Genomic DNA, 72,089 nt, shown 5'->3' with positions numbered 1-72,089 from the left:
TCGCCATCTCTACGAAGAACTGGATGCCAGTCACCGCCTGCATTCCCACCCATGGAGGCTACACCGCGTATTAATATCGGTATTTCAGTATGGGTCGATACCTGGCACCTCAGAACCACCTGTGCAATTGACTTTTAGTATAATCATTCCGTGTTCTCCTTATGAGCTGTTGCAAAAAATCTTTACTGGATTCGAAACCTCTAAAAGGGTTTATAAATTTTTGTTTACAGAACGCTAATTACAAAATTTACCTGTAAATTTCAGCTGTCATTCTTTTACAAATCTAACTGGCTTGTATAAAACAGCTTCAGACATCTAGTTAGTCCACAAATGGGGTAATGTGTGGTAAAATGAAACTTTAATGGGGTGGACTGTAGCAGGGTTTCGAGTCAAGAACCGGACACCAGAAAATGGTTACTGAGCACAGCTGGTCATCGCATCAGCATGTTCAGCACCCCAGATTTCTGCGTGTCAGTTCTCTGGGTCCAGCCATCAAAAGCCATCCACGGTTTGACCAACTGCCATTTGCCATCTGTCGTTCCAGTCCTTCTATTACAGAAATTTCGCGGTAACGGAGAAATGTTACCCTTGTGCAAAATAAACATTGAGCAAGTGCATTTAAACAACTCCAGGACCAGCGATGTTCGTCAAATATCTGGAAAGCAATGTGACGTCCATCCTGTGTTGTTAACGTCACATCAGTGACGTGGTTGCCACTTCAATTATCACATTCCGAACCTTCGTCTACTGCATGAGTATACAGACACACCGACACTCTGCCGCATTCTTTGAACTATGACACAAGGGGACCCCACTATTAGCCCCTCTACTGAAACACTGAGGTAGAATGCGCAGCAGAGCAGAAACATCGAGCCAGGTAACGATACACTGCAGAGACACAGCAGTAAACAGAGCGGAAGCACAGGGTGAGCGTTTGTAACAGCCTGGTCATGATGGAGGGTGATGCACTGATGGAAGCCATTGTAGAGCATTCACGTCGCTTCCTATCGATGCTAGCAGCTTTATAGAGCAATGATTGCAAACAACCAGCAATAAATTTTAATGGCGAATTGAAGTAGCGCATGAGGTATGTGACCATTACGACTAATCCAACAAACACATACAGCGGTGATTGGATGCTAGTACCAGATCTTTCATGTTGCATAGAAATGTTGAATTGAAATCACACTATATATTACACGTTTCTGGTGTGGCCCATCACAGACAATGTTAAAAAGTATAAACATAACGAGCACAAACGTATTTCACTACCCACACAGTAAGGCAAAACAAGAGAGACAAATTTACAGAATACATACCAGCGTACATATTAAGATGCTGCAAAAGCACAGACGTATAGTGCACAAGATGTACCAGGGGAAACAGTCAATTGCAAAGGTTGAACGTGAGAACTACACTGAACAAGTCATACAAACCAGACCGAAGTAAACTATAAATGGAACGTATCGCTCCAAACGATGTCAAATACAAGAAAAACCACAGAAAGTACCAAAAAGGCTACAGTAAGCCGTGCGTGAGAATAAATATCATCAAAAATCGCAATAATAACTGGAACAATTCATATATTACTGTAAAATACATTAAATCAAATATATATTAAATGGCGATAACAAATCATATCAGCAGCTTATCCAGACTATGTGTTTTAAACTATAGTCAGGGATAGAAGGTACTGAGGAAAGCCGCCACGGTGGCCGAGCGGTTGTAGGCGCTCCAGTCCAGAACCGCGCTGCTGCTACGGTCGCAGGTTCGAATCCTGCCTCGGGCTTGGATTTGTGAGATGTCCTTAGGTTTAAGTAGTTCTAAGTCTAAGGGGATTTATGACCTCACATGTTGAGTCTGTGGGGCGGCGGGTGGAATTTATTGTTAGAAATAAATGGATGTGGAATGTCTTTCCCGGCCGATGCACAATATGTGGGCCGGCGTATGGAAATATTTGTTATTAAAATGTTCCTATGATTTATTTAATGCTGTTGTTTGCCGTTCTCAACACTGGCTCTCTCACTACAATATTGGCAACCAGAAAGTGATCAGCATAACGTGAAGCCTGTAATTAGAATTCCTAGTGCCCACTTCAACTGAGAAACACACTTATAGCTACAGTTTATACCTCTGAGGAATTAGGAGATTGTCTGGGATTCATAATCGAAAACGATTCTTTCAAAAATGTTCACTATATTCTGAAAGTCAGACCAAAAAGAATCCACACAATCCAACTACCAGAGCAGTTCAGAATCTAATGCGCTGATGCAACTATAACTGTTCAAATTAAATGCTCAAGTGAATGCTCGCCGTAATTTGATGATATTGTTCATCAAACGCCACGCTAAATAATGGTAGAATCTCTGTCCCGCGGCGGCACGTGAAAATACGACATACGCGAACTGAAGACAGGTCATCAAAGTCATCCCAGAATTAACACTTCACTCGAAAACGATTTCATGGTTACGCGTATCCCGAGTAACTTATTACGGCATCCGAGGCTGTTTATAGCAATGATACCGAAGCGACGCGACTCCCTGCACAGGTGGTGCGCTGACCAGCGTCTGGAGAGAACTGGGGCCTATTTTTCCTCGCGCAGCGTTCTTATATATAAAGCCGCGGTGCGGACAGCTAAGGGAACGCTTGATTAAATTCGCTGTCCCTACTAGCCGCTGGGCTAGTAATGCACCACTTTAAGTTATTAAATAAACCATTGCATCCTTTGCTGATGGCCGATGAAGCTCTCAATTTAAATGTGCAATCAGCACACAGGTGAGTAATCATAATAAAAGTCTGACGTGGCTAAGTCCAATATTTTGGGCGAGATAATTAATTTAATTACACTATACGCAGTAGACGAGCTCTGAACTTGCCCTTTGGAGATACGGAATCGCTATAGTTTTATAGTTATTCAGTTGAAACTTCTCACATCTTTATGATTATAGCGAATCTCCCTTCTACTTAAATTTAAACATCCTAGCTTTATTTATTCGCCTACTTAATCTATCTTGCTTCCTTAATTTTTAAGACAAAATCCAGAAAATCATGAATTTCAACTAAAATTTTAATTTATGAGATCTAGAATACCGTTTCTACTAAATTATTATGCAAAAGGGATCTAAATATAAATTTTTAAGTTTCTAGCTCTTTTCTGTTGCAGAAAAACGTCCAAATCTCGAAAATGGTTAAAGGTATTGAACTGATATTCTACACATAATGATATAGTATTACTCCTGACATGCTAGGAACGTTTAAGGTTATTTACTTGATTTTTAAAGTATTGCGCAACATTTATGACGTCAGAGCTAGTTACAGCGGACTGGCTGGCACAGAATGGAAATACTGATGTAAATTTTATACGGCGTGAGTACGCTGCTTTCCTACATCACCCTCTACTTAATTTTTTTAAATGTAAATTTAAAAAAATTAATTACAAAAGGGAAGCAAGAGTACAGCTTAACTCCCTATGAAAATTAAAATTTAAATGTAAACATGTAGAAATATTAAAAGAAAACTTGTGACCTACTTCAATTATTTCAATTGCTGGCATATTCACTGCCTCTTAAGAAACATTGCCACTCAAAATTTAAGCAAAATCAATGAAACACTTTGGCATACATATTACCTTAGACAAACACATAAAATATGTAAAATTTTGAAAATCTTAAATCCATTAAATACATTTTTACTCCCATAAAGTCAAAGAAAATGACACAGTTATTCATGATACATAAACAGATAATTATATCTTAGCAGTCTTTTCTAAACCTGAAAGAGAAATTCAAAATCATGACAATTGTACACACGTCGTTGTAGCCGCTTTGGCTGGGGTTCTGCACTTCCATTCACAAGGGTAGAGGAGGGGAAGTTGCTATGGTGTGCATTCTACATCTACATCTACATCTACATCCGTACTCCGCAAGCCACCTGACGGTGTGTGGCGGAGGGTACCCTGAGTACCTCTATCGGTTCTCCCTTCTATTCCAGTCTCGTATTGTACGTGGAAAGAAGGATTGTCGGTATGCTTCTGTGTGGGCTCTAATCTCTCTGATTTTATCCTCATGGTCTCTTCGCGAGATATACGTAGGAGGGAGCAATACACTGCTTGACTCTTCGGTGAAGGTATGTTCTCGAAACTTTAACAAAAGCCCGTACCGAGCTACTGAGCGTCTCTCCTGCAGAGTCTTCCACTGGAGTTTATCTATCATCTCCGTAACGCTTTCGCAATTACTAAATGATCCTGTAACGAAGCGCGCTGCTCTCCGTTGGATCTTCTCTATCTCTTCTATCAACCCTACCTGGTGCGGATCCCACACTGCTGAGCAGTATTCAAGCATTGGGCGAACAAGTGTACTGTAACCTACTTCCTTTGTTGTCGGATTGCGTTTCCTTAGGATTCTTCCAATGAATCTCAGTCTGGCATCTGCTTTACCGACGATCAACTTTCTATGATCATTCCATTTTAAATCACTCCTAATGCGTACTCCCAGATAATTTATGGAATTAACTGCTTCCAGTTGCTGACCTGCTATTTTGTAGCTAAATGATAAGGGACCTATCTTTCTATGTATTCGCATCACATTACACTTCGCTACATTGAGATTCAATTGCCATTCCGTGCACCATGCGTCAATTCGCTGCAGATCCTCCTGAATTTCAGTACAATTTTCCATTGTTGCAACCTCTCGGTACCCCACAGCATCATCTGCAAAAAGCCTCAGTGAACTTCCGATGTCATCCACCAGGTCATTTATGTATATTGTGAACAGCAACGGTCCTATGACTCTCCCCTGCGGCACACCTGAAATCACTCTTACTTCGGAAGACTTCTCTCCATTGAGAATGACGTGCTGCGTTCTGTTATCTAGGAACTCCTCAATCCAATCACACAATTGATCTGATAGTCCGTATGCTCTTACTTTGTTCATTAAACGACTGTGGGGAACTGTGTCAAACGCCTTGCGGAAGTCAAGAAACACGGCATCCACCTGTGAACCCGTGTCTAAGGCCCTCTGAGTCTCGTGGACGAATAGCGCGAGCTGGGTTTCACACGATCGTCTTTTTCGAAACCCATGCTGATTCCTACAGAGTAGATTTCTAGTCTCCAGAAAAGACATTATACTCGAACATAATATGTGTTCCAAAATTCTACAACTGATCGACGTTAGAGATATAGGTCTATAGTTCTGCACATCTGTTCGACGTCCCTTCTTGAGAACGGGGATGACCTGTGCCCTTTTCCAATCCTTTGGAACGCTTCGCTCTTCTAGAGACCTACGGTACACCGCTGCAAGAAGGGGGGCAAGTTCCTTCGCGTACTCTGTGTAAAATCGAACTGGTATCCCATCAGGACCAGCGGCCTTTCCTCTTTTGAGCGATTTTAATTGTTTCTCTATCCCTCTGTCGTCTACTTCGATATCTACCATTTTGTCAACTGTGCGACAATCTAGAGAAGGAAGCACAGTGCAGTCTTCCTCTGTGAAACAGCTTTGGAAGAAGACATTTAGTAATTCGGCCTTTAGTCTGTCATCCTCTGTTTCAGTACCATTTTGGTCACAGAGTGTCTGGACATTTTGTTTTGATCCACCTACCGCTTTGAAATAGGACCAAAATTTCTTAGGATTTTCTGCCAAGTCAGTACATAGAACTTTACTTTCGAATTCATTGAAAGCCTCTCGCATAGCCCTCCTCACACTACATTTCGCTTCGCGTAATTTTTGTTTGTCTGCAAGGCTTTGGCTATGTCTATGTTTGCTGTGAAGTTCCCTTTGCTTCCGCAGCAGTTTTCTAACTCGGTTGTTGTACCACGGTGGCTCTTTTCCATCTCTTACGATCTTGCTTGGCACATACTCATCTAACGCATATTGTACCATGGTTTTGGACTTTGTCCACTGATCCTCAACACTATCTGCACTTGAGACAAAACTTTTGTGTTGAGCCGTCAGGTACTCTGTAATCTGCTTTTTGTCACTTTTGCTAAACAGAAAAATCTTCCTACCTTTTTTAATATTTTTTATATTCTTCACGTTCACTCAAAATTACATGTGGAAAGAAGAGGGGTCACTGTAAGTTGTGTCCAAGTCACTCCACGCTTTCACGCAGCTACCAGGCTGCCGTTATCTGGTTTGTCCTGTAGAACAAACAAAAATTATGTCTCAGACTCTGTTCACTTAATACCTAAGGGTGGGTCACAATGAAATTGAGATATATACATTTTATCTTTCAATATGTTGCACAAAGTTAACACAACTTTTTCAATTTTACCCTCTTGGTTACTTAACTGTCATAAAAACGATAAACAAATGGCTCAAAACGCCGTTAGTCACGTACTAGAGAACATTTTTGCTTATAAGGCATAAAATCATAAATCCTATTTAATCTCAATTTATTATTTCTGGACCGGAACACTGAACCAATACTCGGTACATTCCTGACAAATCTGTATTCTATTTACTTAACTGATTCATCTTTTGTTACCTTATTCTTAGAGATAGTTGAGTATATTTGATTAGTAGTTGTCTTCTGACCTTCTTTGTACATGTGAGTAACTTGTGGTAATAGTACAGTTCTGAGTGTTCAAAACACACTATGTTTAGTTGCTTACTAAATCCAATTATTGGTCCTCTGCTGCTGTATCACTTCCACGTCTGCAAATATGTACTTACTTCATCGAAGTGTATTTATGCTGAGCTATAAATTATGTTTCACGTCTGTCACTATGTTATTCAATTATGTTGCTAGAGTATGTACTTATTTAACACTCACTCTATTAACATTTAAAGCATAGGATAGCACATTTATTTCATATCTATAGTGTATTACATCTGATCAGTTTGCTCACGTGGAAATCCATTTCCACTCGATCGGACGTTGAAACCACAGGTAGTCTCTCTCGACTTACCACTAAAGTGCATTAAGTAATTATGGACGAGTGTAATGCTAAATTCCTTAAACCTATAGGACACCATGAGCTGCTCTGTCTAATCTAACATAAGGGTACCTATGGTCGCATTCACGCCTCCAACTCATAACCGCAATACGTGTAGGTGTGTCCTGTCACACACTACACCAAAATAATGGCCAGCTCCAACCTTATAAATACTTCAGGGACGTGTCCTTAACGTCTCAACCACAAACACTACTCAATTCTATCACACTGCCATTCCTTGCTACACAAGGTGAGTTCATTCTTACAACTTATCTGCATATTTTTCATAACACTAAGCACACTCTCTCTTACTATTTATTAGGTAGCTCTACAGCATACAATAGGTTTCACTGCCACTTCAGATCCTGCTTGTACATGAATTTGTATATCTTTTTGAATTATTGTTGGTGGACCATTTCCAATAAAACAACACTTTGTACTTACTATATTACCAGGATTCTATATATACTTGTTACTCAAATACATTTGTATCTTAATTACATCATACTTCTCTATTGTTTATGTCACTGTTAGGTTTGTCACATTAGATATTTTCTTCACTAATCGGTAGACAGAATGGTTACAGAACTCATTGCTTGATAGCCATGACGGAAAATTTTTGTTTTGCAAAGAAGGAGTCGAAATTTTTGTAGATAGGAAAGATGAAGAATGAATGAGACCTGAAGAGAAAAGAAGATCTCACACAGCAGGGACTGCATAGCTGCCACACTGTGCAGAGGTTACAGAACAACCTCCTCCCTACAGAAATCATTCACTACCTATGAACTTCATTAGGTCGATCACGTTCCTGAGACATAATATCTTTTTACTTTTAGGGTACACTAGCTTATATGCATTGGCATGTGGTTTTCCTATGACCCTGAAAGGTCCTTGGTATACGAACATGAATTTATTTGTTTCTGCATTCATTTTCTTTATTTTTCCTTGGTTTTGACAAGGACTAACTGATTATTTCAAAACTAGTGGGTACAGCTTTTGCGTCATGACACTTTCTCCTTTCCAATGCTCTTTTTCTTATATTTGCCTAGCCTTTAACTTCTCTTCGTCTGTGGATATTTGCGTTAGACTAGGGAATTCTACCATATCTGCAATCACATTGTGCGGTTCTTGGCCAAACATCAATTCGCAAGGCGTAAAACCAGTTGCATCTTGCCTTAAGTTGTTAATTACATTCTCAAAATGCTTCATGTGCTCTGCCCAACTTGAGTGTTTCCGAGCACAATAACTCCTGAAAAGCCTATTCAATTCTCTCATAATACGTTCACTCATATTTCCTTGGGGGAAATATGCAGATATTTTCAGATGTTTCACTCCGGCCTTATCCAGACATTCTTTAAATCTATCAGAAGTAAATTGAGGCCCATTGTCGAACAGCAAATTCTTCGGAACGCCAACGTTCACGAAGAATTTTTTTTCTAATTTTTCTACCAACGTTTTTGCATTTGCTCTTTCAATTGGGTATAGCTTAACATATTTACTAAATCCATCCACAACAACAAAAACATGGGTGCACCCACCTCTCGAAGCAGGAAGAGAGCCCAAGAAATCACAAGCCAGTAATTCTGTAAGTAGGCTGTTTAAGTTTTTTTATTGGTAACGCCGCCGCCACGTAGCGCTCTGTATGAAAATCACTGGCTGTGCCGTGGGCAGTCTGTGACTGGTTGGCATTGTTGTAATACTCGCCATTGTAGTGTTGGGCAGCTGGATGCTAACAGCTCGTAGCGTTGCGCAGTTGGAGGTGAGCCGCCAGCAGTGGTGGACGTGGGGAGAGAGATGGCGGAGTTTTGAAATTTGTAAGAATGGATATCATGTACTGATATATATATATATATATATATATATATATATATATATATATATATATATATATATATATATATATAATGAATATTAAGGTAAATACATTGTTTTTTCTCTATCAAAATCTTTCATTCGCTAACTATGCCTATCAGTAGTTAGTGCCTTCCGTAGTTTGAATCTTTTATTTAGCTGGCAGTAGTGGCACTGGCTGTATTGCAGTAGCTTGAGTAACGAAGATTTTTGTGAGGTAAGTGATTTGTGAAACGTATAGGTTAATGTTAGTCAGGGCCATTCTTTCGTAGGGATTTTTGAAAGTCAAATTGCGTTGCGCTAAAAATACTGTGTGTCAGTTTAAGCAGAGTCATGTATAATTTTTCTAAGCGGACGTTACATAATTCTAGCGTTTCAGTTGGCTCTACAGAATGCATATCCCCTTGTATTCTGGTGTTAGCAGCACGGACTTACTGGCACACTACACAAGATGCTAGACGCTTGGCAACACTGCAGTACATGTTGTCAAACACAACTTTCTCTTTTAACTTTGCAATGCACTTCTTTGCACCATAGTGCCCATACCTCAGGTGAACATAGTCGATTAGTAAGTCTACATGTTGTCAGGGAAAGCATAGCTTCCACTCAGAAACACCTACCTTTGTTCTCCTAAACAGAATACCTTTATGCAGACAGTAGTATTGCGAAACCTTATGATAGTTCGCATCTCCCAAATAGCTCTTTACTAATTTCAGCTGCTCATCTGCATTCTGCTCACGTCTCAAGTTCTTAATCACCCTCTTTAATGCACTTTCTTCCTTTACTTCGTGCATCGCAAACATTAGTACTTCACTTAGGTCTGTAGCTGTAATTCCCGCGTCATCACAGAGCTCCGCACTTCTAGATAACCCATCAGCTACCAAATTATCTTTCCCTTGAATATACCTTACCTCAAGGTCAAACTGCTGGAGATACAATGACCATCTTACTAAACGAGCATTCCTCAACTTACAGGTCTTTAAAAAGGTCAACGCCTTATGGCCACTGTAAACAATTATCTTGTGACCTAATAGATACTGCTCAAATTTCTGTACCCCGAAAACAATTGCCAACGCTTCCAGTTCTGAGATGCCATAATTTCTCTCTGCTGCCTGTAAAGATCGACTTGCGAAAGCTACAGTCTTGTGCACTTCTTGTTCGTTCTCTATTTCAACTTGGAAATGGTTTTTCAAAATCAGGATGATGTAAAATAGGACTATTAATTAAAGATTGTTTAAGCACCTCGAACGCCTGTTGGCATTCTGCTGTCAAAACCCGAGGGGTATTCTGATCACTAACAAAATGCCTATAGAAGCAGAAAAGACCGAATATCGATCTCAACTGCTTCTTGTTTCTGGGAGAATCAAATTTTTCAGTGACTGCTAACTTGCCTGGGTCAGGCAAAATTCCTTTTCCACTTATCATATATCCCAAGAAACCTATTTCCTCTTTAACGCACTCTGTCTTTTCAATCTTTAGTTTCATGCCACCTCTCTCAATAGCCTCTAACACTTCCTCTAATAACACTATGTGTTCTTCCCAGGTAGGAGTTGCTGTTAACAGATCATCTACGTAGACTGTGATTTTATTACTCAAGGCTGGTCCTAAAACATGGCACATCACACGTACGAAGGCAAAAACAGAAATATTAAGTCTGAAAGGTACCACACGGTATTGTTAACAAACTCCTTCGTACAAGAAAGCTGTGTACTTCCTTGAACTTCCCGCCAGTGGCAAATTACAATATCCACACGTGGTGTCCATAGAGGTTAAGAATTTTACTCCCCGGAAATTTTGCAGTAACTCGTCCATGTTCTGCGGTCTACCACTTCCCCTAACCACTATTTCATTCAACCAACGAGCGTCCAAGACCAATCTGACACTCCTGTATCTTTTTGGTACAACAACAAGAGGATTATTGTACTCACTGACCGCTCTTTCAGTCACACCCCACTCTAGCATTCTCTGTATCTCCTTTCGAACCGCCTCCTTCCTAGCTACATGTATTTGGTGTGGCTTCCTGAAAAAAACTTGGCCAGGTTTCACCTTTAATTGACATTCATAAACTTTGACCACGCCAGGTCGATTTGAAAATACTTTATGATGCCTTTTTAAAACCTGTCTCAGTTCTTCCTTCTGATTAGGTGAAATTTTATCGATTTCCTGCAATTTAGCTTCTATTTTGTCCAAAATAATTGCTTCTTCTTCTTCTTCTGTGTTTAGCTTACTTTTACTAAGATTAACACCTTTGCGCCAATATCTCCTATTTTTCAGAACTCGTATGGGCAGCTCCCAAATTTCATCATTAGTTACTACATGTTTATCAATAAAAGGTACCGTAATTACTCCGGTTATCGGCAAGACCATTTTTAGCTGGCTTCTTTCAAAGTCAACAACACTCTGATATTTCGACAAGAAATCTATGCCAATTAAAACCTCAATACTGAGATTGTTTACAATTAAGCATGGATGATCAATTAAATTACCATTAATGTTAAAGGGCAGCAAAGCTTCTTGTTTTACCGTTTTTGACACCTTGCCAGTAGCACCTATTATTCTTAGTCATGATACCCTCATTACTGTAAGCTTGTCTTTACTAGGTAATGCATCAAAGAAAGACTGAGATATCGCACTCACCTCACTTCTACTGTCTAAGAGACAACGTATATTGATACCCAACATATTCACTATTATTATAGGGTGGCTTATTCTAGTTTGCGCAGGTGGTTCCTCAAACTCATCCAACTGTTCCTTTTGGATCTGTCTCCAACTAAAGTGATCGACATGTGTCTTCATTACATTTTGGTCAAAGTGTGTAGGGGTTTCCTGAACTACATTTTCTGCTGCCTTTTCCAGTCGGTCTATTAATTTCAAACGGAAATACCGCACTACTTCATTACATTTAGTTTGCTGAACATGACCCAAATTACTGTAGTCTGAGCGATTCTGCGTCTCCAGACCGGGCATAACACTAGTTACAGCTAAACCACTTTCACCATTATCGTCGGGTTCTTTCTCAAGTGACCTCTGGTCGGTCACAGCTACTGCGATCATCGACCCCCAACAGGCTATCCTCTACATTCTCACTTACCTCCTGTCCTATATCTATTAGTACAGTATCAACATCCTGCACAGGCACTTTAGATAAGAGCACATCATCCTCATCGTAAACATAAGCATGAATTTCTTCTGCCTCTTCACCTGACAATTCAGTATTTTGTAGCTCTTCCGTACCCTTATACTGCTGCTCCTTCTCTTTCTCTTCCCACTTAGAAAGCGTGTCTAACACGGTATCTATCAAATACTGTGAGTGACCTAATATTTTTGCTGTATCCTTAGATGCTACCGACCCCTCATTCACATGTTCAGTCTGAGTATTCTGATCTCTCTTACCAATTACTGTAATTACTGGCTTAGGAAAAGTAACCGCTTGGTGAGCGCCAGTGTCCTCATAGACGGGAACTAGTTTTTCTGCCTCGGCCTACTACTGTTTCCTTTATTTCCTTTATAGTTAACTGGCAGAGCATTGCTTTCCGCTCTGTTGTTTACCTGCATAATTTTGTTCGGAATAAAATTACTATCATTAGGATGCCATAGTTGGTTCTGATAAGTATTTCTCCAATTCAAACCTCTCTTAAGATGGCGCACACCTACTGTTCTGATGTCTATATTGCCGCTCTGCTCGTTCTTAAGATTACTACTAGTGTTATTACCATTTCTGTTATTACATGGTTGCTCCTCATTGGCAGCAACACCTTCTACACGTTCCAAATATTCAATGAAACGATCCAGATTGTCTCTAGGGGCAGATATAATTCTAGTTTGCCAATACCATGGCAGTATGGCTTCAAGACCTAGTATTATCATTTCAGGCTTTAGCTTTTCGGCCAAATGTGACAAACGTGAGGTCCATGACCTGGCAAACTCTTTAATCGATTCCTTGCCTACATTGAAGCTTTTCCCACTCCAAAATTCTCTCAACACTTCATTTTGCTTATTACTAGACCAATACTCATTAATGAAGGCTGTTTTAAATTCCGCTAATGTTTTACACTTCAACATAACATCAGCTGACCAACGCATGGCGTCACCTGCTAAATGGCTTCTAATAAATGAGATTTTCTCTCGTTCAGACCAAGTTGGTGGAATCACATCTTCAAAATCGTTCCAGAAATCCAGCGGGTGGATATTTTTATCTGGATCGAACCGCAAGAACTGCCGACACCCGATAAAAGCGGCGTTTGCAGCTACAGCTTGTTGTATACTACCATTACCAGAAGTTAATGAAGCTACTTTACTCTCAATGTTAGCAATGTTAGTACTAATATTTTCTACTCTCATTTCAACATTATCTACTCTTTGCACAATATGAGTAGTACCAGTTTTGATTGCATCTACTTCTGCTTGACACATGTTTACTTTTATATTAACATCTTTAAACGTATCTGAGCACAGTTCAGATTCAGCCTCTATCTTTTCCGTTAACTTACACTCCAGCTTCGCATCTTCCATTTGGAAGTCTTTGCGAACCTCAGCAACTTCGGATATTACTGTTTTATACATCTCAAATAACTGTTGAGCAACCTTTTTCTTAATATCCTCATGGTTGTAATCAATTTTATAATTTAAACTATCCAGATCCTCTTTCAACTTATTGCAACCAGCCTTGAAGGAAGTTTCTGATTCAGCTTTTTTGGATTCTTATTTATTGTCCATTGCCTCAAACCTCAGTTATTTCAGAATTTAATTCAGCGTTACTGCTTTTGATTTGTTCACTTATTTCAGACTTTAATTCAGCTGTCATTCTAGCATTACTGGCTGACATTTTGCATTACTGGCCGCTATTGCTTGTAATATAACATTTAAATCCATAGCCCCATTATATTTGGGTTGCTCACTAGCTGGCTTTTTATTACACCCAGGTGACGAAAATCTAGCTCCAACACCAGAATCATCAAAACTAAATGAAACTACTGATCGATCAGTCATATCGAACTTCTCTACCACCTCTGATGACTGTTTCGTTTTCAATTCATCAGAGAAACTATCATCCAATTAATTAACAATATCTGATTTCTGCTTTACTACAGGGGTCTCTATTATTGAATCATTGCCCCTTTTCACACTACTGTCAGGAGACAATACTTCATATTTCACTTTAACATTACTATTTTCATACATATTTACACTTGAACCGTTGTCTGGATTTGCAATTCCCTACACAGACATAGGTTCTAATTTAAGTTTAACCTCGGTTTCTTCTGGCAGTTCCATCACCGACAGTCTTTTAGTGCAGGTTAGTAAATGTTTTAACAGCTTTTCACTTAACTTAGTTCCCTCTGCACCTCGTATGGCGTTGCCGGCGCGGCGTACCAGGATTACTGATGCGACGCGATGCGTTGAACTGCAGACGGCACTTCGACGGCTGCTGTGTGTTTGCGTGGCCCGCAACTGCAGGCGCGGCTCCGGTTGCTGCAGTGAGGAGAAACTGGCTTCTCGCGATGCCGGCAGCGCCGCTAGACTCAGTGCCAGCTCCTTCAATCCAGATGCGTTGTTAATCCAATTGCGTCATCCACATGCACACGTAACACTACCACTGTTCTATTACTCAGTTGCGTGTCGCATTTCACTCCCGTCTCCGAATATTTAAAAATCACTTTCACTTTTACTGTGTTTGTTTCCCGGCCGATGCACTATAAGTGGGGGAGGGTGGAATTTATTGTTAGAAATAAATGAATGTGGAATGTCTTTCCCGGCCGATGCACCATATGTGGGGCGGCGTATGGAAATACACTCCTGAAATGGAAAAAAGAACACATTGACACCGGTGTGTGAGACCCACCATACTTGCTCCGGACACTGCGAGAGGGCTGTACAAGCAATGATCACACGCACGGCACAGCGGACACACCAGGAACCGCGGTGTTGGCCGTAGAATGGCGCTAGCTGCGCAGCATTTGTGCACCGCCGCCGTCAGTGTCAGCCAGTTTGCCGAGGCATACGGAGCTCCATCGCAGTCTTTAACACTGGTTGCATGCCGCGACAGCGTGGACGTGAACCGTATGTGCGGTTGACGGACTTTGAGCGAGGGCGTATAGTGGGTATGCGGGAGGCCGGGTGGACGTACCGCCGAATTGCTCAACACGTGGGGCGTGAGGTCTCCACAGTACATCGATGTTGTCGCCAGTGGTCGGCGGAAGGTGCACGTGCCCGTCGACCTGGGACCGGACCGCAGCGACGCACGGATGCACGCCAAGACCGTAGAATCCTACGCAGTGCCATAGGGTACCGCACCGCCACTTCCTAGCAAATTAGGGACACTGTTGCTCCTGGGGTATCGGCCAGGACCATTCGCAAACGTCTCCATGAAGCTGGGCTACGGTCCCGCACACCGTTAGGCCGTCTTCCGCTCACGCCCCAACATCGTGCAGCCCGCCTACAGTGGTGTCGCGACAGGCGTGAATGGAGGGACGAATGGAGACGTGTCGTCTTCAGTGATGAGAGTCGCTTCTGCCTTGGTGCCAATGATGGTCGTATGCAGGAACGCTGGTCCAACTGAGGCGCCAGGTGGAAATGGCATGGCAAGCCGTTCCACAGGACTACATCCAGCAACTCTACGATCGTCTCCGTGGGAGAATAGCAGCCTGCATAGCTGCGAAAGGTGGATATTCACTGTACTAGTGCCGACATTGTGCATGTTCTGTTCCCTGTGTCTATGTGCCTGTGGTTCTGTCAGTGTGATCATGTGATGTATCTGACCCCAGGAATGTGTCAATAAAGTTTCCCCTTCCTGGGAAAATGAATTCACGGTGTTCTTATTTCAATTTCCAGGAGCGTATTTGTTATTAAAATGTTCCTATGATTTATTTAATGCTGTTGTTTGCCGTTCTCAACACTGGCTCTCTAACTACAATATTGGCAACCAGAAAGTGATTAGCAAAACGTGAAGCCTGTAATTACAATTCCTAGTGCCCACTTCAACTGAGAAATACACTTATAGCTACAGTTTATACCTCTGAGGAATTAGGAGATTGTCTGGGATTCATAATCAAAAACGATTCTATCAAAAATGTTCACTATATTCTGAAAGTCAGACCAAAAAGAATCCACACAATCCAACTACCAGAGCAGTTCAGGGTCTAATGCGCTGATGCAACTATAACTCTTCAAATTAAATGCTTAAGTGAATGCTCGCCATAATTTGATGATAATGTTCATCAAACGCCACGCTAAATAATGGTAGAATCTCTGTCCCGCGGCGTCACGTGAAAATACGACATACGCGAACTCAAGATAGATCATCAAAGTCATCCCAGAATTAACACTTCACTCGAAAACGATTTCACGGTTACGCGTATCCCGAGTAACTTATTACGGCATCCGAGGCTGTTTATAGCAATGATACCGACGCGACGCGACGCGAGTCCCGGCACAGGTGGTGAGCTGACCAGCGTCTGGAGAGAACTGGGGCCTTTTTTCCTCGCGCAGCGTTCTTATATATAAAGCCGCGGTGCGGACGGCTAAGGGAACGCCTGATTAAATTCGCTGTCCCGACTAGCCGCTGGGCTAGTAAAGCACCACTTTAAGTTATTAAATAAATCATTGCTTCCTTTGCTGATGGCCGATGAAGATTTCAATTTAAATGTGCAATCAGCACACAGGTGAGTAATCATAATAAAAGTCTGACGTGGCTAAGTCCAATATTTTGGGCGAGATAATTAATTTAATTACACTATACGCAGTAGACGAGCTCTGAACTTGCCCTTTGGAGATACGCTATCGCTATAGTTTTATAGCTATTCAGTTGAAAGTTCTCACATCTTTATGATTATAGCGAATCTCCCTTCTACTTAAATTTAAACATACTAGCTTTATTTATTCGCCTACTTAATCTATCTTGCTTCCTTAATTTTTAAGAGAAAAACCAGAAAATCATGAATGTCAACAAAAATTTTAATTTATGAAATCCAGAATACCGTTTCTACTAAATTATTATGCAAAAGGAATCTAAATATAAATTTTTAAGTTTCTAGCTCTTTTCTGTTGCGCCAATGATTATTACAGAAAAACGTCCAAATCTCGAAAATGGTTCAAGTTATTGAACTGATATTCAACACATAATGATATAGTATTACTCCTGACATGCTAGGAACGTTTCAGGTTATTTACTTGATTTTTAAAATATTGCGCAACATTTATGACGTCAGAGCTAGTTACAGCGGACTGGTTGGCACACAATGGAAAGACTGATGCAAATTTTATACAGCGTGAATAGGCTGCTTCCCTACAAGCCCCATAGTGCTCAGAGCAATTTGAACCATTTTGAACTGAGGGAAGCAGATACTTTACAAAACTGTATTTTAACACAAGTAAGGAATTCAAAATTAAAGTCATATAACAAAATCAGAGAAAGGAATCCTAATCCCTTATGTAAAAAGGCTGCCGAAAGCTGCTACATAAAGCACGCTCCACGGAGACAACATAGATAAAGTCCTCGCAATCCTTTTTAAGAGTGAGAAATTATGTTTCACTCAATAGTCGAAACACGTAGCCCCAAGGCTGGTGTTTAGCCCTATGTGCGTAAAGAGTGGAAAGTGAAATTGGAACCTTATATAGGGCTAAAAACTGTTCGTTAGATTAAACAGCCACAAAAATGTTTTCGTATGTATGGACTGCTGCTCTTGCATCCTTTTCTGCAGAGAACCGCCGTTAAGATCCAGTTGTCTCACTGCGACTCGTATCCCATTATAGTATAACTTTGCAGGTAGATCCAATCGAACATGTCCATTCTCTTTGCACTATGTTTTGCACATAGATTTAGTACTAAAGAGGTAATAAATAAAATAACATGCCTGATGTTGAAGTCTTGCGGTATGAACAGCTAAAATCTAATGATAAACTTTTGTTTTCTTTTCAGTATTTCGAAGATGTTTGAAATTATGTGGGATATTAAAGGAAAGTCGATATCTGCTCTCGTTCTCAAACATTTTTTTGAAGATAGTCAGGGAAAAGAGCGTGCTGTGAGCTACTCTGCCTCAAAGCATATACACAGTTCATAATTACAATATTTGACAGACTGTGCTAAACGTTTAATTAAAGATTACATATCTTCACGAGTAGATTATGACAGAATCTTAATTTTCAATTTCCTTCCTGGCATTGTTCCACCTCAATGGGGTCGGCGTGTTGTTTCGGATATAGAGAATAAGCATTGGTGGTATAGTGCAGTGGTTCCAAACCTGAGCGTAATTACCCCCTGAAGAGTAAAATTAAATTTTCTGAGGGGTAAAAACTGAAGATTCAATTCTGTCTCTGTCACTAAACTAAATTATTTTCAAAAGATCATTATTGTTACCACAATCTTGTAATACTCTGATTCTGATTATATAAGATATCAATAATTAATTATTATGAATTAGTAAAATTAATGCGGTGATGGCTACAGGTTCCTCACATAGTCCACCCATTACAAACGCAGTTGTGATTTGTTCCAATCATAAAAGTGAGACATACGCCTAACAAATTCTAAATATCTCGAGAAATTGTTCAAGGCCATTCAAAAACCAAGATCGCATTTTGTTTTTTGTTTTTTTGTTTTTTTTTTTTTAAATTGAAGACGACGGATTTCAATAGACATTGCAATAATCTTCAGGTCTTTCAAATCTTTTTGTTGTAAAACACACCATATACACGTTCGTCATAGCTAAAAAATTTGTTTCACGTTTTCAAATATTTTAGCGATGACGCAGTTTATAATTTACTGTGTTTTATCCACTTGATATTTGGTGCTTGACTTTCAGCGTAAAATGGACATATTTTACGACAAGAGGATGTTAAAGAGCTGAAGATGACCACAGTGTCTGTTGAAACTGGTCGTCTTAAGTTGGAAAGAATTTTTCTGCGATCTTGGCTGTTGAGTGGTTTTTAACAATTAAAACTGGTCGTGAATCTGAAAATGAGAGAATTCAATTTTAAGAAATGGCTTCTCCAAGTTGTAGAGAGTACAAGCAGTAAATTATAAACTGTTCCATTACTCGCTTCGAAAAAGGTAACTGAATTAATTGACAGCACGATTCAGCAGTAGCTACATGAGGGCTATTACAGTGATGTAATCAATATTATTATTATTAGAGTGGTTATACACAAAGCATTAACAGCACGAAGTGTTCCAATTTTTACCACTTCATAAGTAAAGTGTGCTGCAATCAAGTGATTCACGAACAGTGAGTATAATTCAAACATTTTAGCTTGGTTGATTTTAAATGGAGTTGCAGTGTGCAGTGAGAGGAGTAATGCAGGAGAAGATTTTTTGTAACGAATGTCTACCCTCACTGTGGATAGTTAGCTTTCTTATCTGAGAAGCAGTTGCGAGCAGCACTTGCGATGCACCACGAATTCATGTGTCATTCATTCTTATACTCCTGCCTCCACCCCATTCACACAAACTAAACATAATTCATCTTTCTTAATTTTAAAATTAAAGGCGTTCCACGAAAATAATGTATTCTACAGTTAAGTTAGGTGCTAAAGTTGGTGATAATGTGGAGGAAGGGGGCGGGGCAGGTGGGGGTGGGTAGGTGAGGGGGTGGAGGGTGACGGTGGGTACTAACTAACGTCTGCTTGCACTCAGGGGTGATAGTCTAAAAAATGCTCAGAACCACTGATGTAGAGGGTGGCGAGACGCCATAACTCCTAACATCAATCCCTCGCTGGGATGTGTGTTATGTACCGGTTGCCCCTCTGCTTGTCTAGTGTTATGTGTAAGTGTGATAACGTTTTCTAAATGTTTCGGAAGCGTATCGTGGGTACAAGCCAATAATTTATCTAATTGGGAGCGACAAAGGGTCTAAAAACCAAAATGCCCCGCACACCAGCCCTCGTCATTGACCCACTGAGCGGATTCGTTCTGGGGGGGCGCCTCTCTGAGTCCCAGAAACAGCTTACTACTGTGCTCGGCTATCTGGTGATACTGGCAGGGACATAACTTTCTTTTCGTTAGTCACCTGTTTTATGACTGGTTTGATGCGGCCCGCTACGACTTGCTGGATATATTCCAATCCCCATTTTCCTATACGTAGATTAAAACTGAAAAAACAGCAAAAAGGTGGGAATTTAAGGAGATGGAACCTGGATAAACTGAAAGAACCGGAGGTTGTACAGAGTTTCAGGGAGAGCATAATGGAACCATTGACAGGAATAGGGGAAAGAAATACAGTAGAAGAAGAATGGGTAGCTTTGAGGGATGAAGTAGTGAAGGCAGCAGAGGATCAAGTAGGTAAAAAGACGAGGGCTAGTAGAAATCCTTGGGTGATAGAAGAAATATTGAATTTAATTGATGAAAGGAGAAAATATAAAAATGCAGTAAATGAAGCAGGCAAAAAGGAATACAAACGTCCCAAAAATGAGATCGGCAGGAAGTGCAACATGGCTAAGCAGGGATGGCTAGAGGACAAATGTAAGGATGTAGAGGCTTATCTCACTAGGGGTAAGATAGATACTACCTACAGGAAAATTAAGGAGACGTTTGGAGATAAGAGAACCACTTGTGTGAACATCAAGAACTCAGATGGAAACCCAGTTCTAAGCAAAGAAGGGAAAGCAGAAAGGTGGAAGGAGTATATAGAGGGTCTATACTAGGGCGATGTGCTTGAGGACAATATTATGGAAATGGAAGAGGATGTAGATGAAGACGAAATGGGAGATACGATACTGCGTGAAGAGTCTGACAGAGCACTGAAGGACCTGAGTCGAAACACTGAAGAACCTGAGTCGAAACAAGGCCCCCGGAGTAGACAACATTCCATTGGAACTACTGTCGGCCTTGAGGGAGGGAGTCCTGACAAAACTCTACCAACTGGTGAGCAAGATGTATAAAACAGGCGAAAGCAGGTGTTGACAGATGTGAAAATTACCGAACTATCAGTTTAATAAGTAACAGTTCCAAAATACTAACACGAATTCTTCACAGACGAAAGGAAAAACTAGTAGAAGCCGACCTCGGGGAACACCAGTTTGTATTTCGTAGAAATACTGGAACACGTTAGGCAATACTGACCCTACGACTAATCTTAGAAGAAAGATTAAGGAAAGGGTAACCTACGTTTCTAGCATTTGTAGACTTAGAGGAAGCTTTTGACAATGTTGATTGGAGTAATCTCTTTCAAATTCTAAAGGTGGCAGGGGTAAAATACAGGGAGCGAAAGGCTATTTACAATTTGTATAGAAACCAAACGGCAGTTATAAGAGTAGAGGGGCATGAAAGGGAAGCAGTGGTTGGGAAGGGAGTAAGACAGGGTTCTAGCCTCTCCCTGATGTTATTCAATCTGTATATTGAGCAAGCAGTGAAGGAAACAAAAGAAAAATTCGGAGTAGGTATTAAAATCCATGGAGAAGAAATATAAACTTTGAGGTTCGCCGATGACATTGTAATTCTGTCAGAGACAGCAAAGGACTTGCAAGAGCAGTTGAATGGAATGGACAGTGTCTTGAGTGGAGTATATAAGATGAACAACAACAAAAGCAAAACGAGGATAATGGAATGTAGTCGAATTAAGTCGGGTGATGCTGAGGGAAAAAGATTAGGAAATGAGACACTTAAAGTAGTAAAGGAGTTTTGCTATTTGGGGAGCAAAATAACTGATGATGGTCGAAGTAGAGAGGATATAATATGTAGACTGGCAATGGCAACGAAAGCGTTTCTGAAGAAGAGGAATTTGTTAACATCGAATATAGATTTAAGTGTCAGGAAGTCTCTTCTGAAAGAATTTGTATGGAGTGTAGCCATGTATGGAAGTGAAACATGGACGATAAATAGTTTGGACAAGAAGAGAATAGAAGCTTTCGAAATGTGGTGCTACAGAAGAAAGCTGAAGAGTAGATGGGTAGATCACATAACTAATGAGGAAGTATTGAATAGGATTGGAGAGAAGAGAAGTTTGTGGCACAACTTGACCAGAAGAAGGGATCGGTTGGTTGGACATGTTCTGAGGCATCAAGGGGTCAGCAGTTTAGTATTGGAGGGCACCGTGGAGGGTAAAAATCGTAGAGGGAGACCAAGAGATGAATACACCAAGCAGATTCAGAAGGATGTAAGTTGCAGTAGGTACTGGGAGCTAAAGAAACTTGCACAGGATAGAGTAGTATGGAGAGCTGCATCAAACCAGTCTCAGGGCTGAAGACCACAACAACAACAACATTTTCCTACACAGTTTTCCCCTCTACAACTCCTTCTAGAACCATGAAAATCATTCCCTGATCTTTTAACAGATACTCTATCATCCTGTCAGTTCCCCTTGTCTGTGTTTCCCACATATTCCTTGCTCTCCGATTCTGTGCAGAACGTCCTCATTCCTTACGTTATCAGTAAAGGTAATTTTGAACATTCTACTGTAACACCATATCAGTACCGTACAATGCCGTGCTCCAAACTTACATTCTCAGGAATTTTTTCCTCAAATTAAGACCTGTGTTTCGTACTAGCAGAGTTTCTTTGGCCCGGAATGTCCTTTTTGGCAGTGCTATATCACTTTTGATGTCCTCCTTGCTCCGTCCGTCACTGCTGATTTTGCCTGCTAGGTAGTAGAATTCCGGAACTTCATCTAGGTTACACGCTGTTCTCATTCCTGCTACTTTTCGTTGCTTTCGTCTTTCTTCGATTTATTCTCAATCCATATTCTGTACTTATTAGACAGTTCATTCCATTCAGCACATAATGCAATACTACTTTACTTCCAGTGAGAATAGCACTATCATCCAAAAATTGTATCACTGATATCCTTTCACCACGAATTGTAATTCCACTGCTGAATTTTTCTTCTATTTACGCCATTGCTACTTCCACGTATACATTGAACAGTAGTGGGAAAGACTACATCCCATTCTTACAACCTTTTTAACCTGAGCACGTCGTTCTTGGCGTTCCACTCTTATTATTCCCTCTTAGCTCCTGTACAAGTTGTACATTACCCGTCACTACCTACAACTTACCCCTATTTCCCTCAGAATTTCAAACATCTTGCACCACGCTTCGTTGCAGAACGCTTTTTCTAGGTCAATAAATCCTATGAACGCTTCTTCGTTTTTCTTCAGTTTTGCTTCCATTATCAGCCGCAGCGTCAAAACTTTACCTCTAATAAGCCAAATTGATCTTCATTTAACACTTTCTAAATTTTCTTTCCCATGCTTCTGCATATTATTTTCGTCAGCAACTTGGATGCATGAGCTGTTAAGCTAATGGTGAGATAAATCTTGCACTTGTCAGCTTTTGCAGGCTTCTGGATTGTGTATACAATATTTTTTAAAAAGTCGTCTGGTGTATCGCCAGACTCGTACATTGTACACAATTACGTAAATGGATGTTTTCTTGCCACTTTCTTCATGTTAGAACTTCTAATGGCATGTTATCTACCTTCATTGCCTTATTTGATTATAAATCCTCCAAACCTCTTTTAAATTTTGGTTCTAATACTGTATACTCTATCTCTTCCAAATGGATTCTTCTATTTCATCAGACAAATCTTCCCCTATGTGGAGGCCTTCATTTTACTCTTTCCACCTATTCGCCCTCACCTCAGCATTTAACAGTGAAATTCCCTTTGAGCTGTTATGTTACCACTCTTGCTTTTGATTTCAGCTTAGGTTTTTCTGACTTTCCTATATACTGGGTCCGTCCTTCCGAAAATCATTTCTTTTTCGATTCCTTCACCTTTTTCATTGGGCCATTTCGTCTTAGCTTAAATGCATTTCCTTCTTATTTCATTCCTCATCGACTTGAGATCCTGAATTATCTTAATTTCTCTGATCATATTTGTACTTCCTTGTTTCATCTATCAACTGACGTATTCCTTCTGTTACACACGGTTTCTTCGCAGTTACCTGCTTTGTACCAATATTTTTCTTTCCAAATTCTGTGATTGCCCTTTTTAGAGATGTCCACTTCTCTTGAACTGCACTGAATACTGATCACTTCCTTATTGCTGTATATATAGCCTTAGAGAATTTCAAGTGTATCTCATCATTCCGTATCCTACTTCTTTACGTAATGACTCTTCCTGACCAATCCCTTAAACTTCTGCTTACTCTTCATCACTACTACATTGTGCTCTGAGTCTTTATCTGCTGCTGGGTGCGGCATACAACCCAGAACCTGATTTCTTTATCTCTGTCTGACCATGATGTAATCTAATTGAAATCTTCCCGTATCACCCAGCCTCTACCAAGTATACCGCCGCCTCTTGCGATTTTTCAACAGAGTATTCTTGATTACTAGCTGAAATTTAATACAGAACTCAGTCTTTTCTCCTTTCTCATTACTTATCCAAGTCCTTATTCTCTTGTAACCTATTCTACTCCTTCCCATAGAAGTGCATTCCCGTGCCCCATCAATATTATATTTTCATCTCCTGTAAAAGGAGATTGCCCTTTCCATAAGCTCATACCCTTCCTCCATCTCTTCATTTTGAGCTTGCGACGTCGACGTGAATAGCTGAGCAATGGTTGTCGGTGTTGGTCTGCTGTCGATTCTGATAATAGCAATCCTATCACTGAACTGTTCACACGAAAACTCTCTCTTCCTTACCTTTCTACTCATTTCTAATCCTAACCATTTTCTGTTGCCGTTGATGATATCTTCTACTCATCTGCCCAGAAATTCCTGTCTTCTTTCCAAACGGCCGCGGTGGCCGTGCGGTTCTGGCGTTGCGGTCCGGAACCTCAGGGCTGCTACGGTCTTAGGTTCGAATCCTGCCTCAGGCATGCTTGTGTTTGATGTCCTTAGGTTAGTTAGGTTTAAGTAGTTCTAAGTTCTAGGGGACTAATGACCTAAGATGTTGAGTCCCATAGTGCTCAGAGCCAATCTTCTTTCCATTTTATGTCACTGAGCTCTACTACATCTAGATTTAGCCTTTGTATTTCTCTTTTCAGATTTTCTTGCTACTCTGCCCCGTTCAAGCTTCAGACATTGCACGGTCGACTAGTGGAACATTGTTTCGTTGGTTATTCAGTCTTTTTCTCACGGTCACCTCCCCTTTTGGCAGTCCCCTCCCAGATACCCGGAAAGGCGACTACTCCGGAATCTTTTGCCAATGGTGAAATCACCGAGACACTTTTTGAGTTACAGGCCATATGTTTTGTGAATACACGTTATGTGTCTCTAACGCAGTGGTTTCCATTTCCTTCTGCATCCTCATGCCGTTGATCATTGCTGACTCTTCTGCGTTTGGTGGCTGTTTCCCACCCCAACGACAACAGAGTGCCCTGAAACGAAAATTGGCTGTGAGTCACACATATACAGGGTGGTCCATTCATAGTGACTGGGCCAAATATCTCACGAAATAAGCATCAAAAGAAAAAACTACAAAGAACGAAACTTGTCTAGCTTGAAAGGGGAAACCAAATGGCGCAATGGTTGGCCCGCTAGATGGCGCTGCCATAGGTCAAACGGATATGTAATTAAAAAAAATGGCTCTTCCTATTTAAAAAGAAACTCAGTTGATATCCGTTTGACCTATGGAAGCGCCATCTAACGGGCCAAACATTGGGCAATCTGGTTTCCCCCTTCAAGCTAGACAAGTTTCGTTTACGCTTATTTCCTGAGATACTTGGCCCAGTCACGATCAATGGACCACCCTGTATATTCACTGACGAAGTTACTTGATCATCACATAGGAACGAAAGTTTTGTGTGGCGAATAAACTCTTTGTTTTCAGTGGATGGGAGTGGTGGTGGAGGAGGGCGGGGTGTCGGGTCTTTCCACAGAAAACCTGAACTGCGTCAGTGAGTGGTGGAGCATCATCTTGCTCGGTTGTAGACTTTAGTCAGTCGTGGTATAGTGCCTATGAGACGTGGTCCAGTCGCACAGAGTACGTGGTCGTCGTTGATTTTAATAAGTACCTAGTTCCAGTTGATTCCATACATGTTGGATTTGGATCATTTCTGGGTAACGGGCAACGCACTCCATTCCAGTGATCTTAACCTGCTGGGGAGCGTCTTCACGAGAACAGCATGATGAGCAAGGAAGTTATTATCCATGAACATGAATCTGTCACCAAAATGTTGGGGATGTGGTCCCAGTATTAGTCTCAGTATCTCGTCCTTTTATCATAGAGCATTAGGACAGCCCTCGCAAGCATGGGATATGCATGGTGGCCCCATGTGACACCACCATAGAAATCACTCCATCCTCCATCCTTTGGTGTCCGCTATTACCAGCATACAAACAGATCCTGGTTTTCTCTGTAAACAACACCCAGTGCCAATCCTGTGTCGTCCATATTGTACGCATTTTTGCCCACCTGTAACGGAGTCCATTTCGTTGTGGCGCACGACGTAGTCCTGGTTCTGGTCGCGCCCTCTGTGGCGCCAGAGCATAAGTAAGGCACATGGATTTGGCATGTCGGCCAAATAGCACTGTTCAAAGTGCCGTCAGTGTGACCAAGAGGTGACCGAGACGTGTAACCAATGGGAAGGATTGCATCATGGCTGTAGCACAGTAGGTTGCACGTAGCTGCACTGAAAGTCCATATTTTTCTGCAGAAGCACAACACCAAGAGGGACAATCTGAAGTCTCTTCCCTGAAGTATTTATCAGTGTAGCCAAGACACTGAAATGTTGTATTAATATTCAATGTTATCATTTTGGTAGTACATTAGGTACATTAAACAGTCGGACCATAATAACATCTCCATCGTTCAAGGTTGTGGACAGCTTGATATGTCAACACCATATTCTTCTAGAATCCATACTCTTACAGCAACGTAGAATTAGTGCAAAAACCAATATAGTGCTCCATGATCATGAAGATGGACAGGATAAACCGATATTGCAGTAATTACGTCAGAAGGTGAAGGACACATTAAGTCTTATGCTAGTCATCATACAATTATACTAGTGTATCAACCGATATGAACAATATTGAGTATTACGAAACACTATTCATAACTCATCTGACTGAATCAGTGGCATTCATTGGCCAGTTACAAAGTATTCATATAGTGTTACAAAACATTATTCAGTGTTATTCACAAGTCATCATTTAAACAGGAGTTATTGAGTGTAGCATCAAGTTACTGGTGTTTATATACGATATCATGTAAGTGAGATAAAACATATTTAAAATGTAAGACATCAGAACTATTACTCAAGGTCGGTATTCCAATAATACATAGACATAATGGAGTCAATACACAGAAAATGTGCATTATCTTTAGGACTAAAATATATCTTAAACTGGTAACATTATTTAGTTGTATACTGGTAATAGTTGGGACTCGTAATAATCTGTTTTTGCAATGCATTGCACTGGGATCGATAATTAATTGCTAGGGCATAAAAAATATTTGCTTATGACTTATTGCTGCAAATAAGGATTAATAACGTCATTCGTCATGAGTCAGCTGTAGCAAGGTTATGAAACAAGTACAGTATATGTGATCACATTCATAAATAATAGACACAACTGGGTAAAAAATTGCAAGTACTAGAACAGGTTTAATAACTAACTGCTTATAGCATATTATGTCACGAAAAGCTTCTCCTGGAAAAAATACAAAATGGATTATTGAGCTGAAGGAAGAAATGCATATTATGCTGAAAAATAGTGAACTTCGAATTAACAGTTAATGAAACGTGTACTTAATATGTATCTACTCTAGCTGTCTTTTCCAAAACATTCAGTCATTATACTATGCGACATAAGACATACTGTCAAAAGGAACTGCAACAAATACTTAAATAACTACATAGCATTTCTTAACTAACAGTAAATATTATCATCATCTGTAAAGAAAAACTTCATTATTCATATTACCATATTCTTCATATAACTATTCATCATCATTTATCATCATCTGCAAAAAATAGACACTTCATTATGCATATTCATATTACCATTTACTTCATACAACTATTCATTATCATTCATTACTTCATAAAGTATAGAGTTTCTTACTTCTAGCATATTTCATCACTAAAATTAACATCTGTAGTTCTGTCTGAGAGTCTGCATCAATCGCCTTGTATTCTGAAAGAAAAATAATTATTCAAGACTGCTATCATATGATGCGTACAGTACATTCTAGTTAATGCTTGTTAATTCTGATCCATTTACTCTTCATGACAATATATTGCATTTTCTTTCCTTCATTCTGATGGTAAAATTTCCATTTCATAGTAAACCACTGTGGTTGTTTAGTTCATTTCTTTTACACGGTATTGCTTCCAGAAATGATGAATAAGGATTAATATCTTTGCATTTAATCATATACCCATTAAATAAAAACTTGTTTCTAGTAATATAATTAAGCATACAGCATAGCATGACAGAAAACATATTAGGTCAAAAACATAGAGAGTTTTCAAGTACAAAAAATGTACACACAGTATCATAATGTAGTAGCAAAAAAATGTAGAATAGTCAAGATGTTGAAATATCATGATGCAAACTGTCAATGTCAACTGTTGTCTGTTAAATCGTAAACATTTCATAGTGCATACAGACAAAAATTCTACTTTCGATAGGAAAACAATCATACATACACAAAAAATCGAAAATGTGCACGGTTTGATATATAACGATAAGAAAAGCGACCTGCTAACCTTATCGTGCCGGGCACTTGCCAGGAAAAAATATGATAATCATCAGTAAATAGTCACATAAATATAATTGCGTGACTGGTTACATAAATATCAGGAAATGGCGGTACAGTGTGATAAATCGTAAAGTATGTTCATTCAATAAAGGGTTTAATATTGGAAATATGGTGATTGCCCTTTCTTTTTCTGGTTCTCAAAGTTTCAATGTGTACCACATTGGGATGAGGAATGCTGCGAGTTCTGTATGGACCTGCGTATAGAAGTTCAAATTTACTGCATCTACTCTTTCCTCTGTTGGATAAATAATGCGTCTTGTCTTGTGTCCAATGTAGAAGTCATGGCGTGTACAAACCTGTTTTTGCTGTCTTCTCCGGCGCTCTGCGCCACGTTTGATGTTGTTGAGCGCAATCTCAATTATTACATGGTGGCGTAGTCGACGAGATGTAGGAAAGGATACTAATTCTTTAATTTTGTTAGGTGGTTCAACATTTTTCAATATAACAGTCGGAGAGAGCAAAGTACACTCCTGCAAATTGAAATGAGAACACCGTGAATTCATTGTCCCAGGAACGGGAAACTTTATTGACACATTCCTGGGGTCAGATACATCACATGATCACACTGACAGAACCACAGGCACATAGACACAGGCAACAGAGCATGCACAATGTCGGCACTAGTACAGTGTATATCCACCATTCGCAGCAATGCAGGCTGCTATTCTCCCATGGAGACGCTCGTAGAGATGCTGGATGTAGTCCTGTGGAACGGATTGCCATGCCATTTCCACCTGGCGTCTCAGTTGGACCAGCGTTCGTGCTGGACGTGCAGACCGCGTGAGACGACGCTTCATCCAGTCCCAAACATGCTCAACTCAATGACGGACAGATCCTGAGATCTTACTGGCCAGGGTAGTTGACTTACACTTTCTAGAGCACGTTGGGTGGCACGGGATACATGCGGACGTGCATTGTCCTGTTGGAACAGCAAGTTCCCTTGCCGGTCTAGGAATGGTAGAACGATGGGTTCGATGACGGTTTGGATGTACCGTGCACTATTCAGTGTCCCCTCGATGATCTCCAGAGGTGTACGGCCAGTGTAGGAGATCGCTCCCCACACCATGATGCCGGGTGTTCATTGGCACCAAGGCAGAAGCGACTCTCATCGCTGAAGACGACACGTCTCCATTCGTCCCTCCATTCACGCCTGTCGCGACACCACTGGAGGCGGGCTGCACGATGTTGGGGCGTGAGCGGAAGACGGCCTAACGGTGTGCGAGACCGTAGCCCAGCTTCATGGAGACGGTTGCGAATGGTCCTCGCCAATACCCCAGGAGCAACAGTGTCCCTAATTTGCTGGGAAGTGGCGGTGCGGTCCCCTACGGCACTGCGTAGGATCCTACGGTCTTGGCGGGCATCCGTGCGTCGCTGCGGTCCGGTCCCAGGTCGACGGGCACGTGCACCTTCCGCCGACCACTGGCGACAACATCGATGTACTGTGGAGACCTCACGCCCCACTTGTTGAGCAATTCGGCGGTACGTCCACCCGGCCTCCCGCATGCCCACTATACGCCTTCGCTCAAAGTCCGTCAACTGCACATACGGTTCACGTCCACGCTGTCGCGGCATGCTACCAGTGTTAAAGACTGCGATGGAGCTCCGTATGCCACGGCAAACTGGCTGACACTGACGGCGGCGGTGCACAAATGCTGCGCAGCTAGCGCCATTCGACGGCCAACACCGCGGTTCCTGGTGTGTCCGCTGTGCCGTGCGTGTGATCATTGCTTGTACAGCCCTCTCGCAGTGTCCGGAGCAAGTATGGTGGGTCTGACACACAGGTGTCAATGTGTTCTTTTTTCCATTTCCAGGAGTGTAGATTCATTTGGTATGGAATTAATTACATCCTGGAATGAGAGTATGTGTGTATCCCAATCAGTATGTCTTTTATGGCAGTACATTCTACATAGTTTACCAATTTCTTTCATCAGTCGTTCACAAGGGTTCGAAGAAGCGTGATACTTGAATATATAGATCGGAGCAATTTTTCTAGCTCGTAACATACGTGTCCATATCGCAGATCGAAATTGTGGTCCATTGTCGGAAATTACTTTCAATATTTGCCCTACATGAAATAAAAAATGTTTTACAAATGCATTCGAAATAGATTTAGCAGTGGCTTTGCGCAATGGAGTGAAGGTAACAAATTTCGAAGTGGGTTCAACAGCGACAAAGATGTAGCAAAAACCTCTATTACTTCTGGGAATCGGTCCAAAAATGTCTACAGCGGCCATGTGTCTCAATTTAACAGGTACAATGTTGTATAACGGAGGAATATGTGAAGTCGTGTCTGATTTAGCTTTCTGGCAGATTTTACATGACGCTAAAACTCGTCGAATACGTTTCTCCATGTTGGCAAAATAACAGTTCTGTCTCAGTATAAGAAAACATTTTCTGGCTCCATAATGTGCGTTACTTAAATGAGTATACCAAATTAATTTGTTAACAAGTTCGTCAGGAATGCATAATAACTAGTTGTTGCCGTCAGGGTGAGAGCGGCTAATGGTAACGTTATTCTTATCTTGCCAAAGGTGTTTAATTTCTTTCCATACGTTGTTTTTACTCTGCTCTTGTGCTATGTCTCGTAATGACGATGAAATGAAGTTTTCAAATGCGACTTGTTGAATATACATGAGGCCAGAATTTGCTTGGCAGAAGTTGGTTGCGATGTCTTGCTGATTGTTGCAGAGAGGACGGGATAGTGCGTCTGCTACAATATTTTGTGTACCGGGAATGTGAACAATTGTAAAATTAAATTCCTGTAAATACAGTTTCCATCTGCTTAATCTCTCATGTGTAAATTTAGCGGAAAGTAAAAACTGGATAGCTCTATGGTCTGTGTAAACGGTAGTATGTCTTTCATAAAGAAAATGCCCATACAACACATAATGTTTCAAGTTCTGTAACAGAGTAATTGCGTTCAGCAGGTGACAGAATGCGACTTGCAAAAGCGATGTTTTTAATTACTGTATTACCGTCTTCCTCAATTTCCTGAAAAATGTGTACGCCTAAAGCTGTGTTAGAACTGTCGGCGGCAATGGAAAAATTTCTAGTGAGATCTAGGTGTGATAAAAGTGGTGCGTTCAACAAGGCATGTTTCAGATTGACAAATTCAGACTGCGCTTGGCTATCCCAGGACCAAATTGTGTTTTTACCCGTCAGTTGGCATAATCTAGGGGTGTCTAAAGCAGAGTAATGAATAAATTTACGGAAAAAGTTAATTAATCCCAGAAAGCTACGTAGTTGTTTCTTCGTCGTCGGAACAGTAATGTCACGTAAAGCTTGAAGTTTTTCCGGGTCAGGCGCAATGCCTTCTGCTGAAATTACATGTCCAAGAAATTTTATAGAAGTTTTGCCAAAGTCTGATTTGCTAAGATTAACTGTCAGTCCTCGTGCACGGAAAGTTTGCAACAGTTGTTCCAGAATCAAATTGTGCTCAGACCAGTTAGCTTCTGCAATAAGAATGTCGTCTACATACGTTGTGATTCTGTCTTTCATGCAAAAGTGTGGCTCGGATGTCGTCAAAAGTAATAACATTCCCGTGAATAACATTCTGCGTGTCAAAAGTAGTGCTTACGTTGTTGGAAGATGCAACCTGTACTGTATCTAGTCAAATTCTTTCTGTCGTGCTGTTATTTGCGGGAGGATGCTGAGGCATCTCAACTATTTGTACTGTTCTGCTATTTCGTTCTGACGCATTAGGTTCGGGATGATACCTACTGTCTGGTTCATTCATGATAATCTGTTGTTGTGGTTGATTATGCTGCTGGTAAGATCGACTGTTATTAAATGTACGTTGAAAATTGTGCTCTTTACTTTTACGTCTGTCATAATAATCATTGCTATACGGCGCGTTGCGATATGAGTTGAAATGACGTGTTTTCTGTACGTAGTGATTTCCTTGTAGCTGTGCGTTACTATTTGGTGGAGCCGAGCCGGCGCTATACGTGTAGGCGGCAAAACATTAAAGCTTGTTTGACCTTGCAGACTACATTGTTGGTTAGGTATGCTAACCGGCTGATTTTGATGCTGTTGTGAGGGAAACACTCTATTGTTGCCAAAATGTGTTTGCGATAGCTGAAAATTTTGTACATATTGATGATTACATTTTGTCTGTTATTAGAATTACGCTGGTAGTTCTTGTCGCTTCGGGAGTGTCTAAAGAAATCTGTCACTTTCGGTCAAAACTTGTCATATCAGGTTTTCTTTACTCATATCTAATCCTATATAGATCGATAGTTGAAGAGCGGTTTTGATAGATATAAAGGATAGGAAAAGAGAAGGCAGCAGTGCAGAAAACTAAAGATGAAATAGCACTACTACGGCTCGGGGCCCTGTGCACGCTACGGCACATATTCATCGAAGTATAATGAATCCCCTGAGGTCTCTTACGCACTGCAAGTAAATTTTAGTTTCTGCGTTACAGGCAATGCCGATGAAAATTCAAAAAAAAGTTGTTGCATCCAGTCCAATTCTAGTTTCTGCATTACAGGCAAAGCTGGTGAAAATACAAAAGCAAATTGTCGTATCCAGTCCAAAGCGTGAATCTGTGTTCTGTCATTATTAAACACCTTAGATTTTTTCACGGATAAAAATTGCTTATAATCAACGTTATCGTCTCTGAATGTGTGAACTGGTTCAGGATTGGATGATAACCGTTTGTCTGTGAGTGTTCGCAATCTAAGTCACGTATTCTCTGTAAATTACCTAAATTATACTGGCTGTGTGAGTGTGAGAAATGTTCGGAATGTCGCGTATGCTGTGCCGTGTTAGAGGCTGAAACATTTTCCATTTCTGTCACTTTAAAACGTTCGTCAATTTGGCTGTTCTGTTTTTCAAATTTCTCATCGACTTTCGCATCCGGAGTGCGTGAACGTTCTGCTGACGTTAATTTAAACTCGTCGCGTAAATGTGTTGCGTTTTCTAAACATTGTTTGCTAACCACACTAATTTCATCTCTAAGTGATTCTGTTGTGGGTGCATGTGTATTACTTAATTCTTGTGCAACAGATCTAATTTCTTCACTACTGTTCCTAGCACAACCATTAATTTCCTCACGTAATTGTTCTTTAGTATCATGACTTTGCACGGTAACGTCTGAAATCTGTTCACTAAGTTGTTTGGTCTGTTCATTAAGGTTGTCGTGTTTTTCATTAAACTGTTTGAAACTTTCATTAAATTGTTTGCACGATTCAGTAAGTTGTTTATAATTGTTGTCTAGTTTTTCATTCCACTGTTTGAAATTGTTGTCTAGTTTTTCATTAAGTTGTTTGTTCGATTCATTAAGTTGTAGCAATAATGTCATAACTCGATCCATGCCAAAATTAGCTGCTGTATTTCTGTGCTGTGTGATGGTGTATCTGCATGTGTCACGTTTTGTATAACCATTTGCTCATTGTCTGATTCACAAAAAGGTTTGCTAATCGGATGTGCTGTGTTGGTCACTACAGCGGAATCAAATAAATCTGACGAGCTTTGTGTATATTGGTCACCTTCGTTAGAAACAATTATCTGTTCGCTACGTAAATTTTGCAAATCAGGTGTTTCAAACTGGACAGCGTTCATTGTAACGGAAAGTGCCGCGTCATTAATTGTCGTTAAATTAAAAGAGGACACAATTGAATTTGTTTGCTCATCATTAGCATCAAAATCATTACTAGTGATCGGCACACACTGATTATGTGCAATTAGAGGAGTATCACTATTACAATGAGTGTCGCTAGTATTATCAGTCAAATTATTAGAGTCGGCTTTTTTACTCATTACGACTCGCGATGTACTGTTAGCGGTTTTTCGCGGCATTTTCACAACTCAAAGTTAAGCACAAAATCAAACAAAGACAAAGCAAAAATGGAACAAATACAGTTACAACAAAGAGCAATAAATTGCCGATGATCTGTAAAAGAAAAAGTGACAAATTAGTAAATGCTTTGCGCCAGATGCAAACTACTTTTAATATTAAGTAAATAAGAGCAGATATATAGCTGACCACTTCTCAGAAATTCACAAAAATACGATCCTGGCCGGTTGTCGCCAAGTGAAACCTCCCCACAAAATAAAGTTGTGTAACCTCCCCACAAAAATAATATGAATAATACTCTCATTTAGCGTAACTACCCAACAGTGAAAATATAATACAATGTGACAAACCTATAACCTTTCAATAATTGACAGTCAATTTAACCTGGTAAATTTTAGACGTCAGCAATGCTGCGTCATGGCCCTGATACATCATTCTGAATAAGCTGAAAAATCTTACCTTAATTAGGTCGCCGGATAACGCGTATATATCTGCTCCTATAAGAAATTTTTCCTGGCGCAGCTAAGTGCAATGCTGGACGATAGATTTGTCATGTAAAAAAAGGAAATAACTGACTTTTCTTTTCAATAATCGGGATTGCCAAGGAACGGAGAAATTAGTGAATTCTTTAAATTGAGATAAATGTCAAAAGTTACTTTTTATGAGAAAGATTATTATTAACAGATTTTTTTAAACATTTACATGGGACTTGATTAACAATACTACATATGCGCGAGGCTGCTTTTACCTTATCCTACAACGCTCAGGCTCTGCCATCGCTGCACACGACCGGCCCAGCCAACACGATACACCAGACCAGACTGCTCGCTAGCAACAACTTACTCCTACTGCTACACAGTTCCTACTGCAGTCAATACTGCTCTTTGGTCTCAGATTCTCTTCTAGCTTACATATCGCAGGCAGCGCGTGAGCAATACATCGAAATTACATCAGCTCGAGTGCGCTAGCAACAAGTTCTCTAATTATGTACCTCTTACACAGTCGTCTCCTAACAGTCTGGTACGATACGTGAAGCCCTATAGCCTTTTCGAACGCTGTGTTCTATAGCACTCAGCCCACGGTTCCTTTAACTCTAAAGTCGTAAATATCGATCACCCTGTCCTCCTGTCGACTGTGGATTGTCTACGCGGTGTGAGTCGTCACCGTCAGCTCTGCAATCGATTCCACGTCCCCACTGCATCACATGTCGACTCCGGTACATACCTTGATAAACTTCCCAGGTTGACAAGCCTTTTTGAGTGCAACGTGGCGAAAGTCACGATTGTCTTTCATGAGATTATGGATGTTCACTCTGCTGTTCCACAAAAGTCTCTAACGTATCCCTGCCGGTGGTTTACGTTGTTATTGTTCTTGTTGTTGTGGTCTTCGTCCCAAGATTGGTTTGATGCAGCTCTACGTGATATGGTGCTTTACATTCAACTGAAATGCTGCAACCGAATCGAGTACGGCGTTCTATCCGATGGTAGTCCTCTTTATAACTGTATAAGTATACCTATACAAACAAAGTATGTGCTTACCTTCTGGTCAGTGCAGAGCAGTCACAATAACAACACACCTGCACGACATATCATGGTGATGCAAAACTATTGTTGATGTATGCACCAACAAAGAAAACGTGTTTTGGTGGTGACGCAGATATTTCCTAAGTCGATAGTTCGTCGGCATATGAATTTAGTCAGGATGAGAACCTGAGTTATGAAAGCCTGAGGTCACTTTCGTCTCAGCATCAGCCTTTCCAGCGACGGATGGCGCCCAACCCGGCTTCTAAACTATAGCGAGCTACTCACAAGCACACAGAAACATCGTCAGCCAGAATCAAACTTAAATTTAACTGGACCCTTCATCGATACTTTATAAAGTCCGAAGAGAATGGCATATTTTTTTAACCTTCTACCTCAAACCTTGTCTTACCTGCGTATTTTGAAGCTTAGTGAAGATAAGAAAAGCTACTCAACCACTCGGCTAACTGACTGTTAGTGTGTGAGAAACAATGGAAAAATTACAAATGCAGAGCTAATCACAATATATCTTAGATGCAACACCACGTTCCAAGAAAGCGAACTACCGCTTCTCTGAACATCTTCACAGATAAAATTATACCTTTCCATCACATTTACAGCCAAACCTAAAGTCCACAGAGGTGCATAGCCAGAGATAATTTTTGAATTTGGAACAGAGCCATCGAGTTCGATCTCGAATGTAATTATGCATAATACCACTGGGATATTAACTTACAGTGTGTAACGTAACCTTACTACGTTCATCCGTTTTAATATTCAACAGCAGACTTTTCTCTGCGAGTTCGCGTACGTATTAGCGTCTACCACTGTTGTCTATCTGTGTCTCTACGTGGCTAATTACATATGCCTAAACCAAAATTACAAAGCTTCTAATAACAGTGCTAACGACCTACTAAGGCATTTTACCAATCTCCTTGACTTACTACTGTATTAATGACATGTAAATTAACATGCAGATTTAAATTGCTTGACAAACGTAGTGAAGCACCAGAATGGCATGAGGAAACGAATGGCATCTCCATGGGTTGACAGCGTGTCTGATGTTATTACAGTGCTTATATGATAGTCAGATTCATAAGGAAGGAACTAGCCCACTTATCAGTATAAAGCTGCACTCGCTCTTAACGTGGATGCATGCATTGTTTCGGCGAAAGAGTTCTGTCCTATACGCTCTTGTGGCAAGCTGGCCCACAAGAACTGTAACTGGGCCTTGATATCGTAGGTACTGGCAGTGGGATAGAGATTACGTCTGAAATGTTTCCACACACTTACAGTTTGAGACAGGTATGGCAATTACTGGCCACGGAAGTATCACAGTATCAAGTAGAAATTTCTTGGAGGTGTGTTATATGTGTGAACGAGCATTAACCTGTTGCAAAATGGTACCGTGACAGTTTTGCATGACAGGAAACACGTGGGAATGTAAGATACCTACGTCGTACGGTTCTGCTGTCATAATTCCCTCAGTCACTACTAGCCCTGTACTAAAGTTATATGCCGTGACTCCTCATATCATAACGACAGGAGGAACGCTACTGTGCCACTCTAAAACATTTGAGGACCGCTCAGGTCACCGCTATCTCACCGACAGTGGTAACTGGAGTACTGAAGAATAGCGATTCATCACTGAACAAAGTGCGATGCCATTCTTCAGCATTCCTGTCACATCACAGCTGAGAATGCAGCAGTTTGTGTTGTAATGTTAAATGCAGTCCACGCAAGGGGACGGTTAACAAAAACAATGGTTCAGATCGCTCTGAGCAATATGGGACTTAACTTCTGAGGTCATCAGTCCCCGAGAACTAAGAACTACTTAGACGTAACCAACCTAAGGACATGACACACATCCATGCCCGAGGCAGGATTCGAACCTGCGACCGTAGCGGTCGCTCGGCTCCAGACTGTAGCGCCTAGAACCGCACGGCTACTCTGGCTGGCGGGTGTGAATGAGACAATGACTAATGTAGAGTGCCGCAACATTCATAATTAAATCATTTGGCTTTGGGAGCGTCATCTGTAATTCCGGGTGAAATGCTACTGGCATACGATAAGTGAGGGAGGTCCTACGGAACCCAACAATGTAGAAAACTAGGTAATGACTGAAATACATAAAGTATTCTGTACGTCAGAAAAATTAGTATTTAAAGCATGATTAGTTTTTATAGAAATGAATGTGAGAACTCACTGATGGAGGTTCAAAGGTGTATAGACATATTTGGGAATTTATAAACAGCTGTTTTCTTTTTTAAAAAAGCAGCCTTAATTCCTATTATTTGAATGGTATTCTTTGCAAGAAAGCGAAGTTGTTCTTGCGAAACCCTGTCCGTCAAATTTAGGGAACATATATTCGGAGAAGAATATGTAACAGTCCTGCTGTCACAATCGTACAGCTACTTCAGGGACCACAAGTACTAGATATACACTACTGGCCATTAAAACTGCTACACCACGAAGATGACGTGCTACAGACGCGAAATTTTCACCGGCAGGAAGAAGATGTTGTGATATGCAAATGATTAGCTTTTCAGAGCATTCACACAAGGTTGGCGCTGGTGGCGACACCTACAACGCGCTGACATGAGGAAAGTTTCCCACCGATTTCCCATACACAAATAGCAGTTCACCGGCATTGGCTGGTGAAACGTTGTTGTGATGCCTCGTGTAAGGAGGAGAAATGCGTACCATGACGTTTCCGACTTTGATAAAGGTCGGATTGTAGCCTATCGCGATTGCGGTTTATCGTATCGCGACGTTGCTGCTCGCGTTCGTCGAGATGCAATGACTGTTAGCAGAAAATGGAATCGGTGGGTTCAGGAGGGTAATACAGAACGCCGTGCTGGATCTCAACGGCTTCGTATCACAAGCAGTCGAAATGACAAGCATCTTATCCGCATGGCTGTAATGGATCGTGCACCCACGTCTCGATCCAGGAGTCAAAAGATGGAACGTTTGCAAGACAACAACGAACTGCACGAACATTTCGACGACGTTTGCAGCAGCATGGACTGTCGGCTCGGAGACCATTGCTGCTGTTACCCTTGAGGCTGCATCACAGATAGGAGCGCCTGTGATGGTGTACTCAACGACGAACCTGGGTGCACCACTGAATCCAGGTTCTGTTTACAGCATCATCATGGTCGCATCCGTGTTTGGTGACATAACGGTGAACGCACATTGGAAGCGTGTATTCGTCATCGCCATACTGGCGTATCACCAGGTGTGATGGTATTGGGTGCCATTGGTTACACGTCTCGGTCACCTCTTGGTCACACTGACGGCACTTTGAACAGTGGCATTTACATTTTAGATGTGTTACGACCGGTGGCTCTACCCTTTATTCGATCCCAGCGAGACACTACATTTTAGCAGGATAATGCACGACCGCATGTTGCAGGTCCTGTACTGGCCTTTCTGGATACTGAAAATGTTCGAATGCTGCCCTGGGCAACACATTCTCCAGATCTCTCATCATTTTAAAACACCTGGTCAATGGTGGCCGAGTAACGGGCTCGTCATAACACGCCAGTCACCACTCTTGATGAACTGTGGTATCGTGTTGAAGCTGCATGGGCAGATGTACCTGTAAACGCCATCCAATCTCAGTTTGAATCAATGCCCAGGCGTATGAAGGCCGTTATTACGGCCAGAGGTAGTTGTTCTGGGTACCGGTTTCTCAGGATCTTTGCACCCAAACTCCGTGAAAATGTAATCACATTTTAGTTCTAGTATAAAATATTTGTTCAGTGGATACCCGTTTATCGTCTGTACGTCTTGGTGTAGCAATTCTAATGGCCAGTAGTGTGATATTTTAGAGTGCGCACGATGGCATCTAGACAAATATTCTTCAATATTCACGGTAAGGATGAACGTAAAATAACAGCGAGAGGAGGATTTCATTTGGGGAGGTTGCCTGCTCTGGGACTGGTGCCGTTGGAAATGCCGCCAGTGGTGCTTGTTCTGCAGCTGCAAAGGACGCCACCTGCTTATTCAGCGGCGCCCGTCTGTGTAGCAGAGCGGCGCAGAGGCGCCTCCTGTTGTCGCTGCTAGTCGGCCGTGAGCGTCTGTGCGCGGCGCCGTCGCTCCTGCCCGCTCGAGCATCCTCGCCGGGTCGGCGCACGCCGCCATTCGATTCGTAACGCCCTCCTGTCCCGAACCCACCCTTCACGCTCCGCCAGCGACCACACAAGCGCCAGTTCCTCTTCTGAGTGAGTGAGCTTTTGCACGTGAGTTCGCTTTTATCTCTGATGAAGGTTATTTGCTCCTCTCAGTCGCGCTTTGTCTCTAGTTTACTTGACCATCTTCGAAGCACCTGCGGCACGTAGTCGAATTCGTGGCTGTTTTGGTCCTAAGCCTATCTAACGTACTGAGGTTGTGCTATCACAGTATTGAAGTAAGACAAACAATTACCGACTCATAATTTGCTTAGTTAGATATTAACAAGCTCTCGAGGCTAGCAATAATAATCCTACATGAAATAAATAACTCTTTTGCTCGAACACGCTACGTCTTGCAAGGGCGCACTTGACTACTACGAAGTAGACACTAACGATATATCACTATATAGGTATTGTCTCTAATGTTTGCAAGTCCCAATTACAATTAACTCAGAGGTTGGTAATTTTCGCCAAAATGGCGCTTACCGTTGTAAGGGAGCATTTTATGCTAAATTCTAAAGGTCGGTTCCGCAGAAATACACCATAGAGGCGCCTGTGAAAGGCATCTGGTCGTTGGAAGCCGTCAGCCAGTGTAACGTAGCAAAGCATCCTGTCCAATAACTGTGCAAATGGGCAGAGCTAGTTTGAATATGTGAGGTCCGAGTTCTTCTGCCCTCTCGATGCGTTTTTCAGTGGCTGGTGCAGTCTCTATATCACATGGCCGTCCGGTTTACGCGGTATGCTGATGAAATATGGGTACTAAAGGCTCCATTATATCGATAAAGGTATCTAGTTAAAGATCATGTCGCTCGACAGTTTGGACAATCACATGGTCTGGAATTACGAAAAAGCAGCAGCTGCTCCGTCTTCAAGCCACAAGTGGCCCATCGGAACCATCCGTCCGCCGTGTCATCCTAAGCGGACAATGCGGATAGGAGAGGCGTGTGATCAGCATACCACTCTCCCGGTCGCTATGATCGTTTTATGTGATCAGAGTCGCTACTATTCGGTCGAGTAGCTCCTTAATTGGCATCCCGAGGCTGAGTGCACCTCGAAAAATTGTAACAACACATGGCCGCCCAGACGGCCACCCATCCCAGTGCCAGCCACGCCCAACAGCGCTTAACTTCGGTGATCTGACTTGAACCGGTGTGTCCACTGCGGCAAGGCCGTTGCCATCTGGAATTACGAAAGCAACTAGTAATTTCTATTGCCTCCGGATCGACGACGCCTAGAGGCCACCGCTAACGTAATTCTACACTGAAGAGCCAATAAAACTGGTACAGATGCCTAATATCTTGTAGGGACCCAGAGAGCTCGTAGGAGGGCCGCAACACGACGTGGCATGGACTCGACTAATGTCTGAAGTAGTGCTCGATGGAACTGACTTCTTGAATCCAGTAGGGCTGCCCATAAATCCGTAGGACTACGAGAGAGTGGAGATCTCTTCTGAACAGCACGTTGCAAGGCATCCCAGATATGCTCACTGACGTTCATGTATGAGGAGTTTGGTGGCCAGCGAAAGTGTGGCAGCGGAAGTGTCTAAGCTCATAAGAGTGTTCCTGCAGCCACTCTGTAACAATTCTGGACGTTTGTCTGTCGGTTTGTCCTGCTGGAGTTGCTCAAATCCGTCAGAATGCACATGAATGGATGCTGGTGATGAGACAGGATGCTTACGTACGTGTCACCCGTCACAGTTGTGCCTAGATGTATCAGAGCCTCTACCAGCTTGAACAGTTCATGCTGACATGCAGGGTCCATGGATTGATGAGGTTGTTTGCATGCCCGTACACGTCTATCCGCTCTATACAATTTGAAATGAGGTTCGTCCGACTAGGCAACATGTTTCCAGTCACCAACATTCCATTCCATTCCCTCCGTCGGAGGTTCGAGTCCTCCCTCGGGCAAGGGTGTGGGTTTTGTTCTTAGCGTAAGTTAGTTTATGTTAAAGTAGTGCGTAAGCTGAGAGACCGATGACCTCAGTAGTTTGGTCCCATAAGACCTTCCCACATCAAGGGTACACGACTGGGCGTTCGGCTCCGAAACCCCACATCGATGATGTTTCGTTGAATGGTTAGTACGATTACACTTGTTGATGGCCCAGCATTGAAATTTGCTGCAATTAGAGGATGGTTTCACTTATGTCACGTTCTCTTCAGTCTTCAATGGTCCCGTTCCTGCAGGATGTGTATCCGGCCGCAGCGATGTCGGAGATTGGATGTTTTACCGGATTCCTGATATTCACGGTACACTCATGAAATGGTCGTACGGGAAAATCCCCACTTCATCTCCACCTCAGAAATGCCGTGTCCCATCGCTCCTGCGCCGACTATAAGACCATGTTCAGACTCACTTAAATCTTGATAACCTGCCATTGTGGCAGCTGTAACCGGTCTAACAACTGCGCCAGACACTTGATGTCTTGTGTAGGCTTTTCCGACCGAAGCGCCGTCATCTGCCTCTTTACATATCTGTATATTTGAATTCACGTACCTGTACCAGTTTCTTTGCCGCAACAGTGTATAACCATGTGCCATTACTAGAGAGTATCTCTCTCTCTCGCCCTCAATTAAGTATTATATTTCTTCGTTTTGTACGAGTCTTCTGATTAAATATGTTCGTGGTTTTTTTTTTTTTTTTTTTTGTTCGTCAAGCGTTGACTCCCAGTTTAGTAATAGGTATGTTGAATCAGTGTAGTTTTCGTAAAATTTTCACGATCATTTTACCTTATTCACTCGTGTGAGGATCATTGCTAATGTATTTGTAGAGCTTCCGTTGGATCGCAAATAACCTATTGAGCGCAGTTGAGTAAAGTTAAGACAACTGCCACAACTTATGGAGAAGGCTGCATAAGTGGGTCGGACTAGAGCGTACTAAACGTTATCGTCAGATGCTGCTTGCCAACACAAGAACTACCTTCATGACACCGGACTCTTTGCCACATCTCCATGTGCAGCCAAAGGATCAGAGTCAACATATCACTGATGCAGCAGGAAGGTACAGCCATTGAGGCTTCACATCTGAGCCACACACATTTGTGTCCTGCATGATCGAAATAGATGCTGTGGCCAAACAAATCTAACCTATGTCAGTCTACTCGACTACGAGGCTACAAGTCTATGAGTCTATGTGACTCGACCAGCTGCTGGTAGCAGCTGCTGGTAGCTGCTAGTGATGGTTGTGCCTACTCTGATGCTTTGGACTTAGCATTCTCCAGCCATCGGGATACCTGGGAGCTTACTTCAGCTGCTGTCTCCTCCTACCTTGGAGGTTTGCAGCTCGAACCCAAGACAGTGCAATTGTCCAACCACTATCACTTGTGCTAGTTTCTTACTGCTTGCTTCTGTAAGTCTGGAGAACCACCGCTGCTGCTAGGAGCTGTCTCATGCCCTGGGGCCATGACATGAATCTGCTCTCCTCTGCAAACAACATGCTATGGTACCTGACATCGTCTTGGGTGCATTACGTGCCACCGCGTGTTGCTGTGGTTAGCATACTTACTGAACTGCTGCCGTAATCAGCACTGGCTTCCTGACACTCTAGGTACTGGGAGCTATCTCATCCCCCTTGGGCCATGACATGAATCTGCCATCCTCTGCACACTGCATCCTAGGGTGCGTGACATTCTCTATTGTGCATTACGTGCCACCGCGTGCTGCTGTGGTCAGCTTTCTTACTGACCTGCTGCCATCATCAGCAATTGCCTTTCGACACTACGCTGTACCGACTGCCAACCGTTCATTTTTTTTTTTTGTGGCCATATACAGATTACAACCTGGGGGCATTGATTTCTCTGAATATCAACGCGAATTTTGTAGCTGATGAACAATAAATGGATATTTTACCAATGTTTCTACGACAACAAGACGGATGACTACCAGACATCCCATCACTACTCCTTTCATACACTGTGTAGGGTGGTGAAGTTTTGCAACCTTACCTCCAAGTACCCATTCCACCACCCTACATACAGTCCTACCATTGTGGCCTCAATGGAATATACATATTGTATTGAGTCTGTATTCAGGTCTTATTTACGGAGACTTCCACCCTTAATCAATCATCAAGCCCAATCTACTGCACTGTGATTTTCAAGATGAAACAGGCCTATAATAAGACCCTTTACGCACTGTCCGATCAGGGTCTACGGTAGTGGACGTTCGTTTTCAGGTCAGACAGCTGGCAACAGCGTTTCAACTTTTCACGTAGTATTTAGAAAATGACTTTTTCAGTGTTGGCCCTTTGATCCACTCCAAATAATTTGCTGAACAAATGTTTTGCATTTCTTGCATAACTGTGACCATTCGTGGGCGATGGACATGGAACAGTAAAAATAATAAGCCTGGAAATGCTATAAAATAAGAGGCAAACGATAACCATTTTCAAGGCAGGCTGTCGAAAAGTGCTGTTTTTTATCCATCTACAGAATCAAAAAGAATAATGTTCAACACGGTGTTGCTCCTACTTGTGGATTGTGCTCATTGGGATCCTCGTTAGCAAGAAGTCCAAATGGTGGTAGAAATGTTGGTTAAAGACTGATCTACTGCCGAAATATTGATTTAGGGCTGGACCATAGTTACAGTCCTGGCCCAATACTGAACTGCCCGCACATCACCGTCGATAGAAAAGAGAAGTGTCTGGCGTTAAAACATTGCGGGCCCAAATCTTTGCTAAAACCGTAGGGCCAACAGATAGCTACAGAACTTCGTTACGCATCAGAAGTAAATCATTATAGCACTGTCGTGCTGAAATAATGTGGGCTAAACTTGTTAAAATAGCTGTCACAAGGATATTGTGCTCCTACCGCATAAAATTTGATGACACTAACTCCACCATTTAAACGGGAGTACTACGCCGGCTTGGGCGAAAATTATGCTGCACTCTTGTTCCCTACTGCTAACTCTGCCATTGTTTTCATGCTCATCGGGTGAATATCTTCCCAATGGTTGAAACTCAGCATCTTATTTCTTTGAGGACAGTGTAATTCTTAGTCCCTATGAAGGTCATCGCAATATTTGTTTAAATGTGATGGTTAACAAAGTTATTTTATATGTTTCTTTTTTGTTTTACAGTATCATAACACATTTTTCTCCATGTATGCCAAAATATCTTTGGTTTTAAAATCATACTAATGACTCTTTAGATATCTCAGCCAAGTAGTTGCCTATACTCCTTTCCCTTGTACTTTTTACATACTTAACCTTGTAGCGATGTGTTGTTACACCCGTGATTTCCCCTTCTACTAATGAGTAAGTCGGGGAATTATCTGTCTCAATCTGCTGCATCCGCTTGAAATCCATTTAACAACAGCCCAGAAACGTCGTATGTCAATGTATTAATACGTACATAGAGCTACCATTACTCTTTATTGAACTGGGAGTAATTATGTCAGAATTGGCAATTGTTTGGAAGTCATAGAGAAAGTAAGGTGGAGGTTCTAAAACTTGAACAATACGAAATTTTTGAAGATGGACGTGTTGTCAGCGACCGTTTACAAAGTAAAATTAAATCAATAACAACCCTCGGTTGCAAATATTAAGTTTTTTGACCTAGGTTTCGGCAACTGGTAAGAGTGCCTTCTTCTGAAGTAAAACATTTGAACTGGTATGTCACGGATAAAATAAATATCAAGCAATAAAGCTTTAGTCACAAAATTTTAAAATAGAAAACATAGAACCCAAACCTCTATGGGCTGCACACACATGTCGAGCTGCGGTAGCATCAGTCTTTTAGTGTGTTTATGTGATATTTCTACAACGGCAGCGGGAAAGTCAAATGTATGTTGCTCTTTTCCAAACCGTGTGAGAGTAAGAGGAATTTTGGGAACTACTTCTTGTACCGATGGTGATATATGTGGTACTGTAGTAGAAGAGTTACATGCTGCAGCTGTTACCCAGACATTGTGAGAGGATGAGGAATTTCAGGAGCTGCTTCTTGTGCGAATGGTGCCGGGTTTTGATGCCATAAATTATGTCACTTATCGATTTTATGTAGGCATCTATTGGGAATAATGTTGAAGGTGACAGTATTTTCTGGCGAGATCAGATTTTCAGAAGAAACAGATTTTCTGGGACACCCGGTGTTTGCTGAGACGACCAAGTCGTAGAGGTTTCAGTTAGCGCGTCTATTTCCGCGCACGTTCGTAGCTTCGGTGTTAACAATTGACTGCAGCGTTGCTCTGTAACGATTTCTAGAAGCTCGTCATGTCGACAAAGCTGACCTATTTAACTCGGTTACACAAGAGTTGTATCCTCTGCGGTAAAACGAATTTCACCGCATTTATTGTTGATAATTACGCTATAACGGTACGAAGTTCACAAACTGTAACGGTCGTTTTAAACCACTGTTTGTAAGACTTTTGCAACAGCAAACAGATGCACGTGTTTTAGTTCATTGCTGTAGTCGGCGACAGCGTTAACGGCCTCCCGCCGCGCAGCTCACAATGAAAGCTTCATTGTCAACTGGAAAGAAAGTACACAGACAGCAGCTTACGTCACGGACGGGTATAATAGCGGTACTTTAACCTGCCTTCCTACGGTTTGGTTCATTATACGCTACAAATCGCTTCGCGATAAATTTACTAAGTGCACCTAATAAGTATGAGTTACACATAACAGAAAGAAACGTCTGTTCAAGCTTTCCCCACCATAACGACGTGAAGAGAAAATAGTAATACGTATTCTCGCACTGCAGGATGGATTCAATAATAAATTAGGCCGTTTGTTGTTGCCTCTTACTTTATTAATGAAACGACGAAAGAATGAATCCTAAATTATCCATAGCAGGATGAACAGCATTTTAAACGACGTTGCACTTTAGTCACAATAACGCGGGCGGGGGGGGGGGGGGGGGGGGGGAGCGGATGGATGGAAACAATACTCTGAGGGCCTCTATGAGGGAGTGTTTGTCTGATACCATAGAAGAAGAAATAGGAGTCGATTAAGAAGACATAGGGGATCCAGTGCTAGAATAAGATTTTGAGAGAGCAATCGGGGAGTTAAGATCAAATAAGGCAGAAGGAATACATAACATTCCATCTGAATTTTTAAAATGATTGGGGGAATCGCCAGCACAACGACTATCCACGTTCATGTATAGAATGTACACTACTGGCCATTAGAATTGCTACACCACGAAGATGACGTGCTACAGACGCGAAATTTTACCGAATAGAAGAAGTTGCTGTGATATGCAAATGATTAGCATTTCCGAGCATTCACAAAAGGTTGGCGCCGGGGGTAACACCTACTATGTGCTGACATGAAGAAAGCATCCAACCGATTTCTCATACACAGACAGCAGTTGACCGGCGTTGCCTGGTGAAACGTTGTTGTCATGTCTCGTGTAAGGAGGAGAAATGCGTACCATCACGTTTCCGACTTTGATGAAGTTCGGATTGTAGCCTACCGCGATTGCGGTTTATCGTATCGCGACATTGCTGCTCACGTTGGTCGAGATATCATCTCTGTTAGCAGAATAAGGAATCGGTAGGTTCAGGAGGGTAATACGGAACGCCGTGCTGGATCCCAACGGCCTCGTATAACTAGCAGTCGAGATGACAGGCATCTTATCCGCATGGCTGTAACGGATCGTGAGGCCACGTCTCGATCGAGTTGTCAACAGATGGAAACGTTGGCAAGGAAACAACCATCTGCATGAACAGTACGACGACGTTTGCAGCAGCATGGACTATCAGCTCGAAGACCATGGCTGCTGTTACCCTTGACGCTGCATCACAGACAGGAACGCCTGCGATGGTGTACTCAAAACGATGAACCTTGGTGCACGAATGGCAAAACGTCATTTTTTCTGGTGAATCCAGGTTATGTTTACAGCACCATGATGGTCGCATCCGTTTTTGGCGAAATCGCGGTGATCGTACATTGGAAGCGTGTATTCGTCATCGCCATACTGGCGTATCACCCGGCGTGATGGTATGGGGTGCCATTGGTTACACGTCTCGTTCACCTCTTGTTCGCACTGACGGAACTTTGAGGAATGGACGTTACATTTTAGATGTGTTACGACCCGTGGCTCAACCCTTCATTCGATCCCTGCGAAACCCTATATTTCAGCTGGATAATGCACGACCGCATGTTGGAGGTGCTGTATGGGCGTTTCTGGATACATAAAATGTTCGACTGCTGCCCCAGACAGCACATTCTCCAGATCTCTCACCAATTGAAAACGTCTAGTCAATAGTGGCCGAGCAACTGGCTCTTCACATTACGCCAATCACTACTCTTGATGAACTGCATGGGCAGCTGTACCTGTACACCTCATTCAAGCTCTGACTCTATGTCCAGGGGTATAAAGGCCGTTATTAAGGCCAGAGCTGATTGTACTGGTTTTTCAGGATCTATGCACCCAAATTGCGTGAAAATGTAAACACATATCAGTTCTAGTATAATATATATGTCCAATGAATACTCGTTTATCATTTGTCTTTCTTCTTGGTGTATCAATTTTAATGGCCAGTAGTGCAGTAGTCTGACCGTACGACATATGAATTTTGGAAAAAAGCCATCCACACAATTCCGAAGACTGCAAGAGGTGAAAAGTGAGAGAATTATCGCACAATTTGCTTATCAGTTCATGCATGCTGCTGACAAGAATAATGTACACAAGAACGGAAAAGAAAATAGAGGATGTGTTAGATGACGATGGCCTTAGGAAACGAAGAGGCACCAGAGGTAATTCTGACGTTGTGGTTGATAATGGAAGCTAGACTACAGCAAAAATCAAGACACTTTCATAGGATTTGTCAACCTGGAAAGAGCGTTCGACAGTGTGAAGCGTATAAGGCGTTCGGAATGCTCGAGAAAACAGGGATATATTATGTCGAGAGACACATGCAGGAGCCAAGGGGGGATGACAAGAGTGGAAGACTGAAAACGAAGTGCTCAGACTACAAACAGTGTAAGACAGGGATTTAATCTTACACCTCTACAGTTCAGTTTGTACATCAAAGAAGCAAAGAGTGGTTCAGGAGAGGAATTAAAATTCAAAGAGAAAGGATACTAATTATACGTTTCGCTAATGACATGGCCATCCTGAGTGAAAGTGAAGAATTACATGATATGCTGAGTGGAATGAACAATCTAATCAGTACAAAATATGGAACTAAATCTAAACTCCGAACAGACCTCGGAAGGTCCAACAGTACCGACCGGCCGCCGTGTCATCCTCTCTGCCAGGGGCGTCAGTGGATGCGGATACGGTGTGGCATGTTCTCAGCACATCACGTGCAGAATATGTACTGAGAATAAATAGAAGAAAGACGAAAGTAATGAGAAGCAGCAGAAATGAGGAAGGCAAGGAACGTAATATGAGTATTGGTGGTCACGAAGTCGACGAAGTTATAGAATTATATTACCCAGTCAGCAAGATAACCAATGAGTGACGGACGGAGCAGGGAGGATATCAAAAGCAGACTAATACTGGCTGAAATAATTTCCAGCCCAAGAAATGTCAAATACTATCAAAAAGAGACCTTAAATTGAAGAAGAAATTTCTGACAATGTACGGTTGGAGCACAAAACTCTTTGGTAGTTTAACATGAACTTTGGGAAAACCGGAACCGTAGAAATAGAAACTTTTGAAATGTGGTGCTACAGACGAACGTTGAAAATTCTGTCAACTGATAAGGTAGGGAATAAAGAGATTCAGCGCAGAATTGGAGAAAAAAGGAATATGTGGCAAACACTGAATAGAATGAGGGAGAGAATGATAGGACATCTGTTAAGACATCAGGGAATGATTTCCAATGTATTAGAGGGAGCTGTGGAGAGCAAAAACTATAGAGGAAATTGGAATAAAATGGTTCCAATGGCGCTAAGCACTATGGGACTTAACGTCTGAGGTCATGAGTCCCCAAGACTAAGAACTACTTATAGCCAACTTAACCTAAGGACATCACACACACCCCTGCCCGAGGCACGATTCGAACCTGCGACTGTAGCAACAGCGCGGTTCCAGACTGAAGCGCCTAGAACCGCTGGGTCACACTGTCCGGCGAAATTGGAATACATCCAGCAAATAATTGAGGACGTAGGTTGCGAGTAGTACTCTGGAGATGAAGAGGTTAGCACAGGAGATAAATTCGTGACGGGCCAAATCAAACCAGTCCGAAAACTGAATGCTCAAAAAGAAAAGAAAAGCTAGGTAAGTCCTAAAATTTCCATTACACAACAGATTTTGGTAGGGAACATTTTCTAATGCTCAGACGGCTTCACAAGAAAGTAAATATTACGTGAATATTACTAAATAAATTTACATTCCATTCACACTCAAATTTATATAAATGTTTCACTGTCATTGTCTTCAGAGGTGGATGTCGGTGCCAGACTGATAACTGATAACCTCTTATCTCGTCTGTAACAACTTCTTTCTGGTAATCTTTCTCTTACAATTCGTTAGTGCTACGTACGCACACTTCCCAGTCAACAAGTGCGATTTTGTCTATCACATCATGACTGGTCTTTCAGTGTCAGTTACTTTAATCTAGTACTTTTATCGGCCACATATCTCTTCATCTGTACCAACACCAGTTTTATTGCAACGATGAGTAGCAACTGCTCTGCATGACTGCTGACTGTTTCTACCTTATCACTGGAGAATTTACATATATTCAGAAGAGAAATTACAGTTGGGTCAAACTGGCTCCTTCCGGCATCTAAGTATATCTCATAAAATGTCAAAGAAAATATAAATTTTTGTAAATTATAAGACATTATAATAAAGAGAAGAAAAAGTTGCGAAAACAAATATTATGTCAGTAACGTAGTAAATAAATTCGATATGATATTGAGCGTCCACTTTGACCGCTTCCGCCGTTCTGGTGTTGAGTGATCTAACGGGAGCCGGTGTTACCATTGCGGCAAGGTCGTTGGCATTTGTGAATTACGTAAAAATTAATTAGAGCATTAATTTCTTTTGTGTGAATAATGCAATCGCAGCTGCTTTTTCTTGCGTCTAATTAACCGACACTGTAGATTTCTTTCGCATTTGATCAGCACATACTGTTCATGCCTGCAGCTTCGATTCTTTTATGTTAAAACGGATCTGCTGCATGATGTTTAAACATCCATTATAGCACGAAAACAGTAAGACATTCCTGGTAAGTTGAAAGAAAGATACTACGAAATAATTATACTCCTTTGAGAGAGGGGAAGCGTTGGATAGTAAGATTTAGCAAGAGTAAGATTCATACACTAGGTTACACACTGAGGTAGCAAAAGTCATGGGATACCGGTGTGCACATATACAAATTGTGGTAGTATCGGGTAAGGGTACAAAGGTCAGCACACTGGTGTAGCTGTCATTTGTACTCAGGTGATTTATGTGAAGGTTTCTGAGGTGACTATGGTAGTTGGAGCTCGACGCATGGGACATTTCAGTTCGGAAATCGTTAGGGAATTAAGTATTCCGAGAGGCATAGTGTTATGAGTGTGCCGAGAATACCAAATTTAAGGCATTACCTTTAACCAAGGACAATGAAATAACCGATGGACTTTACTTGAAGTTCGAGAGAAGCAGCGTTTGTTTAGAGAAGTCAGCGCTGATAGACAGGCAACACTGAATTGACTTGATGAATCAATGGGGGACGTACGACGAACATACCGTTAGGGCAGTGTGACGAAATTTGCCGTTAATGGGTTATGGCAGCAGACAAACGGCGGCTACTTCCAGACCATCATTGTCTTCATGTTCCCCTACACCGACGGAACCTTTATGGGTGAAAATGCGCAGCGGCAGTCGGCCACAACTGTTCGCGACTGGTCTGAAGAACATTCTGGACAGTTCTAGTGAATGGCTTGGTCACCATGATGGCCAGTCATGAATCGCAGCGAACATTTATGGGACATAATCTGAGGTCCGTTCGTGCATAAGATCCAGTACCGCCAATACTATCTCAGTTATGGACAGTTATAGACGCACTATGGCTCAATATTTGAGCAAGGGACTTCGATGATTTGTTGAGCCCACGCTACGTCGAGCTGCAGCACTACCCCAGGCACTGTATTGGGAGGTATCCAATGACCTTTTTAATAGCAGTGTATAAGGAAAGAGATAGTAAAATTTGTTCCATCTCAGATTATGGGATGTGATATGTGTGCTTAAGCAGAAGAAACTAACGATCAAGGTCCGAAAACAATTTATTGGATTGTTCAGTTAACCAAAACGCATTCTCCAAGTATAACACCAACACAAAACAGCGATCCGTCTTCGAATCACAACTACATACAAGAATAATATAGAAAACAACTGAAATAATTTCCTGCTAGTCTCCGCCAGAGACTTCTCCGATATACCAAGCATAGTCCAGAGATCAGCGAGAAGTTCCAAGCCTGGCTGCCGGGGCGGCAGCTATCCACGTCTGCTGGCGGTCGATGAACTGTCGATGGCCGGCCTGGGTGGCTGAGCGGTTCTAGGCGCTTCAGTCTGGAACCGCGCGACGACTATGGTAGCAGGTTCGAACCCTGCCTCGTGAATGGATGTGTGTGATGTCCTTAGGTTAGTTAGGTTTAAGGAGTTCTACGTTCTAGGGGACTGGTGACCTCAGAGCCATTTGAACCATTTTTGACCTGCCTATGTGCGGCCGAGCGCCGGCCTTTATAGCGCTTCGGCGGATGAGTACCTCGGATTTATTTTCCATCACGTGGTTTCACACGTGAAAATAGTTCCGGGGACTGCAGCGACCTCTTCTTTAAGTTTATGGGGGCCGGTATTTGCCCCTGGTGGCCGCCGGTGTCTTTCCTGTGTTGTTATTGTTGTTGTTGTTGTTGTTGTTGTTGTTGTGGCCATTCATAAATGTTGCCTGTCGGTTGTGTAGCGCTTCGGTGTGCCTGCGATTCGGGCAACCCGCGGCTGGAGGCTGTCAGTTTGGTTGCCGATACTCTAGGAGTGGTGATGTCTGGTGGAGAAGGCCACAGCAGGATGGGTTGCAGATTACGGGATGTCTGAATCAGTAATGGGGAACAGATGATATTCTGTCTTATCGAAATTCCGAATAAGTATGTGGGGGCTGGCCAATGAGTTGGCTGATCTTAATCAGCTCTTAGCAAGCAGCTAATGTTTTACTTTTACACGGTACATCCTGTCGTGAAACGAAATTGCCTAATACGTTACAGTCAGCAACGTTGCGTCTTGTGCGCTATTGTCAGTAGCGTAAACGTTTACTGTCCACCGATAAAGGAGAAGAATCGCTAAGGAAGTTTCACGATGCGCTCGCGACCGCAGGTTAACGTTGTTGACGTTGGTACGCCCTGAGAGGCGGCCAAGGTTGGGCGGTGCCTCAGCGGAAGGCACCTCGTTATCGCATCAGTGGCCGACCGGCCCTCCGCACTTACGGCGGGCGACGCCGTGGAGATGGGGGTGTAGACAGGAGGGGCGTTATAATGGCATTCCGGCGGCCGCCGCGGTCGGGGCGATGACCTGCCGAGCGGCGGTGCGGGCGCCTGCTGTGGTCGCTGTGTGTCCGCCACACGGCAGGCGAAGGGCGTGGCGGCCAGCCTGTGTTCTGTCTCGTGGCTGTGAACGACGCGGGGCGTAGGCTACGGGTTATGCTGTATAGCCTGAGGCAGCTGACAGGTAGCTTGGCACGACGTCACTGTGCAAGTTCGATTCCTACTTGGCATCCCGCTCTCATCTCGAAATTCGGTACGTTAGGTTGGTTTCTAATCACACAACGGCCTAAGCTACAGTTTGTGGGCTCACCTATTAAATAAGCGTTCAATGTCTTATCGAGCACCATCGACTAGTCTGAGTTTAGTTAGAGATTTTATTCTTCGATCTGTGTGTTTGACGTGAATAAAATTGTAGCCTCCCCACACAAAAAATAATATAAATAATATTCACAATTAGCGTAACTACCCAACAGTGAAAATATGTATAGCATTGGCATTTAGTGTAACCTATCAACAAATTATTATACCATAACCTACCAATAGTAACGTGACTAATTTCTCAATAAAATTGTGGCTCACTTATAAAATTTCAGTAATTGAATGTGAATTTAAACTGGTAAATTTTGGACGTCAGCAGTGCTCCGTCATGTCCTTGAAAGATCATACTGAATAAATTGAAAATTCTTACCTCAGTGAAGTCGCCGGATAACGCATATATATATGCTCTTATAATAAATGTTTCTGGCACAGCCCAGTGCAATGCTGGCCGATAGATTTGTCATGTATAAAAGGAAACAACTGATTTTTCTTTACAATAATAGGGATGACCATGGATTGGAGAAATTAGTAAATTCTTTAAATTGAGATCAATGATTGTCAAAAGTTAATTTGTATAAAAAAAGATTATTATTAAAAGATTTTTTTTAACATTTACATGGGACTTGATATAACAATACTACATATGCGTGAGGCTGCTTTTACCTTATATTATATCGAGCAGGCTCCGCCATCGCTCCCCATGACCGGCCCAGCCAAGTTAATACACACGACTCTTAGCAACCACTTATTTCTACTGCCACACAGTTCCTACTGCTGACAACAATTCTTTCTGGTCTGAGATTCTCTTATACCTTACATTTCGCAGGCATCGTGTGAGCAATCCATTGAAATTGCATCTGCTCGAGTGCGCTAGCAACAAATTCCTTAATCATAGACCTCTTACAAAATGTCCACAAACTGCTAAAACTACAGGAAAATATCAGGGGGCGATCACGAACTTCCAGTGTGAGTGTGTTGATGCAGCGTATGTGCGACCCAGCGCGGCTCCAATGTTGATATACAGGGTATTCGGGAATTCCCGTTACAAACCTCTAGGACCTGTAGAGGGGAATGACTAAATAATATTTTGAATGGTAACCCATGTCCGGAAACATCACACAACGCTACAGAGTGTCAAAGTTACTTTGCCGGTGCCTATAAATATATGCACATACCGGTTGATTCCGCAGTGACGTTCAAAGCTTTCTAGGATGACGTAGAAGGGTAATTGTATGAATTCGGGATGAGCGTCCCTGAATCAGAAAGGAGTGAATTCGCAAATTATAAGCGGAAACCTTTCTGGTACCTCTGAAAATAGAATATATGTACGGTTGTTGCTAAGATTGTAGGGTACACAACATTCAGAGGTAGTAGTATGTGCCAAAATAAGGAAGAAAGTCCTGTAAACATGGGCTATAAAATGCATACTTTAAGAGTTATAAGCAGTTGTTCAATAGACGAGATGTTTCCCAATAGTGAAGTGTGAAGTACTCAGAGCTGCTCAGGTACACAGGGCACAGGTTTACTGGAATTTTTTCTTGTTTTGGCCGACAGTGCCACCTCTAAACGTTTCCTGCCCAACAATTTTAGAAACAATAGTACCAGTACATGTCTTCCACTGTCTGAGGTGTCAGAGAGGTTTTCGCTTATAACTTTAAACTCGTTTGTTTCGTTACAGTGACCCTTAGCTCTAACTGATACAATTACCCTTCTTCATCATAGTAGGAAGTTTATGAGATCATCACGTAATTACCCTGTGTACATACATTTACATGAGCTAGCGCCCGTAAATTGGACACTCTGTAGCGTTGCTGTTTGACATTTCCGAACATGAGTTGCTATTAAAAATGGTATGTACTCATTCTCTTTACAAGTTCTGTAAGTTTGTCATGGGAATTCCCGAATACTTTGTTTAAAAACCAACATGTAGACATGGGGTTAGGATGGACTTCGAAATGAAACTTTCTTTCCGCCCCTTATATAATTCACTATATTTTGTTGCGTGACTAATCGTTGTTTAATGGCCGGATCACTCCTGACGGAACGAAACGTCAGGTCAAAGCATTCGACAATCATTTTCAGTTGGAGGTGTTTACACAGGCCGTCAGCGGCACGTAACGTGAAGTCACTCCTAAGAAAGTTTTGACGGCGACGTTGGTAGGGCGAACTGCATTGTCGCCTGTTAACCACTTTCTAGCCCTCTCTCTAGCGATAAAGAAGTGGATTCCATGCTTTTGCGTCTACGTACCTGTTACGCTACGAGGGACGCTACGAAAGTCACTGTTTTTCACACGTGACTACCAAAAACTAATACATCATGGCACAATTCTTCGACACAGTCGACCATCTTCTTTTCAAAAACAATGATAAAGCTTACTTCTGGAATGTTCTTCTCGTTATTTAACTTTGTTTTCGTGCCAAATTGCTAATCTTCATGCGCACTCGAATTTTTTTTTCCCACTGACTGTTCCTCTGTAAGAGAGGCCCTTTAATTGAAAGTGAAAATTGATATAGATTTCACAATAAATGAATGCAGCTGACGTCCACACTTTGTACAAATGAGATTATAACCTTTTATAATTTGAAAACATCGTCCATATTAAAGGAGAAAAAGTTATTTAAGACATATTTACCATGTACGAAAAAGAAGCGCAATGCATTAGGTAAACAGGTTCTATGTATTATATATCCTCGTAGACAGTGGTTTTTATGTGTATATTTTCGCTAGTAAATACCAACCGTTGTTTTGAAATTGTGTTCCGGTTCTCAGCAATTTGCTGTACAAAAGTGACCTTATCCGTGGTAAAGAATTATTTGGCCGTTAATCCACTTTATCGTTACTAATTTCTTAATTGCGATACCGTACTTAGACTCACTAGTGGTGTCTTATACCCTCAATTTTGCCGTTCGATATCTGACTCAGTGAACTGACGTCGTGTTGACATTCCGTCTAATGTGAAGCCTTTACCATTTAACGGTGCGTCATCTGGCATTCCGTTCTGTTCCTTTGATATCTAGTGCGAATCAGGCTTAATAGTATGCAGCAGGTTTTTTCCTTGCTTTCAGAAAGGATATTTCGGTTTGTTGTTGGTATATCAGCTTTTTGGTGTATTTTTTTGCACTATGTTGCACTACAAATTAAAAGACGTTTACATTACTAAGAGATGGAAACATTCCGTCAAGTTCTTACAAGCAATTCTTCCTACAGATTTCGCAACTAGAGAGGATTCTGTAGATAGAACCAAACATATCCCGCGAAGCACATTGTTACACAACCTAAAATGAGGACAGAAGAAAGTTCACTATTATCAGTTCACAAGACTTTTTCAGTACTGAAACTGGTTGCTGGAACTTCTGTGTTTCCTGGACATTCAGTCTATGTCTCTTTTGTTGATAGTAAAATGCAAAAGATTAGAGCAAAGTAAGATTTATAAAAGCACCCGAGTTAGTATTTCTGATTATAGTTGAAGGAAACGCTTTCTCAAAACATATCTAATGACTTTGAAAGATCGTTTGTACACAGCTTTTAAAAAGGCTATTGACTATCCTTGCTTTCCTGAGACCTATAGTTATTAAAGAAATCATTTCAAAAACATGTGTTATTTTAGTAAATGAAACTTCCTGCAAATTAAAACTGTGTGCCGGATCGAGACTCGAACTCAGTTTAGGAAATATTTTCTCGTAAATTATTCTCAAATAAGAAACAGCTGTGTTGTAAACTAATTCAGAGTGAAGTTAGTTACATAAAAAAATGTCAAGGTTCTGTGTAGTCGTATGTCTTTTCTTAGTGGTTTCCCCTTCTGTATGTTTCTATGCACCGTCTAATATAGAAACTGAAATGACATCGGATCCAGTCCAAGGACTGCACATTTCACAGTTGGTCGAAATTTGAGCAGTTATCACCTTAAAGGCAAGCAGTGTTTAAATTAACATTGCTGGACAATGTTTACAGATTTTATTCCTCCCTCTCGATTCCTCTGTTTCGGAGTGTAACCTCATTTAAATACACAGCCTATGATTGTTTACGTGTTTGCTTCTAAATATTACACTCTAAATTACGTGGTACCTTCCACGACCACTCAGAATAAGAAGACTCCTGTAGGCTGAACTGAAATATCTGCCAATTTTTTTCTCAAAGTATAGAATACTTGTTGACATATGAGTCACGATGGGAGTGTAAATGGTTAAGTGAATTTACTGAATTCGGCGTAAATATGGATAGCTGCTCAGCTGTGAATAGCACTAACCATTGCAAGAGTGGTTTTTGCATATTTAGATTTACACGTAGCCTCAAGCGAAATAATACTTCCCACAGAGACAACTGTCAACCAAGAGCTGGCGCTCAGTTGGGTATTGTAATTATATGTTAATAAATGTAATTATAAATGTCAAACCAAATGTATACATATGCGTTTCTTCCCCAGTCGAAAACTATGCTGATGGAAATTAGTCTCAAAATCTTCTGTTCCTGAGAACTAGCGAAGTGGAGAGAATTATTTATTGTCATGTACTTATACGACGTTGTTGGTGTTGTGGTATTCAGTCCAGAGACTGGTTTGATGCAGCTCTCCATGCTAATCTATCCTGTGCAAGCTTCTTCATCTCCCACTAGCTACTGAAACCTACATCCTCCAGAATCTGTTTAGTGTATTAGTCTCTCTCTACGACTTTTACCCTCCACTCTGCCCTCCAATACTAAACTGGTGATCCCTTGATGCCTCAGAACATGTCCTACAAACCGATCCTTTCTTCGAGTCAAGCTGTGTCACAAATTTAACTTCTACCCATTTCTATTCAATACCGCATATTAGTTATGTGATCTACCCATCTAATCTTCAGCACTCTTCTGCAGCAACACATTTCAAAAGCGTCTATTCTCTTCTTTTCTAAAATATTTATCGTCCATGTTTCACTTCCATACCTGGCTACACTCCATACAAGTACTTTCAGAAACGACTTCCTGTCATTTAAATCTATACCCGATGTTAACAAATTTCTCTTCTTCAGAAACGCTTTCCTTGCCACTTCCAGTCTACATTTTATATCCTCTCTACTTTGACCATCATCAGTTATTTAGCTCCCCAAATACCGAAACTCATTTCCTACTCATTACCTAATCTAAGTCCCTCAGCATCACCTGACTTAATTCGACTACATCGAATTATCCTCATTTTGCTTTTATTGATGTTCATCTTATATCCTCCTTTCAAGACACTGTCCATTCCGTTCATCTGCTGTTCCTCCATGGATTTTAATTCCTACTCTCAATTTTTCTTTTGTTTCCTTTACCACTTGCTCAGTGTTCAGATTGAAAGAGACCGGGGATAGGCTACTACCCTTCTCACTCCCTTCCCAACCACTGATACCCTTTCATACCCCTCTGTACAAATTGTAAATAGCCTTTCGCTCCCTGTATTTTACCACTACCACCTTCACGACGTTATCATAAACATACTTAAGCAAACTGAATAATACCTAACCCTATTTCGTATACAGGGTGAGTCACTAACTTTTGCCACCAGGAATAACTCCGAAAGTATGATAGGAGCTGAAAAGTTGGTGGGACAATGGGACAATAGTTGCATGGGACAGTGGGGGGGGGGGGGGGCATACTAGGACGTTGGCTTTTTGTTGCTTGGGGGGGGGGGGGGGGTCGCGTCAGAGATATGAAGGTCAATTTTGTTTTTTAAATGGGGTGCTATAGTTTGGTACTTATTTTCTGATAGCGGCTATCGTGACGAATCCAGTGGTGTTTGACGGTAAGATCTTTGAAGTCCAACGAAGGTCGCAAAGGTTGCATGAACGTCCATTTACAGAAGATGGTCGAAGTGATGACCATTGGAATCAATGCAGTGCTGCAATCTTTTTATCATGGATTCCTCATCACATCGGCACTTATCGAGGCACATGCTCTGACAATTCTCTCTCATACATCCTCAGATGTAGTTGGAACGTGTTTCTAAACAATGCCTTTTATGAATCCCCACAATAAAAAATCACCTGGCGTCAAGTCTGTCATATGAGCCGGCCCCGACACATCTTCTCCGCATCCAATCCAACGATTTGGGAATTTCCTCTGCAGCTCATTTCTAGCCATGAGCGAAAAATCCCAGACGCCCATCGTGTTGATACCACACTCCGTTGCTTCTTCCTAAAGGTATTTCTTCCAATAAGAGACTTAATGTCTCTTACAGGAATGTGGTGTACTTCCTACCCCTAATATTTCCTTCGATGGAATAGGAGCTTACAATTCGGTCCTCCAGAATCCCACGTCATACATTGACTGACCACGGTTTTTGGTGTGCAACTTGCTGCAGTCAACATGTGTATTCAGTTGAACAATAATGCATGTTATGCAAATAAACGTTTCCATGGTTCGTGAATGTAGCCTCGTCAGTAAATAAAAAATTAATAAATGTGTCATCTCTCTGCATCTAAAGTTGAGCCCATCGGCAGAAGTCAATGCGACGCATACAATCCATACCAGGTAATTCTTGATAGAGACTGATATGGTAAAGCTGATATCTGCAGCAATGCAGAACACGAACAACACTACTCTAGTTCATGCCAGGTCCCTTTACGATTTGACGCGATCTAACACAAGGATCTCGAACCACAATGGCAAGAGTACCAAACTCCGTGTCTCGTTAGTAACTTTTCTTTGCTGTATATGTTTCCGATGCGCTAAAAATCCAGTTGTCCTTAATTTATTATGCACATATTTAAATGTACTACGTGTAGGTTGTGTACGTTGAGGATATCTTTCACCGTATAATTCTGTAGCTGTCGCGGAATTTCGTTGGCATTCTCCGCAAATGAGAAGCATATCGACTTCGCTTGATTCGACGACACTCGTCTTAATGTTCCTATTAGTGTTGTATTGCGAAACCGTTCAATGGTGTTTACTCGTCAGTGGCACGTAAGTTGGATACGCCATTGAATTATCAGAGTATGTGCTTCGATAAGTGCCGAAGTGATTAGGAGTACCACTCAATGCATGGTAAGAAGATAGCTGCACTGCATTGATACCAATGGTAACCCCTTCGAACACCTTCTGTAAACGGACGTTCACGCCACGTTTTTGACTTTCGTTGGCCTTCAAGGACGTTACTGTTACACATCAGTCGATTCGTCTCGATAGCCTCCATTAAAAAATAAGTACCAAACTATAGCATTCCATTTAAAGAAAACAAAGTTGACCTTCATATCTCTGACACAACCCCAAATAGTAGCAAAAAATCAACGTTATATAATGGTCCCCGTTGTCCCATGCAACATTTGTACCGCAAACTTTCCATGTACTATCATTGTCTGGAGTTATTCTAGGTGGCAATAGTTAGTGACCCACCTTCTATACATACGGAATGAGGAGTGATACTTAAGGCATTGTTATATCGGATTTGTAATTTTGAGGGAACCTGCAGAAATGTCATAAACTTCAAAGAATAATGTTTTGACCATAACTCAACAAGTTACAAATGAAACTAGTGATAACAATTCATTTCACTGTAACGTAGAACTGCAGGTTCTCCCCCCTCCCTTTTGTACGATAAAAACGCCGACTTTCCCAAAGTACCCACTTACGATTAAAAAGTAAACACCACTTCTGCAAGAGTCTATATAAGGGGAAAAACTAATAAATTGACACTAGTTTTTACTGCATAACACCCACATTTGAAGACATTGGTACCGAGTTCTTAACTCATTACATTCAACATCAATAACCTACCAAACAAGTTTCGCGCCTACATCACTACAGACATGTAATTACATTTCAGTTTTTCCGTTATACAGGGTTTACAAAAAGGTACGGCCTAACTTTCAGGAAACATTCCTCACACACAAATAAAGAAAAGTGTTACGCGGACATGTGTCCGGAAACGCTTAATTTCCATGTTACAGCTCATTTTAGTTTCGTCAGTATGTACTGTACGTCTTCGATTCACCGCCAGCTGGCCAAATTGAAGGAATGTGATGTTGATTTCAGTGCTTGTGTTGACATGCGACTCATTACTCTACAGTACTAGCATCAAGCACATCAGTACGTAGCATCAATATGTTATTGTTCATCACGAACGTGGTTTTGCAGTCAATGCAATGTTTACAAATGCGGTATTGGCAGACGCCTATTTAATGTATGGATTAGCACGGGGCATTAGTCATAGCGCGGTACGTTTGTATCGAGACAGATTTCCAGAACGAATGTGTCCCGACAGGAAGACGTTCGAAGTAATTGATCGGCGTGTTAGGGAGCACGGAACATTCCAGCCTATGACACGCAACTGGGGAAGACCTAGAACGACGAGGACACCTGCAATGGACGAGGCAATTCTTCGTGCTGTTGACGATAACCCTAATGTCAGCATCAGAGAAGCTGCTGCTGTACAGGGTAACGTTGACCACGTCACTGTATGGAGAGTGCTACGGGAGAACCAGTTGTTTCCCTACCATGTACAGCGTGTGCAGGCACTAATAGCAGCAGATTGGCCTCCACGGGTACACTTCTGCGAATGGTTCATCCTACTATGTGTTAATTCTCATTTCAGTGGAAATGTTCTCTTTAAGGATGAGGCTTCATTCCAACGTGATCAAATTGTAAATTTTCACAATCAACATGTGTGGGCTGACGAGAATCCGCACGCAATTGTGCAATCACGTCATCAACACAGATTTTCTGCGAACGTTTGGGCAGGCATTGTTGATGATGTCATGACTGGGCCCCTTGTTCTTCCACATACGCTCAATGGAGCACGTTATCATGATTTCATACGGGATAGTCTACCTGTGCTGCTAGAACATGTGCCTTTACAAGTACGACACAACATGTGGTTCATGCACGATGGAGCTCCTGCACATTTCAGTCGACGAGTTCGTACGCTTCTCAACAACAGATTCGGTGACCTATGGATTGGTAGAGGCGGACCAATTCCATGGCCTCCACGCTCTCCTGACTTCAACCCGCTTGGCTTTCATTTATGGGGGCATTTGAAAGCTCTTGTCTACACAATCCCGGTACCAAATGTAGAGACTCTTCGTGCTCGTATTGTGGACGGCTGTGATACAATACGCCGTTCTCCAGGGCTGCATCAGAGCATCAGGGATTCCATGCGACGGAGGGTGGATGCATGTATCCTCGCTAACGGAGGACATTTTGAACATTTCCCGTTACAAAGTGTTTGATGTCACGCTGGTACGTTCTGTTGCTGTGTGTTTCCATTCCACGATTAATGTGATTTGAAGAGAAGTAATAAAATGAGCTCTAACATGGAAAGCAAGCATTTCTGGACACATGTCCACATAACATATTTTAATTCCTTGTGTGTGAGGAATGTTTCCAGAAAATTTGGCCGTACCTTTTTGTAACACCCTGTAGATACGGTACGAAGAGTGATACTTAAGGCATTCTTACAACGGATTTGTAACTGTTAGGGTACTTGCAGAAATGTCATAACCTTCAAAGAACAAAGTTTTGACCAGAGCTCAACAAGTAAGAAATGCAACTAGTAATAACAATTCATTTCAGTGTAACATACAACTGTAGGCTCTACCCTCTCCCTTTTGTACAATAAAAACGCCGAATTTCTCAAAGTACCCATTTACGATTAAAAAGTAAACACCAATTTTGCACGAGCATACGGGGAAAAACTAATAAATTTACACTAGATGTTAATGCACAACACTCACATTTGAAGACATTGGTAGCGAGTTCGTAACTGATTACGTTCAACTTTAACAAACTACCACGGAAGTTTTGAGACTAAATCACTACAGACCAGTAATTACATTTCAATTTTCCTGTTATATATAAAGGACTTTCTGAATGTCTCTATACACTTCATACAAGCAGTGTCACATGTTTTACAACAAATAATGTAAAAAGAAGCGTGGACAGGTTAACTACCCACAAGAAAAACATTGCGGAATCCTCAAAGTTGAGAAAAACAGAGCGGACGATTCAACTTATTATACAAGAGTTCTGTCTCAGAATGTGACGTCTTCAGCGGGAGTTGCAGGCCTCGTTTCACGTAAAAGTGGGGTGGAGGGTGGGGAGGGCGTCTTGTGACGCGGCGCTAGGTCACGCATTACATACTCTGTCTCCCTAAAAAACCCTGTAATACAGTGCTGTTGCATGTCGCTGTCAGAGTGTACGCACAGAGGATTAACCACTTTTGTGGTGTGCACATAGTGGAGGCGATGCGCTGTGCAAGCAGCAGTGTATCATGTAACTCACCAACCAATATCGTCATTGTGCAGCACATGACTGTATTGTGCCCTTAAGAATGCACGTAAAACGTTTGCTGATGGTTGAAATGCCTCGGCTAGCAGGACAGAGCGGATTAGGTTGTGGAAAGGGGCCAAAATAAGTTCAAGTCAGTTGCACTTAACATACAAACTTTATTTGTACACACACAATATTACACAATGATGCATAACACTCAAAGTTTTAATCGATCTCCTTTGATTAACTTTACATGGGCAAATGGGCACATTCAAAATCCAAGGTGCAAGGCCTAAGCAAGAAATTAAAAGGTTCTTCTGGAAGTTTCAAATTTAAAGCCCCAAAAAAGGTTCTTGGTATCTTCAATCTAAGCAGGTTGAAGGCTTCAGCAATTTAATTTTAATGGAACTTGACTGGAGGCCGGCTATTAATCAATAATTTAATGTCTTGGGCCTAGAATTATGAATTTAAATTTAAAAGGCGGAAGGCCTTATCTTAAAAAGTTTCATGTTCAAGACAGGACATTAATTTCAGGGATATTGTAGCTCGGCTAAAGGCCACACATCAACACATTAATTTAACGTCTTAAGGCCTTAACAGATTTGATGTAAAATTCATCTGAAAGCACCATAAAAGGAATAAAAATCTTATGTCTAAAGGACAAGACAGGAACATTAATTCAGGATATATAGAAATTCGGCCGAAGGCCACACACAAACCAAACCGCTGTTACTATGTAACAGACATGGAACAGCGCTCTGAAGTTTCCAAGGGTCGGCCTGGAATTGTAGGACCTACGTCCGTTTAGGCGAGACAGGGAGCCTGAACAACAACTTCTAAATCGGAAGGCAACTCAATCAACAGAGAGACAGCCGACGGACGAACCAACCAACTACCAGATTTCGGTCAGCAGACCAAAAACACTACAACCCAAATGCCAAAGAGCCCAGTAACACTCGTCTCCAAATATTGGTTTGTTATTAAGCCAAGGCAGAATAACTAGTGGCATACATGAACAACGCAACGGCTGTGGAACTACACACCGAGGCGGACAGCATCAACGCGGTAAGGAAACATTCACTCGCTGCTCCGTCGGAGCCGTCCAACTGGCTACAGCGGTACGCAGACAGCACTATTACAGCATTTAAAGCATTGCTCAGTCGAACTGACACAGGATACACAGTGTTGCACGAAACACTGCCACAAGAACCCCGAACACTCCTAAGGCGAATCACACATGAACATCTACAGCAAAAAACAGGTGGACACACACACAAACCCGAAGGACGGTCGGTGACGAAACACACGTCGTCTTACAGGGCGACCGACCAACAACCAATCAAGGTCGTTAACACTGAAACCACGTGCGTCCGCTGTTTGTCGGGAACTGGGAGACACGGCGATCCGGGCGCGGACTCAATCATGGTTCAAATGGCTCTGACTACAATGGAACTTAACATCTGAGGTCATCAGTCCCCTAGAACCTAAGGATACCACATAGATCTATGCCCGAGGTAGGATTCAGACCTGCGTTCGTAGCGGTCGCGCGGTCCCAGACTGAAGCGCCTGGAACCCCTCGGTCACGGGACCCGCGGACCGAATCATGCAGATGTAACTCTTGCCCAGCCACGTCCAGCAAGGTGACCCAGTGACGAGACCCAGAAACGGTCAAAAGACAAACTGAAAGAGGTGACCAACTGAACGACCGACCAACGGTCGATGTCGATGCCATTTCCGTCCGTCGGACAGTTCATCCTGTGTCGCGAGCGGTCGGCAAGTATTGGCTGTCTGCGCCTCCCTAGCACTTTGTCCCGACTGCTGCTAGGTCCCGACTTCACTTCTGCCGCGTTCCATTTCCAACAGCTCGAGGTTCGATTTCACCCCACGACACACCACGACCGGGAAGTAATATCCGTCCAGCAAAGATAATACGGCAGCACCAATATCGATTATCGCTGCTGCTGCCACTCACGGACAGGCAAGACAGTAATTCAGTGACATCAGTAATTGAAATTTAAAATGACGAGGCGGCCGTACTGTAAAACAAGATTTTACATAATAGATGGCACGAACATGAGCAACGCACGGCTCCATGGTTTTCGTGTTAGTTGGGGTATAATGTAGGTACTTAGCCATTGTAATATTAAATGTATTCGTGGTTGGTGGCTGATCAGGGGGAGGGGACCAAACTGCGAAGTCATCGGTCCCACAGGAGAAGGGAAGGATTGGAATGACGTCAGCCGTGTCCTTTCCAGGTAGCCATCCCGGTATTTGCCGGATGTGATTTAGTTAAATCGAAGAAAACCTAAATGAGGATGACCGGACGTGAATTTTAACCACAGTCCTCCAGAAAGCGAGTCCAGTGTGCTAACCACTGCGCCACCTCGGTCGCTATATCCATTATGAGTGTCATAAAGCAAGCACGATAAGTATTATGTTAAGAACCGAAAATTATAGTTTTCCAAGTAAACATATATTTCTAGAGATGTAGTGACCCGCTGTTTTAGCCGCTGCGTATCATCACTTTATTCTGCGCCATAATATGGAGTTCAAATAGAGCAACGTTGCTGTGAAGGGTGGTGTTTCAGTAAAGTCTTTGGAGATGATTGCAGTATCCTCTTTCATTAAAACGCTTATTTTTATTACGTGAATTAGTCAGAGGAATTTGAAGGGGTGCTATGGCTTCTTCAGAGTGACAATTGCATTCAGCTTAGGAGGACACGTGACTCTTTTAGCTCCAAACTAACTGAAATGTTCGTCTAGGAAAATTAATTTAATTTTGCCTAGCTTACAATTCTTCACATCTCATAGCAGTCCAAATTCGTTGCTGAAATGTATATAAAGAGAGAGGAACTGCTGCCTTTCTGTCTTAGGTCTAACTCTAACAGCTATATCTTTTAAAGGAAGAAGGGCAGGATGCCAACTCTCAGTCTACAGTCATTACCTTCGATCTTTCGCAACTTGCTAACTATTATTCAGAGACATTCACAATACTTACCGCCCTTCTATAGCCCGGGTTCCCATCTCGCATTACGCATTCAGTACCGTCTCCACTCTCTACGTGCTCCTCCAGTGGCAATACTGGTACAGACAGGCTTCCTTTCAACCTTTGCGTGCGAATCCTTCGGTTCATCATCCGTTTCGGATGTAATTTTTATTATTTAAGTACGCTACTCTAGAGTACCTCGGATCCCTTCTCTTGGCGATTAGTATAATTTCTGTGATGAAATTACGACAGTATCGTCTGTGGTACCCTCAAGGACACATATTGGCAATAATCTCAAGCTGCATGACCTGGAGCTGTGAGCGAAGGGTCACCAACTAAGATCACATCTGAACACAACTATCACAGTCTCTGTTCATAATTAACTACAGAATAAACTGGAATTAAATGACGGAACTCACAAACGGAACGTTTAGCTGTGAACTGCTGCTATCTATAGGGGGCCTGTTGACCAACTAATGAGTCCTACAGCTGTAACAGGGTGCCTATACGACAACAAACGCCTGACGCAAAAAAAATTGTGGAAATATACACTACACAGAAACTAAAACGCGGCCCTATGGCTGCTAGGTTTATGGTAATCTCAGATAGCAGGCACACCTTATGGTACGGAATTAGATCTGGCCTTAACTTCATGCTCCACAAAGCGACTTAAACGCCTAGTCGAGCCTGCCATGGATTTAAAACATAGCCGAATGGAAGTGTTAAAATCACCATTTGCGAGGTACCCAAGTAGACTGCTTGCGTTCATAGCACAATTTTCGTTCAGAAACTAGCTGTGATAGTCCTGTATTGATGGCTACGTCCAAACAGAAAATCTCCTTTCTGCTACTGAGTTAGTTACGTCTGTATCGGAGGTGAAGACTTCGGCTCGCGGACCTTGCCCTGCCACGTGTGCAATAACCTTCTGCTGCCTCGCAGCACATTTCTTTCACCGCCACGCCACGTTGCGTGATCGCATGGAGGGTACAGAAGAAGTAACCTGAGAACGGCCGCATTTAAACCGCAGAGCAGTCGCACTGCATGTGTTTGATTTTATATTTCTCATTTCTCAACTATACAGTTGACAAACAAAACACATTTACACCGTTATTTAACTATTTTTGGCTCTCTGAAGATACAGAAATTGTATTATCTAGTAGCAACCTTCGGCATACGGGCTGACACAGATAATTTCACAGAATTTCGAGTCAAATTGCCATATAACCATGACGTAAGTTTCATAATCAATGAATGATCCCTCCTGGAAAGGAGGCTCACCTGCCTCAGCGATACAGATAGGCGTACCGTAGGTGCAACCACAATGAAGAGGTATCTGTTGAGAGACCAGAAAAACGTATCGTTCCTGAAGAAGGGCATCAGCCTTCACAGTAGTTGTAGGACGAACAGTCTGGGTGACTAATCGGACCTTGTAACATAAACCAAAACGGCCATGCTGTGCCAGGTACTGTGAACGGCTGAAAGTAAGCGTAAATTACAGCCGTAATTTCTTTCGAGGGGATGCAGCTGTACTGGTTAAACGATGATAGTATGCTCTTGGGTAAAATATTCCGGAGGTAAAATATTCCCCCATTCGGATCTCCGCGTGTGAACTACTGAGGAGGATGTCGTTATCAGGAGAAACAAAAGTGGCTTTCTACGGATCGGAACTTGGAATCTCATATCCCTTAATCGGACAGGTAGGTTAGAAAATTTACAAAGGGACATGAATACAGGTTTACAAATACAAATTAAAGTAGGGGTTATGCAGGAGTAGGTTCAATAAAGAATTAAAGAAAAAAGAGCACGGGTAAGCTACTATGAACAGCGAATTCAACCTAGTAACGTAGCCCAGATAGAAACGAAGCCCACGTCTACCACAGTAGTACAAGTTCATGTGCCAAGTAGTTCTGCAGATTATTAATTTAATAGCCATGGGATACTGGAATTGGATATTAGGAAAAGGAAGAGAAAGAAAAATAGTAGGTAAATATAGACTGGGGAAAGGAACGACGCTGGCCGCAGTGACCGAGCGGTTCTAGGCGCTTCAGTCCAGAACCGCGCTGCTGCTACGGTCGCAGGTTCGAATCCTACCTCGGGCATGGATGTGTGTTATGTCCTTAGGTTAATTAGTTTTAAGTAGTTCAAAGTCCAGGGGACTGATGAAGTCAGATGTTAAGTCCTATAGTGCTTAGAGCCATTTGAACCATTTTTTTAAGGGAACCAAAGAGGAAGCCGTAGGACACAATTCTGCACAGAGCATAATTTAATCACAGCTAATACTTGGTTTACGAATCATGAAAGAAGGTTGTATATGCGGAAGAGACCTGGAGGGGATGGAAGGTTTCAGATTGATTATATTATCGTAAGACAGAGATTTCGAAGCAGGTTTTAAACTGTGAGACATTTCCAGGGGCAGATGTGAACTCTGACCACAATTTATTGGCTATGATCGGCAGATTAAAACTGAAGAAACTTCAGAAAGGTAGGAATTTAAGGAGATAAGACCGGGATATACTGAAAGAACCAGAAGTTGTAGAGAGTTTCAGAAGTAGCATTAGGGAACTACTGAGAAGAACAGGTGAAAGGAATACAATAGAAGAAGAATGGATAGCATTGAAATACGAAATAGAGACAGCAGCAGAGGACCAAGAAGGGAAAAGACCGAGGACTAGTGGAAACCTTTAGGTGGCGAAAGGAGAAAACGCCAAAGTGGAATAAAGGAGGCCGGTGAAAGGGAACACATACGTCTAAAAAAAAAAAAAAAATGGCGGGAAGTACAAAATGACTGAGCAGGAATGGCTAGAGGACAAATGTAAGGATCTAGACGCATATATCAATAGTGGTGAGATAGATGCTGCATACGGGAAAAATTAAAGAGACCTTTGGAGAAAAGAGAACCACCTGTATGAATATCAAGAGAGTAGATGGAAAACAGTCCTAAGCAAAAAAGGGAAAGCAGAAAAGGCGGGAGGAGTATGTAAAGGGTTTATTAATGGGAGATGTACTCGAGGGCAACATTATGGAAATGGAAGAGGACGTAGATGTAGATGAGAAGGGAGGTGTAATACTGCGTGAAGATTTTCAGAAAGCTCGGAAAGGTTTAAGTCGAAACAAAGCCCCGAGAGTAGACAACATCCTTTTAGAGCTACTGACAGCCTTACGAGAGTCATTCATGACCAAATTCTTCCATCTGGTGAGCAAGATGTATCAGGTAGGTGAAATACCCGCAGACTTTCAGAAAAATACGGTAATTCTAATTCCAAAGAAAACAGGTGCTGACAGATGAGAAAATTACCGAACTATCAGTTTAATAAGTCATGGTTGCAAAATCTGTACAAAAATGGAAAAGTTGGTAGAAGCTGACCTTGGGGAAGATCAGTTTGGATTCCAGAGAAATGTAGGAACACGCGGAGCAATTCTGACTCGACCACTTCTCATAGAAGATTAGTTAAGAAAAGAGAAACCAACGTTTGTAGCATATGTAGGCTCAGAGAAAGATTTGACAATGTTGACTGATATATGCGCTTTCAAATTCTTAAGTTGCCAGGACTAAAATTCAGAAGCGAAAGGCAACTTACAATTTGTCCAGAAACAATAGGGCAGTTATGAAAGTCAAGTGGGTAAGGGGGGGGGGGAGGGGGGGGAATGGAGGAAGGGAAGCAGAGGTTGAGAAGGGAGTGAGACAGGGTTGTAGCCTATCCCCGATGTAATTTCATCTGTATACTGAACAAGTAGGAAAGAACACAAAAGGAAATTTGGTGTAGGAGCTACAGTCCACGGGGAAAAATCTTTGAGGTTTGCCTATGACATTGCAATTCTATCAGAGGCAGCGAAGGACTTGGAGGAGCACATAAACGGAATTGACCGTGTGTTAAAAGGAGGATAAGATAACATGAACAAAAGCAAAACGAGGATAATGGAATGTAGTCGAGTTAAATCAGGTGATGCTGAGGGAAACAGATGAGGCAATTAAAGTAGTAGATGAGTTTTGCCATTTGAGGAGGAAAGTAATTGATGATGGGAGGATATAAAACGTAGACTTACTATGGGAAGACAAGCGATTCTGAAGAATAGAAATTCGTTAACATCGAGTATAGATTTAAGTGTGAGGAAGTCCTTTCTGAAAGTATTTGTAAAGAGTATAGCCATGTAAGGAAGTGAAAGGGAATAAAAGCTTTTGAAATGTGGTGCTCAGGAGAATGCTCAAGAGTAGATGGGTTGATCACGTAAGTAATAAGGAGGTACTGAATAAAATTTGAGAGATGAGAAGTTTGTGGCACAACGTGACTAGAAAAAGGGATCGGTTGATAGAACGAATTGTGAGGTACCAAGGGATCACCAATTTACTATTGGAGGGTGGCATTAGGGCAAAACTCGTAGGAGGAGACCAAGAGATGAATACAGTAAATGGATTAAGATGGATGTAGGTTGCAGTAGTTATTCAGAGACGAAGAGGCCTGATGAGGGCAGACAAGCGTAGAGAGGGCAGACAAGCGTAGAGAGGCAAGCGTAGAGAGGTGTATCAAACCAGTCTTTGTACTGAAGACCACAACAACAACAACAACAATCAAAAACAGGTCTTTTAAAGATATACGTCGATCGAAATGTTTTACTACCTTAGCAACATCGTTATGCAGACGGGGTAACTCTTCCTAAAGAAAGCCGAGTAGACACTCTGGGCAGTTTTAACGTACAAGGACCTGTCATTAAAGCGAGAATTACCTTGCACGCCAGTTCGTTACATCTGCTTATCGACAGAGGCATTTTCAACTGAAATAGCAATCGGTGCCTAAAACAACTCAAAAACAACTTTAGGACTGACAGTGTCCTGAAAATGATTAGGAAACTGTATACAATAAATTATTCTAAGTTACCGTTTTCTTTAACAGCAGTGAGCTAAATGAATATCAGAAGGACGTTGTTTCTCACCTTTCGGTGTCGTACTATAGGCAGTGTACTGTCAACTGCACTTAAAATGTTAGGTCTTCTTTCCGTTCCAGATGAATAAATTTCCTTTGCTTTACGTCTGTGGTCACAGATTTTTTTTTTTTCATCAGACTACCGGTTTCGGTCTATAAAGATCATCCTCAGGTCTGTTCTATAAGAACATGTCGTAATGTACTGTAGCCATATTTTTATAGAACAGGCCTGAAGATGGACATTACAGACCGAAACCGGTAGTCTGATAAAAAAAACTGTGACCGCAGACGTAAAGTAAATGAAATTTATTCTAT

At 41.9% G+C, this 72,089-nt stretch overlaps 1 pseudogene; it reads right to left on the bottom strand.

Moving 5' to 3' along the window:
* Window positions 1-40,982: 40,982 nt before the first annotated feature.
* Window positions 40,983-41,100, bottom strand: LOC126337220 (5S ribosomal RNA; annotated as a pseudogene).
* Between the last annotated feature and the right edge of the window lie 30,989 nt (window positions 41,101-72,089).

Source organism: Schistocerca gregaria, chromosome 2, assembly GCF_023897955.1.
Source record: "Schistocerca gregaria isolate iqSchGreg1 chromosome 2, iqSchGreg1.2, whole genome shotgun sequence".
Lineage (NCBI taxonomy): Eukaryota > Metazoa > Arthropoda > Insecta > Orthoptera > Acrididae > Schistocerca > Schistocerca gregaria.
This window is presented reverse-complemented; position numbering and strand designations above follow the sequence as displayed.